This window comes from Biomphalaria glabrata, chromosome 14 (genome assembly GCF_947242115.1).
Source record: "Biomphalaria glabrata chromosome 14, xgBioGlab47.1, whole genome shotgun sequence".
In the NCBI taxonomy this organism is placed as follows: domain Eukaryota; kingdom Metazoa; phylum Mollusca; class Gastropoda; family Planorbidae; genus Biomphalaria; species Biomphalaria glabrata.
Genome location: NC_074724.1, coordinates 215,001 through 282,500, shown reverse-complemented (window position 1 = coordinate 282,500; position 67,500 = coordinate 215,001). Strand labels below are relative to the sequence as shown.

General features: G+C 39.1%; 4 protein-coding genes across 11 annotated transcripts in view; all 4 read left to right on the top strand.

Annotated features, from left to right (window-relative positions):
* The window catches only part of LOC106063994 (uncharacterized), a 23,058-nt gene extending 12,453 nt beyond the window's left edge, over positions 1–10,605 (top strand). For all 3 annotated transcript variants that reach the window (XM_056011663.1, XM_056011664.1, XM_056011662.1), the window contains exons 7-9: positions 2,287–2,427; positions 6,648–6,827; positions 9,610–10,605. In XM_056011663.1, coding sequence (XP_055867638.1) covers positions 2,287–2,427; positions 6,648–6,827; positions 9,610–9,755 — 467 coding nt within the window. In that variant the 3' untranslated portion in view covers positions 9,756–10,605. The remainder of the gene's footprint in view (positions 1–2,286; positions 2,428–6,647; positions 6,828–9,609) is intronic.
* Positions 10,606–13,597: 2,992 nt separating this feature from the next.
* Positions 13,598–30,727, top strand: LOC106076975 (uncharacterized). Of its 2 annotated transcripts, XM_056009388.1 has the most exons (8): positions 13,598–14,372; positions 15,217–15,394; positions 16,037–16,129; positions 18,722–18,844; positions 19,461–19,627; positions 22,220–22,360; positions 25,060–25,239; positions 26,671–26,928. In XM_056009388.1, exons 1-6 carry the CDS (start codon positions 14,237–14,239, stop codon positions 22,354–22,356), a joined length of 834 nt encoding a protein of 277 aa, XP_055865363.1. In that variant the 5' UTR covers positions 13,598–14,236; the 3' UTR covers positions 22,357–22,360; positions 25,060–25,239; positions 26,671–26,928. The 2 variants fall into 2 exon arrangements, with proteins under 2 accessions (XP_055865363.1, XP_055865364.1); XM_056009389.1 differs by lacking the exons at positions 13,598–14,372; positions 15,217–15,394; positions 16,037–16,129; ... (1 more) ...; positions 19,461–19,627; positions 22,220–22,360 and adding exons at positions 27,470–27,637; positions 28,355–28,528; positions 29,566–30,727 and having other exon boundaries at positions 25,066–25,239; positions 26,671–26,826.
* A 2,689-nt stretch (positions 30,728–33,416) lies between these two features.
* On the top strand, positions 33,417–54,554 carry LOC106062497 (uncharacterized). Of its 2 annotated transcripts, none has more exons than XM_056011679.1 (9): positions 33,417–33,581; positions 35,528–35,684; positions 37,553–37,730; positions 42,165–42,257; positions 43,810–43,932; positions 45,704–45,870; positions 47,447–47,587; positions 49,563–49,754; positions 54,211–54,554. In XM_056011679.1, the coding sequence occupies exons 2-9, from the start codon at positions 35,531–35,533 to the stop codon at positions 54,426–54,428; spliced, it is 1,266 nt and encodes a 421-aa protein (XP_055867654.1). In that variant the 5' UTR covers positions 33,417–33,581; positions 35,528–35,530; the 3' UTR covers positions 54,429–54,554. The 2 variants fall into 2 exon arrangements, with proteins under 2 accessions (XP_055867654.1, XP_055867655.1); XM_056011680.1 differs by having other exon boundaries at positions 49,563–49,789; positions 54,211–54,476.
* Positions 54,555–56,486: 1,932 nt separating this feature from the next.
* The window catches only part of LOC106062360 (probable G-protein coupled receptor tkr-1), an 18,048-nt gene continuing 7,034 nt past the window's right edge, over positions 56,487–67,500 (top strand). For 2 of the 4 annotated variants that reach the window (XM_056011692.1, XM_056011689.1), the window contains exons 1-4: positions 59,492–59,761; positions 61,090–61,267; positions 62,900–62,992; positions 66,535–66,657. In XM_056011692.1, coding sequence (XP_055867667.1) covers positions 59,503–59,761; positions 61,090–61,267; positions 62,900–62,992; positions 66,535–66,657 — 653 coding nt within the window. In that variant the 5' untranslated portion in view covers positions 59,492–59,502. Of the gene's footprint in view, positions 56,916–58,280; positions 58,358–59,323; positions 59,465–59,491; positions 59,762–61,089; positions 61,268–62,899; positions 62,993–66,534; positions 66,658–67,500 lie in introns of those variants that run through there. The other 2 variants (XM_056011690.1, XM_056011691.1) reach the window with 2 other exon arrangements.

The window sequence follows — 67,500 nt, the reverse complement described above, 5'->3', positions numbered from 1 at the left end:
TCTTAGAAAAGTAATGATCTTTAGTTTTCAAAGTTTAGAACTAATGCAAAATCATTTCAGGTGAAAGTATGCTAGGTGTGCTATGCAGAGGAGTCGTGAGGGGAAGGGGATGGGTACGAGGCCTCGGGCCAAGTTTTGTTCCCTACGCCTCTGGCGCTGTGGTCCAATCTATGTTGTGAACGCTCCCTACGCCTCTGGCGCTATGGTCCAATCTCTTTGTGAACGCTCCATACGCCTCTGGCGCTATGGTCCAATCTCTTTTGCCAATGCTCCCTACGCCTCTGGTGCTATGGTCCAATCTCTTTTGCGAATGCTTCCTACGCCTCTGGCGCTATGGTCCAATCCCTTTTGTGAACGCACCCTACGCTTCTGGCGCCATGGTCCAATCTCTTTATGAATGCTTCCTACGCCTCTGGCGCTATGGTCCAATCTCTTTTGTCAACGCTCCCTACGCCTCTGGCGCCATGGTCCAATCTCTGTTGTGAATGCTTCCTACGCCTCTGGCGCTATGGTCCAATCTCTGTTGTGAATGCTTCCTACGCCTCTGGCGCTATGGTCCAATCTCTTTCGTGAACGCTGCCTACGCCTCTGTCGCTATGGTCCAATCTCTTTCGTGAACGCTGCCTACGCCTCTGTCGCTATGGTCCAATCTCTTTAGTGAACGCTGCCTACGCCTCTGTCGCTATGGTCCAATCTCTTTAGTGAATGCTTCCTACACCTCTGGCGCTATGGTCCAAACTATTTCGTGAACGCTCCCTACGCCTCTGGCGCTATGGTCCAATCTCTTTAGTGAACGCTGCCTACGCCTCTGTCGCTATGGTCCAATCTCTTTAGTGAATGCTTCCTACACCTCTGGCGCTATGGTCCAATCTCTTTTGCCAATGCTCCCTACGCCTCTGGTGCTATGGTCCAATCTCTTTTGCGAATGCTTCCTACGCCTCTGGCGCTATGGTCCAATCCCTTTTGTGAACGCACCCTACGCTTCTGGCGCCATGGTCCAATCTCTTTATGAATGCTTCCTACGCCTCTGGCGCTATGGTCCAATCTCTTTTGTCAACGCTCCCTACGCCTCTGGCGCCATGGTCCAATCTCTGTTGTGAATGCTTCCTACGCCTCTGGCGCTATGGTCCAATCTCTGTTGTGAATGCTTCCTACGCCTCTGGCGCTATGGTCCAATCTCTTTCGTGAACGCTGCCTACGCCTCTGTCGCTATGGTCCAATCTCTTTCGTGAACGCTGCCTACGCCTCTGTCGCTATGGTCCAATCTCTTTAGTGAACGCTGCCTACGCCTCTGTCGCTATGGTCCAATCTCTTTAGTGAATGCTTCCTACACCTCTGGCGCTATGGTCCAAACTATTTCGTGAACGCTCCCTACGCCTCTGGCGCTATGGTCCAATCTCTTTAGTGAACGCTGCCTACGCCTCTGTCGCTATGGTCCAATCTCTTTAGTGAATGCTTCCTACACCTCTGGCGCTATGGTCCAAACTATTTCGTGAACGCTGCCTACGCCTCTGTCGCTATGGTCCAATCTCTTTAGTGAATGCTTCCTACACCTCTGGCGCTATGTTCCAAACTATTTAGTGAACGCTGCCTACGCCTCTGTCGCTATGGTCCAATCTCTTTAGTGAATGCTTCCTACGCCTCTGGCGCTATGGTCCAATTTCTTTCTTGAACGCTGCCTACGCCTCTGTCGCTATGGTCCAATCTCTTTAGTGAATGCTTCCCACGCCTCTGGCGCTATGGTCCAATCTCTTTAGTGAATGCTTCCTACGCCTCTGGCGCTATGGTCCAATTTCTTTCTTGAACGCTTCCTACGCCTCTGGCGCTATGGTCCAATTTCTTTCTTGAACGCTTCCTACGCCTCTGGCGCTATGGTCCAATTTCTTTCTTGAACGCTTCCTACGCCTCTGGCGCTATGGTCCAATCTCTTTTGAATACATGCGAAGAGAGGGAGAACGCAGGAGCGTTCCGTACTGTCCTTAGGCGCTTAGCAAAAACAACTTAGATCTAGTTTCGAACTCAGTGCCCCATTGATAGCAAAGTGTTGTGCTGTTGTTGTTTTTTTCACATAGTCACACATCCATCCAACTCAATGAATGTTTTTAAACCCTGCCTGATAATTCGAAGATTGAGATTGGTTTCTGACATTATGTCAGCGGGGCCAACGGACAACGTACCGCACATTAAATCTCCACTAGATTAATACCTGGACACCCGTAGATCGAAATTGTCTTTTTGTGTACGATTACTAATCATCTCTTTGTATTATTTATACCAAACTTTTAGTGAGACAGCACTTGGTCGGACTATTAGCAGTGTCCAGCACCCATTTTATAGTCAGTGCATTGCCTTTATGTATCTACTTCCCAAATGAAAGGCGGATATTTGACTTATCCACTCCATTAGGCCAAGTCAAGGCACATTTCAGTAAGTAGGGATGCCTAGATAGATAGATAGATAGATAGATAGATAGATAGATAGATAGATAGATAGATAGATTAGATGATAGATAGATAGGTAGATAGATAGATAGATAGATAGATAGATAGTTAGATAGATAGATTAAATGATTGATAGATAGATAGATAGATAGATAGATAGATAGATAGATAGATAGATAGATAGATAGATGATAGATAGATAGATAGATAGATAGATTAGATGATAGATAGATAGATAGATAGATAGATAGATAGATTAGATGATAGATAGATAGATAGATAGATAGATGATAGATAGATAGATAGATAGATAGATAGATGATAGATAGATAGATAGATAGATAGATAGATAGATGATAGATAGATAGATAGATATATAGATATATAGATAGATAGATGATAGATGATAGATAGATAGATAGATAGATAGATGATAGATAGATAGATAGATAGATGATAGATAGATAGATAGATAGATAGATAGATAGATAGATTAGATGATAGATAGATAGATAGATAGATAGATAGATAGATAGATAGATAGATAGATGATAGATAGATAGATAGATAGATAGATAGATAGATAGATAGATAGATAGATGATAGATAGATAGATAGATAGATAGATAGATAGATGATAGATAGATAGATAGATAGATAGATAGATAGATTAGTGGATAGATAGATAGATAGATAGATAGATAGATAGATAGATGATAGATAGATAGATAGATAGATAGATGATAGATAGATAGATAGATAGATAGATAGATTAGATGATAGATAGATAGATAGATAGATAGGTAGATAGATAGATTAGATGATAGATAGATAGATAGATAGATAGATAGATAGATAGATAGATAGATAGATGATAGATAGATAGGTAGATAGATAGATTAGATGATAGATAGATAGATAGATAGATAGATAGATAGGTAGATAGATAGATTAGATGATAGATAGATAGATAGATAGATAAATAGATAGATAGATAGATAGATAGATAGATAGATAGATAGATAGATGATAGATAGATAGGTAGATAGATAGATTAGATGATAGATAGATAGATAGATGATAGATAGATAGATAGATAGATTAGATGATAAATAGATTGGTAGATAGATAGATAGATAGATAGATAGATAGATAGATAGATAGATAGATAGATGATAGATAGATAGATAGATAGATAGATAGATAGATAGATAGATAGATAGATAGATAGATAGATTAGATGATAGATAGATAGATAGATAGATAGATAGATAGATAGATGATAGATAGATAGATAGATAGATAGATAGATAGATAGATAGATAGATAGATTAGATGATAAATAGATAGGTAGATAGATAGATAGATAGATAGATAGATAGATAGATAGATAGATAGATAGATAGATAGATAGATAGATTAGATGATAGATAGATAGATAGATAGATAGATAGATAGATAGATAGATAGATAGATAGATAGAGTTAGGGTTAGGGTTAGGAATAGATGCTATGAAAACTATATGCTGTATCGGTCGTCGTTCTTATGTTTACATGTGCTTGTAACTCGTCCGTGACAATGTGTTCACGAAATGTGTGTTTTGTAGCCATTCAGTGTGTTAAAGCCATACTTAGCAGACATGGTTGTGATAGATAGATAGATGGGGCACCATGCAAGATTCGTCGACCGTCTTTTCTCCATTCTTCTCTGTCTCTTGCCTTAGTTAGAACCTCTTTCAATGGCAGGCTGTACATTCTTTTATATTGTCTTCCCGCTTTCTCATTCTGCCTCTTTTTGCCTGGTACTGTTCCCTGAAGAAAAGTCTTTGCGAGCATCGAAGATCTTGTAATATTGCCATAGGTTTTAGCTTGCTTTTTTTTTTACGATGGCACTGATGTTGTATTTTAACTCTGTCCAGCTTACTCCCAGGTAGCACTGATGTTGTATTTTAACTCTGTCCAGCTTACTCCCTGGTGGCACTGAAGTTGTATTTTAACTCTGTCCAGCTTACTCCCTGGTGGCACTGAAGTTGTATTTTAACTCTATCCAGCTTACTCCCTGGTGGCACTGATGTTGTATTTTAACTCTGTCCAGCTTACTCCCTGGTGGCACTGAAGTTGTATTTTAACTCTATCCAGCTTACTCCCAGGTAGCACTGATGTTGTATTTTAACTCTGTCCAGCTTACTCCCAGGTAGCACTGATGTAGTATTTTAACTCTGTCCAGCTTACTCCCTGGTAGCACTGATGTTGTATTTTAACTCTATCCAGCTTACTCCCAGGTAGCACTGATGTTGTATTTTAACTCTATCCAGCTTACTCCGTGGTAGCATTGATGTTGTATTTTAACTCTGTCAAGCTTACTCCCTGGTGGCACTGATGTTGTATTTTAACTCTATCCAGCTTACTCCCTGGTGGCACTGATGTTGTATTTTAACTCTATCTACCTTACTCCCAGGTAGCACTGATATTGTATTTTAACTCTATCCAGCTTACTCCCTGGTAGCACTGATGTTGTATTTTAACTCTATCCAGCTTACTCCCAGGTAGCACTGATGTTGTATTTTAACTCTATCCATCTTACTCCCTGGTGGCACTGATGTTGTATTTTAACTCTATCCAGCTTACTCCCTGGTGGCACTGAAGTTGTATTTTAACTCTATCCAGCTTACTCCCTGGTGGCACTGATGTTGTATTTTAACTCTGTCCAGCTTACTCCCTGGTGGCACTGAAGTTGTATTTTAACTCTATCCAGCTTACTCCCAGGTAGCACTGATGTTGTATTTTAACTCTGTCCAGCTTACTCCCAGGTAGCACTGATGTTGTATTTTAACTCTGTCCAGCTTACTCCCTGGTAGCACTGATGTTGTATTTTAACTCTATCCAGCTTACTCCCAGGTAGCACTGATGTTGTATTTTAACTCTATCCAGCTTACTCCGTGGTAGCATTGATGTTGTATTTTAACTCTGTCAAGCTTACTCCCTGGTGGCACTGATGTTGTATTTTAACTCTATCCAGCTTACTCCCTGGTGGCACTGATGTTGTATTTTAACTCTATCTACCTTACTCCCAGGTAGCACTGATATTGTATTTTAACTCTATCCAGCTTACTCCCTGGTAGCACTGATGTTGTATTTTAACTCTATCCAGCTTACTCCCAGGTAGCACTGATGTTGTATTTTAACTCTATCCATCTTACTCCCTGGTGGCACTGATGTTGTATTTTAACTCTATCCAGCTTACTCCCTGGTGGCACTGATGTTGTATTTTAACTCTATCCAGCTTACTCCCTGCTAGCACTGATGTTGTATTTTAACTCTATCCAGCTTACTCCCTGGTGGCACTGAAGTTGTATTTTAACTCTGTCCAGCTTACTCCCTGGTGGCACTGATGTTGTATTTTAACTCTGTCCAGCTTACTCCCTGGTGGCACTGATGTTGTATTTTAACTCTATCTACCTTACTCCCAGGTAGCACTGATATTGTATTTTAACTCTATCCAGCTTACTCCCTGGTAGCACTGATGTTGTATTTTAACTCTATCTACCTTACTCCCAGGTAGCACTGATATTGTATTTTAACTCTATCCATCTTACTCCCTGGTGGCACTGATGTTGTATTTTAACTCTGTCCAGCTTACTCCCTGGTGGCACTGATGTTGTATTTTAACTCTGTCCAGCTTACTCCCTGGTGGCACTGATGTTGTATTTTAACTCTGTCCAGCTTACTCCCTGGTGGCACTGAAGTTGTATTTTAACTCTGTCCAGCTTACTCCCTGGTGGCACTGAAGTTGTATTTTAACTCTGTCCAGCTTACTCCCTGGTGGCACTGATGTTGTATTTTAACTCTGTCCAGCTTACTCCCTGGTGGCACTGAAGTTGTATTTTAACTCTGTCCAGCTTACTCCCTGGTGGCACTGATGTTGTATTTTAACTCTATCCAGCTTACTCCCAGGTAGCACTGATGTTGTATTTTAACTCTATCTACCTTACTCCCAGGTAGCACTGATATTGTATTTTAACTCTATCCAGCTTACTCCCTGGTAGCACTGATGTTGTATTTTAACTCTATCCAGCTTACTCCCAGGTAGCACTGATGTTGTATTTTAACTCTATCCAGCTTACTCCGTGGTAGCATTGATGTTGTATTTTAACTCTATCCAGCTTACTCCCTGGTGGCACTGATATTGTATTTTAACTCTCTCCAGCTTACTCCCTGGTAGCACTGATACTGTATTCCAACAATGCCACAAGTTTCATTACCTACTGTTTCTTTGGGCGACGGTTCCGAGGCGAATTCTTTAAAATTATAAACAAGTACATCTTGATGGTATGTCCAAATCTGAGGCTGACTGTACCGATCCTAGACACCCCTTCTGATTCTAAACGTAAGTGTATCCATTGTGTAGAGGCGGCCTAAGCAGTGCGCGGGCCCTGTGCGAGTGTCATCTCAGGGACACTAATATTCGAATATTCGTACGGTGACATAAGACTCGCTTTCTCACGCCCCCCCCCCAGGCCACCTCTGCATCATGTATGTTAGAATAAGTCGTGTTTATTTCCTCCTGTTAAGACTTACGTCATCGTATGTTATAGAGTTTATCTCCTGAGTTCGAAGGTTAAGAAGGATTGCAGTATTTCATGTATTTTAGTCATTGTATGTAGGTATAGTCAGGGCCGGTCTTACGCATAGGTCGCAGTGGGCCCCGCGCTTTCATAGGCCCCGCGCTAATTCTAGGTGTAATTATTAAATTGCATAATATATACGAAAATGTCATGGAAGTCTCCTGAATTTATTAAAATCTCCTGAAAAATAATCAAAATTGTCATTTGTGGGCGTCATTCGTTGCGGAAAACGCAAATCCTACGCGCGATAAAAGAAAAAAGGCATTGTCAGCTTTCATTTAATACAATGTTATAATCGGGCGAATTTTCACCTTAATCGGAAGTTACAATTCTTTATTTACTTTTAAAGCCACTGGCATATAAATATGCCATAGGTTGCACGGTTCTTAAATTAAAGTCAATTAGATCGCAATTTTGTTCTTAGTAAAGAATAAATAAAATTAAAAGTAATTTTTTTTTTCTAATACAAAATCTTAATTTTCACTTATTATCCTTATTCCCACCCAGACTAGGCCCCGCGCAATCAAATTCGCATAGGGCGCCGCAATTGTTAAGACCGGCCCTGGGTATAGTTTCATGAAATTAAAAAAAAAATACTTTACATTTTAACAAATTATTTACTGTACATGTTGTGAATCTAATCCGTCCGTCCCTCCCTACTGTTGATAAAAAATACTGCTATAAAACGACTCAGGACTGCACTTACAAATCTCAACAACAACAGCAAAAAAAAACAAACTGTTATTCAATGGATACCAGCACATATAGAACTAGAAGGAAATGAGAAGGCTGACACACTCGCCAAGAGTGGGAGAACCTACTCACAAATAAACTCTGCACTCTATCCAGAAGAAATGAAGAAACTGATAGTAAATAAAATAAATGAGAAATGGACGAGCTCTCATCCAAATCACAAGAAAGATTATGCCTATTATAAGCTATCCCGACAACGTCTAATCTATCGATTCAGGACCTGAGACAACAGAATGCGACAACACATGTATCGGAATCTCAAAATTGGAACCAGTGAATCTGCCCATGTGGAGTATCACCAGAGAATGCCGACCACGTCCTCCAAAACTGCTCTCTTTACCAAGAGGCCCGTAGAAGACATTGGCCCCAAAACAGCCCAATAGTAAAATAGCTATATGGAGAGCTCCCTGATTTGGAAACCACTGCGCAGTTCATCTCATGTATTGGTCTAGTCATCTGAACACTCCAACAGAGAAAAAAATGAGAACGAAGAAGAAGAAGAAGAAACTGTATCTGCCAAACTGTCAATAACTTGACTAGCGCTTCTCGTTGCAATGGTCAAGGGGGGGGGGGAGGATGAACGCTCATGGTGCACAGTGCTGATATTCTTCTTCACGTCCCAGCTCTTGCACCTTTTTAGGATGTAGACAAAACAGGTTGAACTGCCTAGAACTCGAATAGCCTCGGCTCAGCTGTTATGACAATCAAACGGATCTAGAATCTAGATGTAATCATGGGCGCCAGCAAGGGGGGGTGCAAGGTGGTCCATTTGCAACCCCCTGGATTCTAAGTAGCCTATTTTTTATTTTTTTTTTGCATCAAATTAATTAACCTTAAATAGCAACTGAACAAGCAGTGCTTTCACTGAAGAACAGTTGTAAGGATAAATTAATGGTATAGTAGACTAGCCTTGGCTTATCAGGAATTGATGGCCGACCATGTACGTGCACCCCTCTGGATTCTGAATTGTCAAATTTTAGCAAATTGTTTACATCCTCAGGCATGTAAGCCTGCTTGAACAAACCGTTGCCGTTTGATTGTCAAAAGAGCTGATCCAAAGGTTATTCGAGCTCTAGGCATGTAAGCCTGATTGAACCACCGTTCTGTCTGGAAGAGATCCAAGTCAATGCCTATGTAAAGCATTGCTATTTCCAATGTATCTGGCACTCCGGGCGCATGGACTAGAATGCATGGCCGAAGGCCGAGTACACCGGGAACCTCCGCCATTTTCCTATGATGTACCAAGCTAACCGTGAAGGACTCTCCATTAGTGTAACGGTCCCTTGAAGAACGGCGCATGGATTATCGACAGGGACGTGGAAGCTCTCTTTCAACTCCGCTCTGTGCAATGGGAAAGCTCTCACATTCCCTTGGATACTCCTACAGGAGTTTTGTTTTGCTATTCACTTAGCCTGATCACTTCCTCAAATTATCGTTTCCACCCGAGTGCCACGTTGAGGCAGAATAGCGTACCCGGGGATTCTAGATCCAGAAGTAGATATAGATCTAGGCTAAATATTAAAGAGTTCTAAATCAGAAGGTCTAGTGTTAGATCTAGATGTCCATATATTGATGATAATCGCAAACTTATGATTTCCACCTGGCCGAGTAGTTAACGATGTAAGCTCAGGCAGCTGACGGCGCTAAAGGGATCGGTTCGATGCCCGGTTTGAAAAAAAAATTAATTTGTCTGATGGAGGTTTTATCTTTAAAAAAAAAATTACATTTTTTAAATATGTTTCTTGTTTTCTTGGTCTTAACCCAATTGTACAAATCCTTTTTCTTGGCAAGGACTTAAGCCAAGCGGTACTGAGACATCCATGACAGATGTAGGCCTAAGAGAAGACATATCAATGGCCCCCTCTCTCAAAATGGTACCAAGCAGCGAATTTCCAGAAGGACCACGAATGCAAGCCCCAAGAGAGTCCCTGATTTGAGACATTCATTGACCTACATGTATCTAGCGACATTATCCTCGTGAAATAAAGACCTGCTAATGTCTCCCTTAAAGAAACTCTCGCTATAGTTGTTTATTGTATGTAGTCTTTAATGCCTATCACTTGTTCTAATAGCATGCACACACACACCATTTTCTTTTCTATAATTCACCACAATAATCCCCAGCTTCGACCTACATATTTTCCCGAAGATCACATACATAATATCTCAAGAATGTAATTGTTGATTATTTCGTATCATTTCACTGAATTGAAATAAATGTCAAAGTTCATCTCATTGTAACTGGTGTGCGTATTATTCGGTTTGTCTGATATTTTATATTATGAGATAATATGTCTTAGGAGGTGACATTATTCACCAGATGACATCGTGTTACAGATGTTGACACTCACTAGATGACACTGTTAACCAAATGACATTAATCACCATATGAAACTATTTACCAGATGATAGTACATATGAAATGTCATTACTTATCAAAGGACATTCTTGACAAATGTCATTATTTAGGAGAAGAGTAGACAATTATTTCCAAATGACAGGACGTATCATGAGACGTTACTTATCAGGCGGATTATTTATCATGTTTCACCACTCGACAGATGGTATTACTCTTGAGATAACATTCATAAAAAGATGGCATTACTCATCAAATGACATTAATTACAGATGACGTAAATTACAGATGACATAATGACAGATGACATTACTTACAAAGACGTCAACAAAACTAAGGTACTTCCCTCACAAGAAATGTAAAAGTTTTAATGTAAGAAAGACGGCAAGACTGTAGAATCGCATTAGTGAAGACTTATTTCTTTTTTTTTTTTAAATAAAGTTTTTAATTAATATCTTGACATGCTTCTTACAAAAAGTAAGATGGGTGGCGGAGCAGCACGAGCCGATTGGCTTCCATACAAGGGGATCGAGTTTAAATCCCGATGTATGTCAAGAATTTTTTTTTTTGACTTTTTTATCTGAGTTGTGTTTCCAAAGCTCGGAAGGCACCCGAAACTTTTCCCAGATACCCCCTTCCCCCACATGACTATGAAGAGAAAGACTAGAGCTTACTGAACATAATATTGGACATTTTCATAACTTGATGCGAACCGATAAATAGAAAGATTTTGGTGAATCGGGCTTCAGTATGAAGGAAATGTTGATAATGGATGTTTTTCAAAAAAGTTATATGATTATTTATATGATTATTTTTTATGATTATTTATATGATTATTTATATGATTATTTATATGATTATTTTTTTTATGATTATTTATATGATTATTTATAAGATTATTTATAAGATTATTTATATGATTATTTATATGATTATTTATATGATTATTTTTATTCAATTTTTAGCACTACAGAATCAAAAGTTTCTAACGTTGTCTGTTTTGACTTTCCTTTACATAGCATTAAAAGTTCAATTTAGTGTCTTGGATCTTGTTTCGTTTATTGTAAAAATCACAAATAAAGAAGCCACTATACAAAAGCCATTTTTTTTAAAGTCTAAAAGGGCCCTATTTAGAAGGTTGGTTAACATTCCTCATTACAAATATGATTAATTTAATTTTTTCAATATTTGTAATTATGTAGTTTTTACTAAAGAAACACTGAGGTGTGGTTAATTACAATTGAAGTATAAACGAATTTTAGAACTTGAACTAAAGTACCGCTTTTGTGCCATCATGTCACAATGTCACCACGTCACCGTGTCACTACATCACCATGTCACTACGTCACCATGTCAACACATAACCATGAAACTACATCACCACGTCACAATGTCACTACATCACCATGTCACTTCGTCACCATGTCAACACATCACCACGTAACCATGTCACTACATCACCATGTCACTTCGTCACCATGTCAACACATCACCATGTCACTACATCACCATGTCAACACATCACCATGTCACTGCGTCACCATGTCACTACATCACCATGTCACTACGTCACCATGTCAACACATCAACATTTCACTACGTCATTATGTCACTACATCTCCATGTCACCACATCACAATGTCACCATGTCACTACATCTCCATTTCACCACATCACCATGTCACAACATCACCCAGTCACAGCATCCCCACATCACCATGTCACTATATCACCATGTCAAAACATCACCATGTCACTACGTCACCATGTCACTACATCACCATGTTACTACGTCACCATGTCAACACATCCATGTCACTACGTCACCATGTCACTATGTCACTACATCACAATGTCACCATGTCACTACATCTCCATGTCACCACATCACCATGTCACAACAATACCCAGTCACAGCATCACCACATCACCATGTCACTATATCACCATGTCACTACATCTCCACGTTACTGTCAACACATCACCATGTCACCACGTCACCATATCACTACATCACCACATCACCATGTCAATACATCACCATGTCACCATGTTACTACATCACCATTTAACTTACAAAGAATGCATCACAAATTGAGAGATTAGAAACAGGATTACTACAGTCGTTGAATCCCACGATTACCTGCTAACTACTGTTAAAAAAAACGCGAATTTAAACTTTATGACCATATCGCAAGGTCCACAAAGACATTCCTTCAGGGGACAGAACCAGGAAAAAGAAGAGGCAGACAGAGAATGTGATAGTAACACATCAAAGAATAGACAGGTCTGTCATTGAAGGAAATCCTATCTAAGGCAATAGACAATGAGGAATGGAGAAAGACGGTCAACAGATCTTGTGTGGTGCATTTACAAATAAACAAACTAAAAGAAAGGTGAAAGTCAGTGGCGTAGTATCCATGGCGCGAAGGGGTTCAATGAACCCGGGCCCACAACTCATGGCCAGTTGGGGCCCACATGAGAACTCAGGAAGAACATTTCATTAGAAACAGTTTGAAGCCGTTTAACTCTCTTAAGAAGTTGTAAAAACATTGACTTTTAAGACACTATTACTCATATGAAGTCCTAACTGAATCAAACGTAATGACATTATTACATTTAAAAAAGGTACAATCTTTACATTGGAATGTATTTACATTTACATAACTCATTTTTTTTTGGTCACGTACTAAATTTGCCTTATTGGCTGGAGGGGGGCCCAACTAGATGTTCTTGAATCCGGGCCCACGGGTACCTTGCTACGCCACCATGTGATGTTTCCTTTAGGGGCGCGCTCATCAGCTTTAGAGCCATGTAAGAGATAAGTGGATGGCGAATGACTGCGTCACATCCACTTCGGTTGATCCAACGAGCTTTGCTAGTATTCTTTCAGTGCTAGAGAAGCCAACGCAAATCCGCTTGTGCAGAAACAATCAACAATTATTCATGGGTAAGTGAGGCTTTTCAGAAACCGGAACTGACTTCATCTAACATCTTTTCTTCCTCATCGAACAGAAGAAACGTGTTTTTAATAAAATGTATTTTTGAGTCTCTAGACTCCAATGAATAGAAGTCAATTATTAATCTTGCAACAGTTCAATTAGTTTTTGTAGACCGCCTTTGATTTAAAGCTCATAGTCTCAGTCCTGCTAAGTAAAACACATATTCAGCTTTAAAATTCTCTTTAAATCTAGATCTAAGTCTAGATTCCAAATTACTAATTAAGATAATCTGTAGTATTCTACTATTTTAGATCTTAATCTAGATCTAATCTCTAGGTCTTCGTAGGTCCTAGATGTAGATTACGGTGAAATTTTCATTACATGTATAGGCATGTATATTACATGTATTGTAGTTTTTTTTTCAATCCTTGAGCTTTTCTATTTTAAATCAAAGTTTTTTTTAAGTTGTCTGGTTTAATTTTAGCTGAAATCATCACTATCTGCTATTACGAACCATTAAAGTTAAAGTATATATGAAATATAATGACACGATCTATTTAATTAGAATAGATAATTAGACTATGTAGAACCAAAATCTGCAGATTTAGTCATTCGTTATAAATAGAGCTGTATTTAGTGGAATGTTCAACATATCTGTATAAGGCCGAAGCTTAAAACGTTTTATTACCTCTAAGCTGTGTTTCTCAACAAACGGTGAAAGCGTATCTCTTAACTCTCCTAACCGACGATACCAACGTTGATTCCACTAGAATGGGGTTAAATAATTACGGAGAAAAAGAGTTAATGTAACTGGAGGAACAGTTGATGGAATAGATAAAAACGTTTCGGCTGGTAGAAATGGAGACAACTGCTATTTGTTTCAGTAAACAGTTATCCACCTTTAGATAAATTTCTCAATTTGTAGTTAGAAATGTATCTTCATCCTAGACAACCTTTACTGGCTAGTTTCTGCGTTTTGATTGCGACTGTTATTGATTCCTGGTCTTCAATTTTACCCACAATGCCATCAACATGGGCCAATTCAAATGCGTAGCTTTAGTAAACTATGACATCTCAAGACGTCTTGCGTGACAGCACAAGTACGTGTAGATAGTCCAAAATGTCAAATGTCAGCTTTAATGTGCCGTCTAATGACACAATAGACTGCGACGATTCGGAGACACTCTCAGTTCTAAAGGCCCAGAGTCTTCTTTTGGCCACCATTTCATCAATGTTTCTTGTTATTGGAGTACCAGGTATGTTACAAGATAATCATTTTGGTATTATAAGATTATAAAATAGTGTATTCGGATATCCCAAAATGTTATTGGAAGCTTGGATCATATTACTAAATGTGTATCATAAATGCTAAATGTGTATCATAAATGCCTAATGTGTACTTTGATTGCTAAATGTGTATCACAAATGCTAAATGTGTATCATAAATGCTAAATGTGTATCATAAATGCTAAATGTGTACTTTGATTGCTAAATGTGTATCATAAATGCTAAATGTGTACTTTGATTGCTAAATGTGTAGGCTACTTTGATTGTTAAATGTGTAAACACTTGCTAACTATGTGCTAGGGTTGTCCCTCTTGGTCACATCCAAGGGTCTGACAAGGCGTGGTAGCACGACCATGTCCAGACTTAGGATTGGCCACACCTACATCACACACTCTTTTGTGCTGAAGAGAGACGAGCCCCCACTTTGTGAGTACTGTGACTCTCGCCTCACCGTGAAACATATCCTCATTGACTGCCCCAGATACCAGGATGTCAGGGAGAAATATTTTAGAGCCACTAACTTAAAAACACTATTCGACAATGTCGACCCTGGGAAGGTACTGGGCTTTGTCCGGCAGGTGGGGTTGTCTAAGAAGATCTGATTTATGAATTTGTAAACATGTACTATTTACCAAATTATTAAGTTTTTACTACCTTTACTATTTTAACTGTGAATAGACCTTGTTTTTAATGATTTAACTGTATACAATTTAGCCCTTGTTATGTAGAGAGGGAGTGGTCCTTAAGGGACTGCAGGCACGACATGGCCTAAATTGTGCCGATGTGTCTACAATTAAAATCAAATCCCTCTAGGTAACCTGCTGACCATCGTTGTACTAAACGGACGTGCCTTGAAGGACAATGCCTTCTCCATCTACCTCAGCAGCAACAGCTTGTTCAACATCATCAACTTACTGACCAACTGCCCACGCTTCTTTGTCCAGGCGGCAATCAACCGCGACCTGTATTTCACGAACGACGCATTCTGTATGTAAGTAAGTTTGCACTGACCATCATTTCATCGCGCCCCGTATTTAATGGCCTGGATTGCATATTGTTACTCCCTTGAGATGATCCATAGCTACTTGGCAACTGAAGTTGGGTGTATATATTTATATATACTCACACAGAGAAAGAGATAGATCATAGATAGATAGATATATAGATATATAGATAGATAGATAGATAGATAGATAGATAGATAGATAGATAGATAGATAGATAGATAAATAGATAAATAGATAAATAGATAGATAGATACATAGATAGATAGATAAGATAGATAGATAGATAATAAATTTCCAATTATGGTTAATTAATTAGTTAGTTATTTTGTATTTATTCTTGTGTAGTCAGGTACAAGAAATAAGTGTGTAAAATTTCCACTTGATCCGAGAGAAATAACGCGTACAAACATTTTACCAGACAGACATACAGACAGACATAGTTATAGTTTATATACGCTTTGTAAAAAGAAAAAAACCTTCTCAGTAGCCTGATCTATATTTCTAAATATTTTTTTTCTCAATTCACGAATCATTAGGTTTTATCTTTTCCAAACCAGTGTGTTCCAATTATTTGCTTTGACTGTCCAGGTCAATAATCATTATGTTTTTAATCTTTTCCAAACCAGTTTGTTCCGGTTGTTTGCTTTGACTGTGAGTACCATATCTAGCTGGCATTTGATTGTTATTACTGCCGCGAGATTGATGTATGTCCTTGAAAGGTATATCTTTTGTTCTCTTTAAAACACTTTTGGCTAAATGTACATTTTGTAATTTATTTATTTTTTTTACATTTTGGCTGTGTATTAAGATTGATCCTGAACGCCTGCCTGAACTTACGATCAATGATCTCGATGGTCCGGGGGTTCGAATCCTGTCAGCAGCCACCCTTTATTGTGGATGGTTTGGGCTAGGGTGTATTTATCTTCAAATCTGAAAAGGAAATCCGAAAGATGCAAAACAAAGTACAACCGTACAGGGAATAACTTTGTTTTTTTCAAAGAAAGGTCATAATTACATAATTAATCAAATTTCTACACGAGATTTCAAACTGTTCTACTAAAATTTAAAAACACTTCAGACAGAAGTGGACTGTTAAATAGCCGACCGCATACGCGGCCTGGGTAGAGTTGGTCAGTTTGCTGATAGGAATTCCTTCACGCTGGCCACTCTCATTGCTTTATATCTCGTGACTTCAACAGAAGAATCGAAAAGTAACTAGTAATCATATATATATATATATATATATATATATATATATATATATATTGTTATGACCCTATTGGTGGCGCAAAAGGGTTAACTATAGGCTCAGCTGACACACACGTGTATCACTCAGATCAGCGGGGCCATGGACAAGGGACAGTACTACGATTACACGATTACACGCAAATATGACCAATGTTATGGATGTGATCGAAAGCCTGCGTGTACGAGTGACACTGTGTGTAGGAAAGCGGCAGTTCAAGACCGGAGAGCGTCGAGACCGGGACTGTTAGTCGGCTATGAAGTCGGTCCTGGTCGAGTCCTCATGTGTTGATGTACAAGTCCAGAAAGAGAGACAGTAGAGTACGGTGATGTACAGAGTGACATTTTAGTTGTTGATGTGTTTGATGCCAATTGTCTAGTATTGGCTGTTATCTACTTATTCACTCATTATTAAAGTACCCGATATTGTGGAGCTCTTGTTGTCAAGTTCTTGATGTGTTGATGTGTTGTGTTGTGTTTAGCAGTGTTTACAGAAGGACTGAGTTGGAGAGAGAATCGTAACAATATATAAAACACTGAACCATAATCTTCAAATACAAAAACAAAACCTAATAAAATACCCAGAAAGACACAGAGCTAAAAGCTGATTTCTTATTCCATATGCTAGGACAAACTTGAAGAAGTGCATAATTTTTCGACTGAGAACCGTACACAACAGAATGAGATAACATATGTTCCGGAAGCTTTAAGTCGGGACTAGCGAAATCTGCCCTTGTGGAGCATCATCAGAGAATGCTGACCATGTCCTTTGTAACGGATGCATGTGTAGTCAGATGTAGCTGAAGTATTTCTAGAAGACTTAATTAGACTAAGTGCCTGCGTACCTTGTTCGATGTATTTTCAATCCGCGAGTTCTTCATGCACACGTTAAAATTATAGATAAGGTACTAAACAGGAAACAGACTCAATGACCAAGTTGACTCAAGGTGAACTTCAAACAAACGTTTATTACAGAATGGGCCACAGTCTAGTCTGTCACTATAGAACGATGTTATCCCCTCAAGAGTCTAGCAGTAACTGTCTTTCTACAAGTCAATCTTAACCTCTAACCCCAAAGTCTATGTCGTCATTCTAAAAATATCCGTTCACTGTCAGTACATTAAAGTGCGCAACCCAATTAACTAAATTAGCTATCTATCAGTCCTTCAAAGCTGCATACTATATCCAGAGGTCCAAACAAGACTGTGGCCCCGAAACCCTCCTATAGAACAAAAACTATACGGAGAACTGGCTGATCTGGAAACCACTGCGCGGTTCATCTCACTCAGAGATAGGATTACCGATTCTGAAACCCTCCGACATGTAAAATGAGAACGAAGAAGAAGCAGAATGTAGGCATGGGATGGGTTTCCTGAGTCAGCTAGGGAGACCAATGACATACCGGAGTCTCTAATTAACATGCGAGATTAGATTAACACATGTATATGGGTTGGGCGTAATTATCTTAGCTTTTAACAGAACGTCTGTAAATAATAAGATATTTTATGCAAAAATGGACGAGTCGAGAAACGTTATTTCCAGTTTTGTTACACTTAAGGAAATCATTTGTCTAACTAATTTTAATTATTAACAAATAATAATTTTAGGTATATAACTATATATAACTATAACTTTATATATATATATATTTATTATATATATATATATATAAAGAAACTAAAAGTAATGATGTCCTATCAGGCCTTGCGTTCCAAAGGGCGGGTAATATAGCGGTCATGTGTTTCTGTGGCCCACGGTTAACGAGGGTGTCATGTGGCCAGCACATCGACCAACTTTACTTTTCCCCAACTAATGTCAGGCGCCCATTAGAGCTGGTTGGACTCAGGGGTGCCCTAAAGATTAGTATTCCATTCTTAACTCAGCCCCTTGTCGACGCTTCGGGAAAGAGGTCCGCTCCTCAGATTGAGTAACACTGACATCTCGTAGTCTTCGCTACAACTCAACTGAATTTTCACTTGGTTGCACCAATAAAAATTATCTTATCTCATCTTATCTTATCTTTACTAGGCTTACACTCCATGAATCTTTTCTGTTCAATCTCCCAGGACTAAACGTTTTATTCAGGTACATTGCTACCCGATTCATGTCATTCTGGCCATGTGTGTAATCGTAACGGTAATACAAGTTCCGATCGCCTACAATTGGCTCAGGTTCGAAGATGAAAAAGGGTAAGTCGATATTTATGTTAACTGTCAAACACCAAAATAAAAACAATAATTTGCATATTATAATAAGAAAAGAATAATGTAATAGAGTTGGCGATAACATACACACAAATAACTTCTGAGTTAGTTAGAAAGCTAACTTAATTTAATATTGTCATAGTATTAATCACTTATAAATTCTTTGTTTTTTTTGTGTTTTTTTTTCGCATAAGCCATTTATTTTTTAGTTAATTTTTAATCATTTGCACTTAAAGTAGTAATAGCATGTATGGTGATACTTGTAACGATAAAACGCTAGGACAACCTTCACGCTTGATCGCATTATAATTAATTTATTTTTAATTGTAATTATTTAAATTGTAAAAAAAAAGTTACCTTGCAAATTAATAGAAACAATAATAGTGGGGGACGCTGTTGCTGAGTGGATAAGCGCTTGGCTTCCGATCCTGGTGTCCTGGGTTCAAATCTTGGTGAATCAGAACAGGATAGTGAAATACAAATGAGCGAAATGAATATTACTATCGGAATGAGGAAAATAATTACGGAGAGAAAGAGTTAATTTCACTGTACATTAGCTGCTACATACTAATATATACAATCCATGAAACTATCTAACTAGGGAAGCTGTCTTATGCTACCAGACGAGCCAGTCCAGTATGGTATATATCCAAATTCTTTTCCAAACTGTGATTCCGGCGGTCGGTATTGTTTCCTTGAATTTTTGGCTTCTTGCTATTCACCAGTCAAGTGCCTTTGGATTGGTGAAGAGTGCCAGTTCTTCTCGTGGTAAGTACCGATAGACCCTTTCATCCACTCTGTTGAAACGATGGGGTACCACACATGATCTGTCTACCATCTTTCTCCATTTTTTTTATATGTTCTACTTTCATCGCTTGTAGTCGCCTCCTTAATTAATAAGTTTGCAATTAATTTCCTAAAGCCAATTTTAAAACGAAAGGTTTGATGAACAGCTTATAGGGCATTGAGTTGTCCCAGATTTTTTTTGTTAGTCGTCCAAAGAAAAAATGGCAGGACAATGTAAAAGAATGGGCCGGCCTCTCTTACATCCTACTAAAAACAGCTGCTGACCGTGGAAAAATGAAGGGATTCGGTACGAGAACTGTCACAGCACACCTATGACGAACTGTCGCAGCACCTTTACGACCAACTGTCACGGCACCCCTACGACCAACTGTCACGGCACCCCTACGTCCAACTGTCACGGCACCCCTATGACGAACTGTCGCAGCACCTTTACGACCAACTGTCACGGCACCCCTACGACCATCTGTCACGGCACCCCTACGACCAACTGTCACAATACCTTTACGACCAACTGTCACAGCACCTTTACGACCAACTGTCACAGCACCTTTACGACCAACTGTCACGGCACCCCTACGACCAACTGTCACGGCACCCCTACGACCAACTGTCACAGCACCTTTACGACCAACTGTCACGGCACCCCTATGACCAACTGTCACAGCACCCCTACGACCAACTGTCACAGCACCTTTACGACCAACTCTGACGGCACCCCTACGACCAACTGTCACAGCACCTTTACGACCAACTGTCACGGCACCCCTACGACCAACTGTCACAGCACCTTTACGACCAACTGTCACAGCACCTTTACGACCAACTGTCACGGCACCCCTACGACCAACTGTCACAATACCTTTACGACCAACTGTCACAGCACCTTTACGACCAACTGTCACGGCACCCCTACGACCAACTGTCACGGCACCCCTATGACGAACTGTCGCAGCACCTTTACGACCAACTGTCACGGCACCCCTACGACCAACTGTCACGGCACCCCTACGACCAACTGTCACAATACCTTTACGACCAACTGTCACGGCACCCCTACGACCAACTGTCAAGGCACCCCTATGACAAACTGTCGCAGCACCTTTACGACCAACTGTCACAATACCTTTACGACCAACTGTCACGGCACCCCTATGACCAACTGTCAAGGCACCCCTACGACCAACTGTCAAGGCACCCCTATGACAAACTGTCGCAGCACCTTTACGACCAACTGTCACAGCACCTTTACGACCAACTGTCACGGCACCCCTATGACCAACTGTCAAGGCACCCCTACGACCAACTGTCACGGCACCCCTATGACGAACTGTCGCAGCACCTTTACGACCAACTGTCACAATACCTTTACGACCAACTGTCACGGCACCTTTACGACCAACTGTCACGGCACCTTTACGACCAACTGTCACAACACCCCTACGACCAATTGTCACGGCACCCCTACCACGAACTCTCTCAACACCCCTACGAAGAACTGTCACAGCACCCATACAACCAACTGTCACGGCACCCCTACCACGAACTCTCTCAACACCCCTACGAAGAACTGTCACAGCACCCATACAACCAACTGTCACGGCACCCCTACCACGAACTGTCTCAACACCTTTACGAAGAACTGTCACAACACCCCTACAACCAACTGTCACGACACCCCTACAACCAACTCTCTCAACACCCCTACAAAGAACTGTCACAGCACCCCTACGACCAACTTTCACGGCACCCTTACCACGAACTGTCTCAACACCCCTACGAAGAACTGTCACAGCACCCCTACAACCAACTGTCACAACACCCCTACGACCAACTGTCACAGCACCCCTACAACCAACTGTCACAGCACCCCTACCACGAACTGTCTCAACACCCCTACGAGGAACTGTCACAGCACCCCTACAACCATCTGTCACAGCACCCCTACAACCAACTCTCACAGCACCTTTACGACGAACTGTCACAACACCCCTACGACCAACTGTCACGACACCCCTACAACCAACTGTCACGGCACCCCGACCACGAACGGTCTCAATACCACTACAAAGAACAATCACAGCACCCCTACAACCAACTCTCACAACACCCCTACAACCAACTCTCACAACACCCCTACAACCAACTGTCACAGCACCCCTACCACCAACTCTCACAACACCCCTACAACCAACTGTCACAGCACCCCTACAACCAACTGTCACAACACCCCTACAACCAACTGTCACAACACCCCCGACAACCAACTGTCACAGCACCTTTACGACCAACTGTCACAACACCCCTACAACCAACTGTCGCAGCACCCCTACAACCAACTGTCATATCACCCCTATGACAAACTGTCACAGCGCCCCTATGACAAACTGTCACAGCACCCCTATGACAAACTGTCGCAGCACCCCTACAACCAACTGTCACAACGCCCCTATAACAAACTGTCTCAGCACCCCCACAACGAAAGTCAATAGTTTAAACCAACCTTGTCAATTCTAAAAAAAAGTATATATTTTTTTTTATACTCCTATTTCACAGTTAGACAAAACTTGGTCAACTTACTAGCAATGTCCAGTATACAGTATCTGGTCAGTATGTTACCAATGTGCATCTATTTCCCGAATGAAAGGCATTTTTTTAACTTGTCAGAGAAATTGGGCAAAGCCAAAGCATAATTGAGTAAGTATTCAGGCCATTGATGTGTTTCTGTGTAACATGTTCTTTTTCTCTTTCATCTATTCGCAGAGCTGGCAATATTTGTGTTCATATGTATGTGGGAAGCGTGGTCGAGAGGCCAAGTGCGCTTGAACCCTAACCCTAACTCAAGGTTCGACACCCGACTCTGGCAGAGTTGTGTTTACTGAGCGCCTAAAGGCAGCACGGAAAACCAACTCCTATATACCCCCTCCCCCCAACTGGTCCACAAATGAGATTGGACCAAAGCGCTCTGAGCATGCTATAAGCATGAAAGTAGAGCTATATAAAAGCTATAAATATATATGTATGTGTGTGTGTGTGTGTGTTTGGGGTTTAGCTACCGAATGGTAATTCGTTGACATAAAGTTCGAATCCCGACTTGGAGCTTCATTCTAGGACGCCCAACACTCGTAATAATAGTAATACTAATCTTAATTATCCGCAAGGAATTTTGTTTTGTTTTTTTTTGACAATTTGTGCTTTGCACCAAACAAAACATGATAAATGTAGAAAACAAAATGTACATTCACACCAGACTCACACATGATTTACATGTGAAATGTTTATATTAGATAGTTGAATTGTATTTAGTGATTTGGTTGCCATGGGAACAAAAGAGTTTTTGTGTCTGTTTGTCTTTGCTATCGGTGTCTTGTATCTCTTTTGTGATGGTAAAATCACAAAATTCTGACCCAGGGGTGTTTTTTTTTTCATTTCTAAAATCTTTTTAACTTTCTTATAAATGTTTATCTCATGCAATATCCCGACTGTTTTTTTTAATCAATATTTTTACCAGCAGCATTTAGGATTTTCTGACTTACTTAGACTTAGGTCCCCCCGCGCCCTTCGGGGCATTGGGCGCCAGGCGCTTCCACAAAGATGTGTCACTGGCTATATTTGAAGCCTCCTCCCTAGTGTCCACTGTTTTGGGGGTCCTTCGTGAAAGTGTGGCGCCAAGTTCTAAGAAAAGTCTTTGTTTGCGCTTTCCTAGTATTGGCCTCCATGTCATCAAATGCATGTGAGACATGGAAGTCATCTGCCAAAATTGAGAAAAGACTACATGTAGTTCAACAAAAAAGGCTGAGACGGATTTTGGGAGTCTGTTATACAGATCGAGGTCTCAAACAAGGAAATCCTATGCCGAACTGGAAGTAGAACACTTAGTGAGGTTGTGACAGAGCGTCACATGAGGTTTGCGGGGCCTGTTCTCCGACAAAATGAACTATGCATACCAAGATTTGCGATGACATGGAGGACTTTACGAAGTTTATATAATTTTAATGTTCAGAATGCCATACCAGGCGGTCGTATTGAAATTTAAAATGATGTACACTGCCTTTTCATTAACATCAAAGGAGGACATTTTTCTTAGTAACTTATTTTCGTTGATTTTCTTCTGATATAATCAGTATTTTCTGTAAAATGCAACTTATTGTCTATGAAAGTATTGTGATAGTAAGTGTATGTGTTTTGAGTGGCTGGTAGTGCAGTGTGTGTGCCTGTGTATGAAATGACCAGTGGACCTAGAGTGTACATGGTTGAGTGAACAGCAGTGTGTCAGGACTGTGTGTAAAAGGAAGTCAGTTTAGAGAACAAGCCTTTCTTCAATTAATACCACTAACTCTTGTCCATTCTGTCAGTTAAGAGAACAAGCCTTTCTTCAATTAATACCACTAACTCTTGTCCATTCTGTCTAGTCTACTCTGGCACTAGTGAAGCATTTCTTCTTTAATACCACTAACTCTTGTCCATTCTGTCTAGCCTACTCTGGCACTAGTGAAGCATTTCTTCTTTAATACCACTAACTGTTGTCCATTCTGTCTAGCCTACTCTGGCACTAGTGAAGCTTTTCTTCAATTAATACCACTAACTGTTGTCCATTCTGTCTAGCCTACTCTGGCACTAGTGAAGCTTTTCTTCAATTAATACCACTAACTGTTGTCCATTCTGTCCAGTCTACTCAGCCACTAGTGAAGCATTTCTTCTTCTTTAATACTACTAACTGTTGTCCATTCTGTCTAGCCTACTCTGGCACTAGTGAAGCATTTCTTCAGTTAATACCGCTAACTCTTGTCCATTCTGTCTAGTCTACTCTTGCACTAGTGAAGCATTTCTTCAATTAATACCACTAACTGTTGTCCATTCTGTCTAGTCTACTCAGGCACTAATTCTGTCTAGTCAAATCTGGCACTAGTGAAGCCTTTCTTCAATTAATACCACTAACTCTTGTCCATTCTGTCTAGCCTACTCTGGCACTAGTGAAGCATTTCTTCAATTAATACCACTAACTCTTGTCCCTTCTGTCTAGTCTACTCTGGCACTAGTGAAGCATTTCTTCAATTAATACCACTAACTGTTGTCCATTCTGTCTAGTCTACTCAGGCACTAATTCTGTCTAGCCTACTCTGGCACTAGTGAAGCATTTCTTCTTTAATACCACTAACTGTTGTCCATTCTGTCTAGTCTACTCAGGCACTAATTCTGTCTAGCCTACTCTGGCACTAGTGAAGCATTTCTTCTTTAATACCACTAACTCTTGTCCATTCTGTCTAGCCTACTCTGGCACTAGTGAAGCATTTCTTCTTTAATACCACTAACTCTTGTCCATTCTGTCCAGCCTACTCTCGCACTAGTGAAGCATTTCTTCTTTAATACCACTAACTGTTGTCCATTCTGTCCAGCCTACTCTCTGACTCTATTGATGATCTACTCCAATAACGCCACGAACTTTGTCACGTACTGTTTCTTCGGTCGGAGGTTCCGAATAGAGTTTCTCAGAATCATCCGAGCGCTGACCTGTACAGGGCTTCAATCATTCAACCTCGACACCCCACAAACTATAAGCCCATCTATCACAAGACGTAAGTACATGACTAGAATTAAAGTACAATTCCCCCATTCGGACCTTATGGTCTATAGGGCAGATGATGTAAAGGTCATCTGTTTCTGTGGCATACGGTGTCATGTGGCCAGCACAACGACCGACCGCCTTTACTTTTCCCAACTAAACGTCAGATACCCTTTAGAGCTGGGTGAACTCAGAGGTGCCTAAATATCCCGACATAAAAATCCCAGTCTTCACCAGGATTCAAACCATGGACCACATCACCTCTTTCTATCTATTAAGCTTAACATCATAAAAACAATCAACTTTTAAAGCGGTTTCAAAGTTATCGCTTAACAGAAATATTTCTGTCTATATAAGTCGCTATTGTTTTCTTTTGACTGTATTCAATAATGCAAAAATTTAAGTCCTCTTTGGATTTTGGCTCAATTTATTTGGATTTTGGCTCAATTTATTTGGATTTTGGCTCAATTTATTTGGATTTTGGTTCAATTTTGGGGGAATTTGACTCAATTTATTCGGATTTTGGCTCAATTTATTTGGATTTTGGCTCAATTTATTTGGATTTTGGCTCAATTTTAGGGGATTTTGGCTCAATTTATTTGGATTTCGGCTCAATTTTTGGAGATTTTGGATCAATTTATTTGGATTTTGGCTCAAATTTTTCTTTTTGTCTCAACCTAAAATCCTGGTTGGAAAGGAATTTAGACTCTTGGCTCCATCTCACTACAGTGCTCTAAGGAATGAAATCGTTCCAAAAGGAATCTGTCTTTGGGCAGCCTACACGATCAATTAGCCACTGACCGCAGAAACATCAGACCCATGGACTTTAATTAAGTTTAATTACTTTTTGGTGTATCGGGTTAGGGTTAGGGTTAAAAAAATGTTAAGCTAAGTTGTTTTTTTTTAAGTTCTATGATGAATTGGGAGGCTCTGTGATTGAGCGGTAAAGCGCTTGGCTTCTAAACTGGGGGGGGGGGGGGTAGCTGGTTCGAATCTTGGTGAAGACTGGGATTTTTAATTTCGAGATCTTTATAACGCCTCTGAGTCCCCCCAGCTCTAGTAGGTACTTGAAATTAGTTGGGGAAGTGTAAAGGCAGTTGGTCATTGTGTTGTTGTGTATCGTAAATCAATCTTACAACTGTATATTACATTATCTTTACACTTGTGTATTACATTATCCTTACACTTGTATATTACATTATCCTTACACTTGTATATTACATTATCCTTACAGTTGTATATTGCATTATTCTTACATTTGTTCATTACATTATCCTTACATTTGTATATTACATTATCCTTACAGTTGTATATTACATTATCCTTACATTTGTCCATTACATTATCCTTACATTTGTATATTACATTATCTTTACATTTATGCATTACCTTTATGCATTAACTTATCCTTATATCTTTATCTTACATGTGTATCTTGTACCAGCTACGATAGATTATTCTAGTGCAGAGACAATGACGGAATCGAAAGTGGATGAAACCAAACCAAAAGTCCATGAAACTAGGTCATCCAAAGTACTTCACTCGTTGATTCGAAATGTCCACACAAACATCAAACGGATGCAAACCAAATCACGAACTGGTAACTCCCCAGCCCCCCTCCCCTCCCGAGTTGTATCTAACATGTTAACTTCTGTCTTACAGTGACTAAAAAGGTTTATAAATATCTTACAGACCAATTACATCTTACAACATCGTTTTGTAAATTACATAAGAATACCGTCTGTATCTTACATTAATCTAGATTTTGCCATTTGCAAATTACATCAATATTTCTTTTTCTATTATATCTTACATCAAACATACATTACATGTTACATTGATCTTGCCTTTGTATCTTCCATCAATTTTACATTGGAAGTTTGCATACATCTTACATATTTATCTTACATAAAGTTTGCAAATTACATCTGTATCTTACATCAATTTTACATGTGTTTATTGCACTAATCATTATAACATCAATCTTACATTTTAACCTAACATTAATCTCACATTTGTATATCACATCATTCTTACATTTGTAAATTACATCAATCCTATATGGTATATTACATCAATCCTATATGGTACATTACATCAATCTTACATTCTATATTACATTATACTTACATTTGTATATTACATAATCCTTACATTTGTATATTACATTATCTTTACATTTATGCATTAAATTATCCTTACATCATTATCTTACATTCTTACATTCGTACATCTTGTACCAGCTACGATAGATTATTCTAGTGCAGAGACAATGATGGAATCGAAAGTGGATGAAACCAAACCAAAAGTCCATGAAACTAGGTCATCCAAAGTACCGTCCAAAGTACTTCACTCGTTGATTCGAAATGTCCACACAAACATCAAACGGATGCAAACCAAATCACGAACTGGTAACTCCCCAGCCCCTCCCCCCTCCCCCGAGTTGTATCTAACATGTTAACTGCTGTCTTACAGTGACTAAAAAGGTTTATGGATATCTTACAGACCAATTACATCTTACATCGTTTTGTAAATTACATAAGCATACCATCTGTATCTTACATTAATCTAGATTTTGCCATTTGCAAATTACATCAATATTTCTTTTTTTATTATATCTTACATCAAACATACATTACATGTTACATTGATCTTGTCTTTGTATCTTCCATCAGTTTTACTTTAGAAGTTTGCATCAATCTTACATTTTTATCTTACATAAGGTTTACAAATTACACGAGCATCACATCTGTATCTTACATCAATCTTACATGTGTTTATTGCACTAATCATTATTACATCAATCTTACATTTTTACCTCACATCAATTTTACATTTTTACCTAACATCAATCTTACATTTTTACCTAACATCAATCTTACATTTTTACCTAACATCAATCTTACATTTTTACCTAACATCAATCTTACATTTTTACCTAACATCAATCTTACATTTGTATATCACATCATTCTTACATTTGTAAATTACATCAATCCTATAAGGTATATTACATCAATCCTACATGGTATGTTACATCAATCCTGCACAGTACATGACATCAATCTTACATTCTATATTACATTATCCTTACATTTTGTATCTTGTTTTCTTACATTTCCATTCAGTAACGTCGTCGGTGACAGATTTATTCAATGCAGGGAAAATGGAAGAAATGAAAGCTTGTGAAACTACATCGAGGAGAGTCCGTGAAGGCATTTCTTCCATGACCGGAGCCCTTCAAGCGTTCTTTCGAAATCTTCATACAAACATCAAAGGAATACAAACCAAATCACAAACTGGTAACAACCCCCCCCCCGCATTAAATTACGTTAACTTTTGTTTAACATTGATTTCACAGCTGTAAATTACATGAGTAACACATCTGTATCTTACATCAATCTTACATTAGACATTGGCTTAATACACATCATTGATAAATTTGTATTATCTTACTGTCAGATATAGATTTGCATGTTACATTGAACTTGCATTTCTATCTTTGATCAATCTTACATTTGTAGTTTACATTAATCTTACATTTGTAGTTTACATTAATCTTACATTTGTAGTTTACATTAATCGTACATTTGTAGCTTACATTAATCTTACATTTGTTGCTTACATTAATCTTACATTTGTAGTTTACATATTTGTAGCTTACATTAATCTTACATTTGTAGTTTACATTAATCTTACATTTGTAGTTTACATTAATCTTCCATTTTGTAGTTTACATCAATCTTACATTTGTAGTTTACATATTTGTAGCTTACATTAATCTTACATTTGTAGTTTACATTAATCTTACATTTGTAGTTTACATATTTGTAGCCTACATTAATCTTACATTTGTAGTTTACATCAATCTTACATTTATAGTTTACATTAATCTTCCATTTTGTAGTTTACATAAATTTTACATTTATATATTTTATCAATCATACTTTTGTACATTTATATATTTTATCAATCATACTTTTGTACATTACATTAATTTTAAATGTGTACCTTTACATTAATCTTACATTAATCTTACATCAATCTTACATAAATCATACATTTTGTATCTTAGATCAATCTTACTATTGAATATTACATTATTACATCATTACGAGTGAGTCTGGTGTGAATGTACATTTTGTTTTTTTCTAGTTACAATGTTTTCCTTGATGTAATGCACAAATTGTAGGAAAAATTTCCTTACGGACAATAAAGATTATTATTATTATTACATTTGTTTATAACATCAGCCTTACATTTGTAAATAACATCAATCTTACTTTTGTGTATTACATTATCCTTACAGCTGTTTCTTAATTCTTACATTTACCAACAGCGACAGCTGCGGCAGATTTGTCTAATGCAGTAACAACAGAAGAAATGAAAGCTCAAGAAGCTGTGCCGGAAGTCCAGGAAGATTTGCCAAAAGTCCAAGAGACTTCCTGAACGAAAGTGTTTTAAGCGTACCTTCGAAATGTCCACGACAGAGGAACACAGACAGAACCCCAAAATCATGAAATTAATAGAGCCGATCGAAACAGAATTTCAGTTCATTGTCATTAGATGCACTAATGCCTGACCATTTTTTCGGCCTTAGAATTATATACATTTTCATGTTATTGTAATAAAATGGAAACGATTCTTGAGGGCTTCTATATACATTGTGGGCTAATGTTTTGAGGCCCCAATAGCTTCTTTACCCGGGCCGGATATAGCCCGTTGGTCGTAGTTTGGCTGTCACTGACATGAATCTGTTAAAATATCATATTTGATAAAGCTAAACATGTGTGAAAAAAATATTTTAGTTAAAAGCACTTATGTGTATCATGTATACAATTTGTATAATTGGAAAAGTTGAATAATTTATGTCACTACGAAGCGCATTTATTAATAATCAAAATAAAATAACCAGATTTTAAACAATCTTTAAAGTAATATAATTTCTACAGCATAAAACTTTTTGATTTGTAATATTTTGATTTTTCTACCTTAAAGCCTACTTAATAGATAACCGTAGTCAAAGAAGATACAAAATTCGTGTCCCTTAGTTCAGTGAACAGTCAAGAACCTGGTCCATCCAGTTCTCTAGAGCAATAGCATTGGTTTAAAACAGTGGTACCCAGAATAATTCCACCTTGGGGTCATGAATTTACGACAAGACATCTCATCGCAAAGTAAAAGAAAAAAGTTGTCGCTCAATCAAATTTAGCCACTATGCATTAGTGGCTGAATAGGGCCGGATAGCACCGCGTTGGTGGCCGGATTTTGCACGCTGGTCGTACCTTAAGCATCACTGCTTTGGAAAAGATTAATCTCTATAGTACTAGCCTTTGCTGGCGAGTGTGTATGTGTGTGTGTGTGCTATTCAGCGATGATAGAAGTATTGTCTATCATGAGCAGGGGCCAAGTGTCAGTTGGTGTGTAGCAAGGTGTGCTAAGCGATAAGCTAAAGAATTAAAAAAACGTGTTTATGTTGTTCTGTATTTATTGCTTTGTGAAATTAAATATATTTATAAAACGTATCTGAGAATTGAAATCTTTTCTGTTCTCGGGTTATTGGGCCATTTACATTTTGGAAACACACTTCACGAGCATATCAATTACTTTTTTTATTCTTTTTTTTTTTTACAAAGCTTATATCAGCTCAGTCAGTCTGTCTGTCAGTCTGTCTGTCAGTCTGTCTGTCAGTCTGACTGTCAGTCTGTCTGTCAGTCTGTCTGTCAGTCTGTCTGTCTGGTAAAAAGGTTGTATACGTTATTGCTCCCACACCCAATCTCGGATCAAGTTGAAATTTTGAACAATTATTTCTTGTACCTGACAATAGAAGAATAAATTTTTAAAAATTAACTGATTAACCATTAGTAATTAATTATTTTATTTGGTATCGAACTAGGGCAAGAAATTGTACTTGACTGAAGTAGTGGTATAAGTTGAAGTGTACCACTGAGGAGGCTTGAGCCCTAAGCTTCATGAGTGCCATACACGGACCCGTGAGCCATAGGCGTAGAAGACATATGCCGTACCACCTAAAACTAGCGGGCTCGTGTGCCTCTAATGCTGTAGGCCTTACTGTTGCTACAAAACATACTACTTTACCAAAGTACCGTACTGCGTTTGACTGCATTGTTCTCCAATGTAAGATTTTGCTTGTAAAATTTTTTCCCCAGATCACTAATATTGATTTAATGGCCTTCAAGTAACAAATGATTTAGTAACATTTTGCATGTAAATCAAGCAACTATATATTAATAATAAAAAGCACGGGGTCTGTGGCGTTTACCCCTCCTCTCGCCACCCCACCCCCCTTTAGGCGTCTCGGATTACAAGATTCAGGCTCAACAAGGGAAAATTACGCGGGACCCCTGGCAATCAAATCATTAACAATCTGGTATAAACATTGTCACATGTAAATTATGAGTGAGTCTGGTGTGAATGTACACTTTGGATTCTTATAGTTATAATATTTTTTGTTTTGTGTAGTGCACAAATTGTAAGACAAATTTCCATACGGACAATAAAGATTATTATTATTATTAAAACTGGGCGAGTATATTGTAATAGCTGAAATACTTGAAATTTTAATCATTGAAAGAAACAAATGTTGCATGAAATCATCATAATCATCGTCTGTTCCTTGACTTCCGTCGTACAGGTGCTGTGACAGTTCGCGTCAACAACTCCCTCCACATTCTAGGTCAGCAGCTGTTTTCCGCAGGATATCTTCTTCTTGAAACTGTCAGGTAGAGTTGAGCCTTCGGCTCTTGGAACTCTAGGCCAGCAAAAGTGAACAAGAGCTCCCTCTCACCAGCCTGAAGAGAACAGTGTACACTGTTCTGTCTGGTGGGTGGGTCAGACTCGTGGCAAGAGACCGCCATTTTCCTTTTCTATACCAGGCTAACCATGCGGGACACGCCATTTATGTAATGGCCCCTTAAGGAACAGCGCCTGGATTGTGACAAGGTTGTGGGAGCTTTTTTACAACTCCGCGCAGTACAATGAGGATGCTCTCGCACCCCCTTAGGCACCCCCACAGGAGTCTTGTTTTGCTACCCTTTAGCCTAATCGTTTCCTCCTACGATCGTTTCCACCCGGGCGCCACTATGAGGCAGGGTAGCATGCCCGGGTCCGCAGGATATCAAGACAAAAGCCTGTCCATTTTTGTATGTCATCAGTCCAGATTTCCTTTGGCGGCTCTTACTTTACGCTACCTCCACTTTACTATGTAGACTTACTTACTTACTTACTTACTTACTTACTAACTTAGGTCCTCCCGCGCCGTTCGGCGCATTGGGCGGCAAGCTGTCTCCACAAAGATCTGTCATTGGCAATGTCTGAAGCCTCCTCCCACCTGGTGTCCACTGTTCTGAGGTCTGAAGGTGTGTCGCCAAGTAATACGAGGACGTCCCTGTTTGCGCTTTCCTCGTTTTGGCTTCCATGTCATCGCAACTTTTGGTGTGCGTAGTTCCTTTTGTCGTAGAATATGTCCCGCAAACGTCATGCGACGCTCTGTCACAACCTCACAAAGTGTTCGACTCCCAGTTCGGCATAGGATTAGTATGTAAAATGACTTTTAATAGAAAGTCATGTCTTACAATATGACCAGACCAGCGAATCGTTCGTCTTTTTCAGAGTATTGAGGTGCAATTTTGGTATATTTCGCCAGCCCGAGTGTTGTAACAGTAAAAACTCATTTGTTTTCTTTATCTTATCTTATAATATACAGACGTTACTTCAAAAAAGAAGATGATTACGTCCTACGCGTCATGCATTTAGTCATGCATATTAACCAATGACTTAAATTCTGCCAAGTCACTGGTTTTCCTGGCTAGCCCAGGCAACCCATTCCATGCTCTAATAGCAATAGGGAAGAAGGATTATTTGTACAAATTTGTCTTAGCATATGGGACGAGGAATGTGCCTTTATTTTTGTGTCTTTCAGAGTATTTTATTAGATTTTGTGTATTTGAAGATTATGGTTCAGTGTTTTATGTATAATTGCTACTTTACTTTTGAGTTGCCTGGTTTCTGATACTCATCATTTCCCTGTAGCATTTACTCTCAAAGCCACGAAATAGATCAACAAATATAATTTACAATTATAGTTTATTTCATTCGTTTTATTGTATTTATTATTGTTGTTGTTTTTAAAGAAGGAAGTGACGCAGTGATACAACTTTTTGATTTTTTCATAATTTTTTTCTGTAAATAATTCACAGACTTCCTGCAAGTAACAATGAGATTTTAAAATAAAACTTTTTTTATGACGTCTTGGGAAATTACACACAGAAAAAAATGTTTCTGATAATTCGTAGACGAACTATTGACATGATTAATACAACAATCTCTTGATCAGTAAGTTGGACTAGTCTAATAGTCATTATTGTATAATGACGCCATGCACAAGAAATATGATATCATAAAATGTTATATTATAAAATACAGACGTTACTTCAGAAAAGAAGATGATTACGTCCTGCGCGTGTTCATAGGTTAGTTTATTCATATATGTTAATCCATGACTTAAATTCTGCCAAGTCAATGGTTTTCCTGTCTGATTCAGGCAACCCATTTCATGCTCTAATAGCACTAGGCATTCCCAACAGCAATAGTCAGTCGGGAGTTAATATTCATCTCGGTCATATTGTAAGTAGGTCACAAGCCTGGAGAGGATAGAAGTTCCCTTCTCAGATATAACAGATATGCCATGTGGTCTATAGGGCATCTACAGTCCTTACTAATGTCAAGTACTCATTAGAGGCATTCAAAGATCCTGACATTAGAAATCCCAGTCTTCAGCTGGATTCGAACTCGGGACCCCAGGTTCGGAAACCAAGCGTTTTACCCCTCAGCCAACCCGCCTCGATCCGGTAGAAGATATCTAAACAATTCTAGACTGTAGAACGACTATGGTTCATCTCGAACACTTTTTCATGTGGCTGCGGAGCCCTATTTTTGGAGAGACACTCCCATCCACATATATTGCAGGTCAAAGTGGCTTTCGCTTGGGTGGTAGAGGAGCCGGACATTTTTCGTGTGTCACGCTTTTCTTCCAGAGTTGAGGCCCATGTTTTCTCGCTGTCCATAGCTTTCTAGGTCACCGTCTCTCTCTCCAACTAGTGCGGTCTAGGGCTGTATCTTCCCAATGGTCAGTATCAAGTTTCGCTGTTTTTTAGGTGCCGTTTTATTACACCCACGTAACCGGGGGGAAGGGGAGACCAGTTTTTCTTGAGCCGGACGCGAGTTGTCAGTTACAATGACTTTATCATAATATCTTATGGCACAATTATCACTTCTAACGTGACACAATTTTCACTCCTAACGTGACAAAGCTTTCATTTATAAAGTGATACAACTTTCACTCCTAACGTGGCACAACTTTCACTTCTAACGTGAAACAACTTTCACTTCTAGCGTGACACTACCTCTTCTGGCGCAAAACAACTTTCACTTCTAACGTGACACAACTTTCACTCCTAATGTGACATAACCTTCACTTCTGGCCTGACACAACTTTCTTTTCTAACGTGACACTACCTTTTCTAACGTGACACAACTTTCACTTCTGACGTGACACAACTTCTACTTCTGGCGGGACACAAATTTCACTTCTGACGTGACACTACCTCTCCTAGCGTAACACAACTTTCATTTCTGGTGAGACACAGCTTTCACTTCTGACGTGACTTTAATTCTCATAACGTGACACAAATGTCACTTCTAACGTGACACAACTTTCACTTTTAACGTGGCACAGCTTTCACTTCTAACGTGAAACAGCTTTTACTTCTAACGTGACACAACTTTCTCTTCTGACGTGACACAACTTTCACATCTGACGTGACACAACTTTCACGTCTGAATCGACACAACTGTCGCTTCTGACGTGACACAACTTTCACATTTAACGTGACACAACTTTCATATCTAACGTGACACAATTTCACGTCTAGCGTGGCACAACTTTCACGTCTAACGTGACACAACTTTCACGTCTAGCGTGATACAACTTTCACACCTGATGTGACACAACTTTCACGTCTGAATCGACACAACTGTCGCTTCTTACGTGACACAACTTTCACATTAAACGTGACACAATTTTCATATCTAACGTGACACAATTTCACGTCTAGTGTGGCACAACTGTCACGTCTAACGTGACACAGCTTTCACGTCTAACGTGACACAACTTTCGCTCCTAGCGTGACACAACTTTCACTTCTAACGTGACACTAACGTAAAAAAAAAACCAGCTATTAAAACGAACACTTCTAAGCAAGACTACTTTCCATCGCCAGATCATGGATTCAATGTTCGTTCTGTTGATAACCCCGGACGAACACAACGTCACGTCCTTGACCGAAGACGAACTGCAGCAGCTGGACAAACTGAAACAGGACTTGAGGATTATATTCCTGACCATCCCATTCTTTCTCTTAGCCTTTGGAATACCAGGTAGTAAATTTTCCGTCTTAATTAATTAATTAATTAATTTGCATACCTCAAAAATTTACCATTTCATTTTTTATCCAGCATTTACAATACTAGGTGCAAAAAAAGCAAAATTAAAAAAAAAATACTTTTTTTTTAAACAAAGCTTATATTAACTCTTTCTCTCCGTAATTATTTACCACATTCTGGTGGAATCAACGATGGTATCGTCAGTTAGGAGAGAAAGAGTTAAGTGTATGAATTATTTTGGATCAGTCATGTAATTAAATTTGTACTACGCCTCTGACGAAAATCTTTAGGGGGAACTAATTCAGCTTATACCACCACTTTAGTCAAGTACTATTTCTTTCCCTTGGAAAGGGGACTAATTCAGTTTCATTGAAGTACTATATTTTCAGTTGTTTGAGATACCAAACAAAGTAATTTTTTACCAATAGTTAATTTAAAAGTTGGGTAATTTTTTTTTATTGATTCTTGTGTTGTCACTTCTGACGTGACACAACTTTCACTTCTGACATGAAATAATTGTGCGAAATTTCAGCTTGATCCGAGATTGTGTGTCGGAGACATACCATGCAGAAACTTTTGGCCAGACTGACAGATTGAGTTGAAATAAGCTTTGTAAATATATATATATATTAAAAGTTTGAAATAATAACAAGACATTGTCTTGGATGATTGTCCTATATCACGTAACCACCTAACTGCAACCGGCCTATTTTGCTAGATCTGATGCAGAAAAAGCCGTTGTCTATTTAAGTTTTGTTTCGTCGTCGGCACCTGACTTCAAGTTTTTAGTTGTTCCTCTCATGTGTGACCCACGACTTTCGTGAGAGCTCTCCAGCTTATAAGATACGATAAGATGACTCTTTCAGAGGCCGTCTGCTGCAAGCTGCCTTCCTGTATACTTATGAGGGCGTAATAGCTGAGTTAAGAGTTATTGGCTGCCTTGTCGTAAGCGCTTTGACGATAGTCCTGGATTCGAAACCTGCCTGCCGTCCGCCGCTGTCCCGCGGGAGGTTTGCGCTACAATGTAATAATCTTCTTCCATTTTGAGGAAACACTGGAAACGTTAAAGAAAACAATTTTTCGCGGTGTTCGAAATTTGTATAAAAAATATGTCCCCAAGATTTAAAAAAAAAAGTGTCTTCAGAAGACATCATAAAAGAGTGGACAGGCCTGCCATTAATAGAGGTTCTAACTAAGGCAAAAGACAGAGAGGGATGGAGAAAGGCGGTCGACATATCTTGCATGGTGCCCCAACGGTCCAAGAGACTAAGGTTTAGGTAAAGGTAAAAATCTTCAGTAAACAAAGTTTCTTTCTAGTATCCGCAATATTTTTATCTAGACAATCTTTTGGCTGCACTTTACATAATTCTCTCTTGCTCACTTCTCCACCCCCAGGGAATATCCTAACCATCATGGTGCTAAGAAGCCGGTCGATGATACATATTTCTCTCTTGCTCACTTCTCCACCCACAGGGAATATCCTAACCATCATGGTGCTAAGAAGCCTGTCGTAGATACATATTTCTCTCTTGCTCACTTCTCCACCCCCAAGGAATATCCTAACCATCATGGTGCTAAGAAGCCGATCGATGATACATATTTCTCTCTTGCTCACTTCTCCACCCCCAGGGAATATCCTAACCATCATGGTGCTAAGAAGCCGGTCCATGATACATATTTCTCTCTTGCTCACTTCTCCACCCCCAGGGAATATCCTAACCATCATGGTGCTAAGAAGCCGGTCGATGATAAATATTTCTCTCTTGCTCACTTCTCCACCCCCAGGGAATACCCTAACCATCATGGTGCTAAGAAGCCGGTCGATAATACATATTTCTCTCTTGCTCACTTCTCCACCCCAGGGAATATCCTAACCATCATGGTGCTAAGAAGCCGGTCGATGAAGGACAATGTCTTTTCCTATTACCTGATCAGCATGTGTTCCTTCAACTTGCTGACGCTTTCAGTCAACCTGCCACGCTACATCAACAAGGGCATCACGGGAAAGGAAGTCAACATTGCCAACAAGAACTTTTGCGCGTAAGTTTCTTCTGTTACCTGGCCACATCTAATCAATACGAGTTCTCTTCCGGTTTCGGCTCATTCAACCGTTCATTTATATTTCGCTTTTTTCAATTAATATTGTTACGATATTCTCAATCAGGCCTTCTGTAAACACTGCCCAACAACACAGCACATCTAAAACATAAAATTGACAACAAGAGTCTAAAGTAACAAGGTGGCGGTTTATTTACAATGACATCAACAACAGCCAATAAACACAATCGGCTACACTAACTTCAAATGCTTTGCTACACAACAGAACTGCCTAACTAATCACTACAAGTCTCTCTAGCTCGTACAGCTACATTTTCGAGGACTCACTTCGTAGCACACAGTCCTTACTGCTTGCTGTCCTGGACTCTACTGTCCTTTCTTTACACAGTGAGTCTCTCCCCCGTAAAGGCGATCTTGACCACAGCACAGGTCATACTTGCGTGCACTAGCAGTACTGTCCCCTTATTCAACAGCCCTTGACCTGTGTGATTGGCCTGAGTCGTGTGTGTCAGTAGGCCGCACACACATTAACCCTTTCGGTCCGCCACTGGAGTTACTACAAATAATAAATAATACTAACAGTATACCCCATTGTTACATCAACCGAGTGGATAATGACAACTGAGTTCACAGATACCTTCAAGGCAGATAACATTCCTAGGAACATCCTCGTTGCCTGTCAGAGGGCGGTACTGCTGCAGACCTGCCACATCACCAGAAAATTCCTCAATAAAGGGACTACAGTGAATTTTGTTTCTTTTGAACAAAACTCGACCCTGGCAGTGCCAGAAAATGAATACTCGTTCGTTTCTAATATAATAATAATAATAATAATAATAAATAGTACCGGGTCAAGGTCAGATATGACCCGTGGGCCGTTGTTTTGGGCGTCACTGGCCTTAAGTTTGTCTCTGTTCAGATATTGGTCTGTAGTTTGGAATTAAACCTCCTGCAGGACGATGGGAAAGGATGTGGGCAGGGTTTGAACCCGTAGCCGTCGAGACCACCCAAAGACAGTGTAGAAGAGCGCATACCACGGGACCAGTTAGCCATTTTGTTACCTTAGTGTGGATGTATCATAAACTAGAATTATCACATTGCACGAAATGGATGAGTAATAGAGGTGTGATAAGTTGTGCGGTAGATGTGTGGTAGTTGTGTGGTAGATGTGTGGTAGTTCTGTCACTCTGTGGTAGTTTTGTGGTACAGATGTGTGGTAGTTGTGTGGTATAGATGTGTGATAGTTGTGTGGTATAGATGTGTGGTAGTTGTGTGGTATACATGTGTGATAGTTGTGTGGTATAGATGTGTGGTAGTTGTGTGGTATAAATGTGTTGTAGATGTGTAGTATAAATGTGTGGCAGATGTGTTTTAGTTCTGTCACTCTGCGGTAGATTTGTGGTAGTTGTGTGGTATAGATGTATGGTAGGTGCAGTGGCGTAACTAAGGGGGGGGGGAGGGGGGGGAGAATTTTAAAATCCCCCCGGGCCCCCACCTAGGGGGGGCCCCCAAATGGGTGTCCGAAATTTATTTGTAAATACATAAATTTAATATATTTGATTGACAAATAGTGTCAACGGGTGTCTTTTTTTTTTCAACATTTATGGATTAAATTTATCACAAGGACTAAACCTAGATTTAGGTCTATTAGTACGTTGACTTTGTTGACATTTTAAAAATATTTTTTCCCACAGAAATCAAAGTTTTTTTTAAAGTTAGTTTTACATTTTAAACTTTGTTGCCAGGAATAAAACTGCATGCTATACAGCGAATTCCAGGTATCTTGTTACCTTAACTAATAATAGATCTAAATGGCGAGTATTTTATGGCTACACTAATCAACCTTTAAGCAAAATTTACAGAATCGAGTATAACAGATCCAAAAGTTATTCTTAATAATGCTAGAATAGTCCATTATTCGGGTTTGGCGTCTATAATTTCAGAATTTATCTTCATACTCGAGTTATTACCCCTCTATTCATCTTTCCTCAATCCAATGGAAACTCTCTTTTTATTTCCATCTAATCCTTTTGCTTTCGCACAAAACATAAACTACCAACAATAACGTAATATCATATAATATTAGCACATCCTTCCTTTTGAAGTTATTATCACACCCTTCTATTTAAAGTTCTTAAGAGTGATATCTACTAGCAAGGCCGGCCCTAGCATTTGCGGGGCCCTATGCGAAACGGATGTCAATATTATTTTTGTTTAATTAGAAAATAGGCCTACTTTCGTCTTTGCAATAAATTTTTATCAAATAAAATCTCGCAATGCCACTTTTTATTTATAGGCACCCCAAAATGTCAATTTCGTCTATTGTTCAGGAGATTTGAATAAATAAATAAAAAATTCAGGACTTTATCGTATATTTCGCCTTTTCGTGAGATTTCTTGGACGGCCTGAAAAATCAGGAGGTCGCGAAAACCCTGTTATTTTATATACGTTATAATGGTTTAATTTAATAATGTACACTTAGAATTAGTGCGGGTCCTATGAAAGCGCGGGCCCACTACGACCGCATAGGCTGCAGAGGCCTAAGGCCGGCCCTGTCTACTAGGAACTTTAACAATTCGTCCACTTCTGGTTGTCTTGACTGGCACAACAAGTTCTCTAGACGTTGGTCTATAACTGTCAGTTTCGTTTGTTTTAACAGTTTGCAGTTCATTGTCTCCATCGGTATAATAGTACTCAGAGATGTCTTCATCGAAACTCTTATTAAAAAAGCGTTGATTTCTTCTGTATGTTTTTCCGTTTGTCTTTATGATGTAAGATCTGGGTGCTGAATGTTTTTTTATGACAACTGCTTTCTGACATGTTTGACCTAGACGAACTCTCCGACAGAATAATCTTTAGGTAGTCTTGCTTTTGCATTGTATTTCACTTTTGCTTTTCATCTGTCGTTTGTTGAGTAATGTCTCTGCATTTTCAGCTACCGATGGTTTCAATAGTTTGTGATCAGTTGGAATGATTCCCTGAGTCTTCTACTCGTCAGCAGTTGTGATGGTGAATACGGCAGTCCGCTTATCGGAGTATTTCTATACTCGAGCATAACGAGATATGGATCTTTCCCACTTTTGTATGCTCTGAATCCTTTTGCTTGCGTAGAAAACATAAACAACCAACAATGACATAATACCATATAATATTAGCACAGAATCTTCTTCATGCAGTGGAAAATTAAGATTTTTTTGCCTATCTTGAATTCTGGTCAAAGCTCTTGCGCCCAATTACTATAGTTCAGAAGAAACTACAAAAGTCTGGACTGCATATACGGGAAGCTGCTAAAGAAATTAGCAAGATAATGCACTGTAGATACCTCAGAATATGCATTTTGTTGGCTTTCAATACCAGAAATAGTGCTCGGCGGTGGGGCTTCGCCCCGCGCTGGGGAAGCGCTGCGAGCTCCCCCAGTTCCCCTTGCTAGCAAGGGCGGGGAGTCTACAATAAACAATAAACGTCTTCCGAAAGGGTCAGAATGTAATAAAGATTAATTATGTACACACAAACACACACACATATATATTTTTTTTCTGCCGGGGGTGGGGGGGGGCGGGGAGGAATCCCCCCAACCCCCCCCCCCACCCGAAAAAAAATCCTGGCTACGCCCATGATCGATGTAGTTGATGTTATAGGTGTCTTTGCTGCACAGAATTCACGACGTGAAGCGATATCAATTTAGATTTGTCACTTGTGCATTATTTAACTAATAAACAAAGGTATTATTCATTAAAAGAGTCTTGATTACTTTTTGTTAAGTTTACTGATATACTGAACCAATTTGATTTGGGGCTTATATATTTTTGCGTACATTATCCCATGTCATATGTCCAATGTCAAAATGCAAGGGGCCCCCAAAGAGGTCAATCCCCCCGGGCCCCCAAATCCCTAGTTACGCCCCTGATTTGATTTGGGGCTTATATATTTTTGCGTACATTATCCCATGTCATATGTCCAATGTCAAAATGCAAGGGGCCCCCAAAGAGGTCAATCCCCCCGGGCCCCCAAATCCCTAGTTACGCCCCTGGGTAGGTGTGTGGTATAAATGTGTGGTAGTTGTAATGTAGTTGTGTAGTAGATTAGTGTTACTTTTGTGGCAGATGTTTGGTAGTTGTGGGATAGATGTTTGGTAGTGGTGTGGTAGATGTGTGGTAGATGTGTGGTAGTTAAGTGGTAGTTATGTGGTAGATGTGTGGTACTCTTGTGGTACTTGTGTGGTAGATGTGAGGTACTTTTTTGGTAGATGTGTGGTAGATCTGTGGTAGATGTGTGATAGATGTGTGGTGCTTGTGTGGAAGTTGTGTGGTATTTTTGTGGCAGATGTGTGGTAGTTATGTTATGCCTTAAGCTACATTAATGTCCAGATGTACCAATGCCGTGTGCATGCCTTGTAAGACTCTCGTTTTCTTTCAGATTCTACCGCTATATCTCCACGACCCTTGTGGCTATCTCAGACTGGCATCTAGTGGTCATCACAGGGGCAAGATTGTTTTTTCTTATTGACAGGTTAACTATTCAAATAATGGCATGTCTCTGTCCTGTGTTTGTCAAAACTATAATGTGCCTTATCCTGCGTTTGTTAAATAGATAATGCAGTCTTTTTTTTTTAAATTTATTTCTATTTATTTATTCATTTTTACAAAAGCTTTTATATACTCATTCTGTATTTCTGTCTCAAATCAAGTTGAAATTTGGCAAACAGGATTGATGTAGTTGTCGTTGACAACACAATATGAATAAAAAAAAATTAGCTACTTAATTAATTAATAAGGAGTAATTAATTAATTTAGTTTCTATAGAAAAAGGGGGATAAACATTGCGATATTGAGAGATATGGCAGCGACTTAACTCTTTTTTCTTCACTCAACATACGCTTTTTTTAAGGGTATTTTTTTTTTGTTAATTTTGTTGGTTCAAATATTTATTTACAAAAATACAAAGAGAATGTTACGAAGAAACAAAGCAATCGTCTCACTGAAGTTAAACACTTGGCTGATTCGGGTTCATCCTCATCATCATCATCATCATCATCATCATCATCAAACTCCATTTGAGTGAGGGCTTGAGAGGCTTAAATCCTCTCTTGCAAAAGCCCTGGACAGAAACCCTGCTGTCTTGCGTAGTGCATACACGTCACCATACAAGCCGAGAATTTTCGGTTTCGGGTTCAGATTCCTTCTCCCCCCCCCCCCCATTCATTTACTAACCGATCCAAACTAGTCATAAGTAAAGTCCCCCTTCCAGATCTTGTGATCTATGGGGCAGATGATGTTAAGATCATCTGTTTATTTGACCAACGGTTAACGAGCAGGGTGTTATGTGGCCAGCACAACGACCAACCGCCTTTACTTTCCCCAACTAAAGTCAGGTACCCATTAGAGTTGGGTTGACTCAGGGGGCGTTCTAAAAATCCCTGAATTCAAAATCAATCTTCACCGAGATTCGAACCCAGGACCCCAGGTTCGGAAGCCAAGCGCTTAACCACTCAGCCACCGCGCCCCCAAACTAGTCATAGGATTGCTAAAAATAATCATTTGGTAAAAGTATTTCTAATTGCACAGATTTATTATTGCTAGTCTAGATCTACTACAATTGTAATTTCATGACTAATTGATACAACTACGCTTAATGTACAAGATGACCAAACTTTGTCATCAGTGTATCTACAATTAAGAAATGCCCTTGTACCTTAGCGAACTGGTCACTCCATATGTCCCCCAGAGAGCCCTGCGCTCAATGGACTCAACGCTTCAAGTGGTGCCATGTTTCTCCCTCAAAAGCTCAAAGGTTTGGAACTCACTCCCCATTGATCTCAGACAACATGCTTCACCACAATCAAGAAGAACATTGAGATCTATATGTTTATATCATTTTTGAATTAGTTTGTCATTGCAGCTGTCGTGATTATGTTTGTAATGTTATTTCAGAACCTTAATCCTATATTTTGTTTTATAACAGCGCTCTATAAATTTTATTATTATTATAAATTTTTGTGTTTTTTTTCAAGTATTGATTATGTTGTTTTTATTATTTATTTTTTTGTTTTGATTTTCTGCAGAGGAAAGAAATATACACATCTGTATTCCTCCCCGTTTTCAACCATTTTCTCTCTCTCCCTCATAATGGTCTTGTTCGAAGTACCAGCCGTTGGATTCTGGATCCGGTTCAAAGACGAGAACGGGTAACATTGTTTACTACTCTCATTAAGTAAGTTGCCATGGCAACAAGCATCCGTCAGGAGTACGAATCTATGCACTCATTAGTAAGTTGCCATAGCAACAAGCATCCGTCAGGAGAACTAATCTATGCACTCATTAGTAAGTTGTCATAGCAACAAGCATCCGTCAGGAGTACTAATCTATGCACTCATTAGTAAGTTGCCATAGCAACAAGCATCCGTCAGGAGTACTAATCTATGCTCTCATTAGTAAGTTGTCATGGCAACAAGCATCCGTCAGGAGTACGAATCTATGCACTCATTAGTAAGTTGCCATAGCAACAAGCATCTGTCAGGAGTACTAATCTATACACTCATTAGTAAGTTGCCATAGCAACAAGCATCCTTCAGGAGTACTAATCTATACACTCATTAGTAAGTTGCCATAGCAACAAGCATCCGTCAGGAGTACTATACACTGATTAGTAAGTTGCCATAGCAACAAGCATCTGTCAGGAGTACTAATCTATACACTCATTAGTAAGTTGCCATGGCAGCAAGCATCCGTCAGGAGTACTAATGTGGAGTACTAATGTATACACTCATTAGTAAGTTGTCATAGCAATAAGCATCTGTCAGGAGTACTAATCTATACACTCATTAGTAAGTTACCATAGCAACAAGCATCCGTCAGGAGTACTAATATATACACTCATTAGTAAGTTGCCAAGGCAACAAGCATCCGTCAGGAGTAGTAATCTATGCACTCATTAGTAAGTTGTCATAGCAACAAGCATCCGTCAGGAGTACGAATCTATGCACTCATTAGTAAGTTGTCATAGCAACAAGCATCCGTCAGGAGTACTAATCTATGCACTCATTAGTAAGTTGTCATAGCAACAAGCATCCGTCAGGAGTACTAATCTATGCACTCATTAGTAAGTTGTCATAGCAACAAGCATCCGTCAGGAGTACTAATCTATGCACTCATTAGTAAGTTGTCATAGCAACAAGCATCCGTCAGGAGAACTAATCTATGCACTCATTAGTAAGTTGTCATAGCAACAAGAATCCGTCAGGAATACTAATCTATGCACTCAAATGTTGCAGCCTATTTGTTTTTTTTAGTTGTTGTTTTTTTATATAAAATGGAAGTAAAGGTCCTCTGTTTCTAAGGACAATGGTTAACGAGGGTGTCATGTGGCCAGCACAACGACCAACCACCATTACCTTCCCCGAGAGTTAACCGTGAGCCACAGAGCGGTTAACCTTTACATTGTTAGCCCCATGGATTAAAAAGTCTGATCGGGAACTTTAATTTGTTTCATTAACTTGTGGTATGAATTCGTCATAACTGTTCAAATCTTTCTATCTTGAAACATAAATCTAATTCAATGATTCCCAAAGTGGTCTATATAGAACCCCAGGGGTCTACGAAGACTTTCAAGGGGTCTACGAGACAAAAAAAAGAACCACTGATTCTAGCTAGCACAATCGCTATACATTTTATTCCAACCTATAACTCACATTAATGCCAGACTCTCGAAAGAATATTGTTTAATATATTTCAAAACTATATATTTAGCTCTGACTTGTGACAGAGACTATGTAGCCTACTTATACCTCCTTTCAATTCAGCGTTACGTTAGCCTATATATGTTTAGGAAAGAAAGATAACCCCACTTTATTTGATAGATACTCTTCCCTTTTATAATTCAATATTTAGTTTTTCCTTTTAAGAATATTATTTCTCTTGTTCAGTTATAAATGAAATGCTTGAGCTCTGTCTTTCTAGGAACCCAGTAGAGTGCTACCTCCCCGGAGAGTCGCTCCTGGTTCACTTGCAACTATGCGTGCAGACTCTTATTCCCGCTGCCCTGTTGATTTGCTTGAATATCTGGATCCTGCACATCCACAGGGTCCAGGAGTCGGGTCTGATGGAAACTGAAGCTACCAGTAAATGTACGTAAAGTGCTTTTTTTAACTCTTTCGGTCCGTAATTATTTTCGTCGTTTCGATAGTAATATTCATTTTGCTCATTTGCATTTCACTATGTCCTGATATGATTAAACTTCATTATCTTTTTTGTATGTTATCAGAAAATGTTATATTTGGTATTGAATTATGGGAGAATGCATGCTCTCTTTACACAACATAAATTAAAGTTTATAAATCCCAGATCAGTTTAGTTTAACAGGGGTCAAATCAACACTGGCATCGTTAATCAGGAGAGAAAGAGTTAAACCTTACAGCTACAGCTGGGATATTTATAGATATATTCATAATACATTATCAAATTTATAAATGCATTCACACAGCAACAGCTGTGATACACACAATGTATTTTACACATCTACAGCTGTGATATTTCTAAATTTGCTCTACACGGCTACTTATGTGATATTTCTAAATTTGTTTTACACAATTACAACTGCGATATTTAGAAAAGAATTTTTAAGCGGCTATATCTGTGATACGTATGGTTTTTACATTTGAGAGCTTAAAACAAAAAACAATGACCTATTTTAAGTTGAATTGAATTCCTATTTTAATTTTACACCTCCGTTGTGGGAAAAGGAGGACACACGGGCTGTATTTAATATACGATTTCAATGCTTTTCATTACCCTATTAAGCTGAAATTCAAATGGCAAGTGAGCAACATTGAGATATTAGCTGCCCAGCAGCTTCGTCATCCTAAGAAAGCTTCCTTCGTTGGTTTGGTCAGTCAACCGCCAGATGGATGATATACGCATGCAGTCTACGGAAACTCGGCATGGGCACACAGAAAAAATGGGGATGTAATCAATGCAGTGGACATCGATGTTGACCACTTAGGAGACATTGCCCTTGACTACACTATGTAGACATCAATGTTTACTCCTTTGAAGACATAGCCCTTGACCACACTATGTGAGAGAGATGGTGGCAAAGAAAGCTATGATGGACTGTGAAAAAGGCTTGGCCTCAGCTCTGGAAGAAAAGCGTGCCTGACCAAAAATGGCGGGTTCCTCTACCTGTAAAGTAAATGACACCCTTATCTGCATTGAATTTGGTCGAGAATGTCGTTCAAGAAAAGGGCTCTACACTCAACATGAATAAGTGCCCTACAAGTCGTTCTACAATTGAGGACTTAGTTTTACTTAGATGTACATCCCCCCGCGCCGATCGGCGCATTGGGCGGCAAGCTGTGTCCACAAAGATCTGTCTCAGGCAATGTCTGAAGCCTCTTCCCACCTGGTGTCCACTGTTCTGAGGTCCTCCATGAAGGTGTGTCGCCAAGTAATACGATATTGTCCCTGTTTGCGCTTTCCTCGTATCGTCAATCATATCATCGAATCTCTTCGTATGAGTAACTCATTTAGTCGGAGAACAACATAGAAAGGCCAACCCCCAAAAAATCTCTTATTTAGTTATCTCTTATTTAATGCACATAAAAATAATTTATATTATTCATCAATCTATTTACCTTTTTTTAGATATATACAGTCTTTATAGAATCTTTTGAAATGTCAATTGTTTATTTGCTTATTCACCAGTGAGGAAACAGTTGCTTGTTCTAGTCTTCCTGTCGAACTTCCAGTTTATCGTCTCCGTCTTCCCTCTGACAATTGTCTATCCAAACATGAGATTATTCTTCAACATGTCAACTAGTCTAGGCAGAGCCAAGTCAAATATAAGTAAGTACTATCCATTGGATCAACGTACAGCGATTATGGTGTAATGTAAAAATATGTGTATGTTAAAACAAGCAAAACAAATACATTGGTTTAAAACAAAGCTGATATTTAATGTATATATTGTAGCTATTATATAGCGCTACTTTCATGCTTATAGCATTCTCAGAGCGCTTCTGGTCCAATCTCATTTGTGGACCGGTGGGGGAGAGGGGGTATCTAGGAGTAGGCTTTCCGTGCTGCCTTTAGGCGCTCAGTAAACACAGCTCTGCCCGAGTCGGGTGTCGAACCTCGAGCCCCCTTCTAGGTAGCCAAGCCAAGCTTCCTGTAAATCAATTAGTTTCTGTGTTTAAGTTGTTGAAGTTAGATAAAACTACTATTCCACTCATTTCTAAGTTTCTGTGTTTAATTTGTTGAAGTTACATACAACTACTTTTCCACTCAACTCTAGGTTTCTGTGTTTAATTTGTTGAAGTTACATACAGCTACTATTCCACTCAACTCTAAGTTTTTGTGTTTAATTTGTTGAAGTTACATACAACTGCTATTCCACTTAACTCTAAGTTTCTGTGTTTAATTTGGTGAATTTACATACAACTACTTTTCCAATCAACTCTAAGTTTCTGTGTTTAATTTGGTGAATTTACATACAACTACTTTTCCAATCAACTCTAAGTTTCTGTGTTTAATTTGGTGAATTTACATACAACTACTTTTAAACTTAACTCTAAGTTTCTGTGTTTAATTTGGTGAATTTACATACAACTACTTTTAAACTTAACTCTAAGTTTCTGTGTTTAATTTTTTGAAGTCACATACAACTACTTTTCCACTCAACTCTAAGTTTCTGTGTTTAATTCGTTGAAGTCACATACAACTACTTTTCCACTCAACTCTAAGTTTCTGTGTTTAATTTGTTGAAGTCACATACAACTGCTTTTCCACTTAACTCTAAGTTTCTGTGTTTAATTTGTTGAAGTCACATACAACTACTTTTCCACTCAACTCTAAGTTTCTGTGTTTAATTTGTTGAAGTTACATACAACTACTTTTCCACTCAACTCAAGTTTCTGTGTTTAATTTGTTGAAGTCACATACAACTGCTTTTCCAATCAACTCTAAGTTTCTGTGTTTAATTCGTTGAAGTTACATACAACTACTTTTCCACTCAACTCTAAGTTTCTGTGTTTAATTCGTTGAAGTTACATACAACTACTTTCCACTCAACTCTAAGTTTCTGTGTTTAATTTGTTGAAGTCACATACAACTGCTTTTCCAATCAACTCTAAGTTTCTGTGTTTAATTCGTTGAAGTTACATACAACTACTTTTCCACTCAACTCTAAGTTTCTGTGTTTATTTTATTGAAGTTACATACAACTACTTTTCCAATCAACTCTAAGTTTCTGTGTTTAATTTGGTGAATTTACATACAACTACTTTTCCAATCAACTCTAAGTTTCTGTGTTTAATTTGTTGAAGTTACATACAACTGCTATTCCACTTAACTCTAAGTTTCTGTGTTTAATTTGGTGAATTTACATACAACTACTTTTCCAATCAACTCTAAGTTTCTGTGTTTAATTTGGTGAATTTACATACAACTACTTTTCCAATCAACTCTAAGTTTCTGTGTTTAATTTGTTGAAGTTACATACAACTGCTATTCCACTTAACTCTAAGTTTCTGTGTTTAATTTGGTGAATTTACATACAACTACTTTTCCAATCAACTCTAAGTTTCTGTGTTTAATTCGTTGAAGTTACATACAACTACTTTTCCAATCAACTCTAAGTTTCTGTGTTTAATTTGGTGAATTTACATACAACTACTTTTCCAATCAACTCTAAGTTTCTGTGTTTAATTTGGTGAATTTACATACAACTACTTTTAAACTTAACTCTAAGTTTCTGTGTTTAATTTGTTGAAGTTACATACAACTGCTTTTCCGCTCAACTCTATGTTTCCGTTGTTCCCAGCTTTTGGGGCTGTGGCCCTCCTGTTGTATTCAACGTACGCAACCGACTTCTTGGTTTACTGTTTCTTCGGACGGAAGTTCAGAAAAGAATTGTTCAAACTTCTGCACCCACTCTGCAGCAAGCTCTTCCCTCATCGGTACAACGTTTCAGATCACAGCAAGTCGGACGTCTCCGACACTGTCAGGAGTCGAGGTAAAGAATTGTCGGACCCCTCCGTTCAAGTCCAGGTGGGAAGGTGTCATCTATCATCTTTTGTTTTCTTGTTTCGCTAACCTAAACGTATCTAAACTAAACTTAAAATAATATGGAGAGACAGAGGCGTAGCCCTCGGCAACAAAATCAGACTGATGCGCCCCTGGTCATGACCACAAATTTGTACAAATACGCCTACTTCCCTAGTGCTATTAGAGCATGGAATGGGTTGCCTGAGCTAGCCAGGAAAACCAGTGACTTGGCAGAATTTAAGTCATTGGTTAATATGCATGACTGAATGCGTGACGCGAAGGACGTAATCATCTTCTTCTTTGAAGTAACGTCTGTATTATATCAGAAGATAAGATACTTCCTAGTCTTGGACGTTGACTACAGAGCTAGAGAGGAGGATCCTAGCAATGGAATTGAGATGCTACAGAAGGATCCTAGCAATAGAATTGAGATGCTACAGAAGGATCCTAGCAATAGAATTGAGATGCTACAGAAGGATCCTAGCAATGGAATTGAGATGCTACAGAAGGATCCTAGCAATAGAATTGAGATGCTACAGAAGGATCCTAGCAATGGAATTGAGATGCTACAGGAGGATCCTAGCAATAGAATTGAGATGCTACAGGAGGATCCTAGCAATAGAATTGAGATGCTACAGGAGGATCCTAGCAATAGAATTGAGATGCTACAGAAGGATCCTAGCAATAGAATTGAGATGCTACAGAAGGATCCTAGCAATAGAATTGAGATGCTACAGGAGGATCCTAGCAATGGAATTGAGATGCTACAGAAGGATCCTAGCAATGGAAATGAGATGCTACAGAAGGATCCTAGGTATCACGTTCAAAGACCACATCACAAACCAAAAGATTAGAGACAAGGTTACTGCAGCGACTGGACCCCATGATGACCTGCTAACTATCGTAAAAAAAAACGTCAGCTAAAAATCTATGGCTATATTACAAGGTCTTCGGGGTCCGCAAAGACCTTCCTTAGGGGAACATTACCAGGAAAAGGAGAGAAAGCGATGGGAAGACAACATAAAAGAATGGACGGGCCTGCCGTTGAAAGAAGTTCCAAGGCTAAAGACAGAGAGGAATGGAAAAAGACGGTCGACAAATCTTGCATGGTACCCCAACGGTCCAACAGACTGTGATAGGTAAAGGTAATGTTTAAAAAAATAACAATTATCGCTACCTATTTAGTCAGCATTGATAAATTGGATAGACCCACATTCCGAGCGAGCATAATAGAACGGTCCCGGATTGCAGATGCCATACACAACAGTCGTAGAAAGAAGGGTGACAATGCAATGGTGCCTGGTGATTACATATGCCCAACCTATGACCGCAGCTGTGTATCAAGGATTGGCCTCTTAAGTCACACAAGAAGTTGCAAAAGGAAAACAATACCCCAGATACAAAATGCCACAGATAAATTCTGAATGCTGATGTATAGGCTGGCTGCCTGATCACGTGGTATTCGTGTCATTCGATAGATAAGTGAAAGAAGCAGACGAGAGACAGAGTGTCTTTATTTAATGGTCAACGCGAAGCTTCTTGACCTAGTTATATCTAGAACGAGGCTTCTATTTTTAGCAAACCAATGACGTAATTTTCAATGAAACTGTCAGAACGAGGTTATTTTCCTAGCTGATTCTAGTCGTCTGTGACATTTACATTAAGACAGCGTTTCTCAAACTGATGGCGCGATCTGACAAAAGGAAACAGGAGCCTAGTCAATTAACTTTTCTCAATGGACGAAGAACAAAAGTTGTAATTTTATTGTACTTATAAATCCATGATTTAATATTAACCAAGTCAAATCTCATAGGATTATATTACAAAAAGGTCAAACAAGAAACGGTTTCAACTTCTAATGAATAAGGACCCTTTCAAAATGTAGTATACTGCTTTTGCGAGAGGTTCTTTACCAAAGTCGACTCTAAACTTTTTGAAGACGACAAAACAAAACTTCGTGAGTACTGTGACTCTCGCCTCACCGTGGAGCATATCCTCATTGATTGCCCCAGATACCAGGATGTCAGGGAGAAATTTTTTAGAGCACACACCTTGAAAATACTATTCGACATTGTTGACCCTGGGAAGGCACTGGGCTTTGTCCGGGAGGTAGGGTTGTCTACGAAGATCTGATTTTTGAATTGTGAGTATATAATATTTGCATAAGATTTTTACCGAATTATTAAATGTTTACTACCTTTACTATTTTAACTGTGAATAGACCTTGATTTTAATGATTTAACTGTATAGACTTTAGCCCTTGTTATGTAAAGGGAGGGAGACATGGCCTAAAATTGTGCCGATGTGCCTAAACTCAAAACTCAAACTCTCCGCTTTCGACGTTCATGTGTCAGAATGGTCGAAATTCTTCCAAAAGAAAATGACGTCTAATAACAGACGTACCAACACCCTGTACGGCAGTGCTGAACAACTGAAGAAAACAGCATACTTTTTTTCCTTGGCACAGTCTGCAAAAGAGCTCACAGCTCAGCAGCAATAAAGCTGGCAAGAAGAAGATGACAGACCTACTTGGGCAAGTGGAAAGGCAGTGGGGTTATTTATTTCTCTTGGTCATTTCCAAGCCACGATAACCCACACGGGGGAGTATCGCCACAGAATGGAGGTTTGGAGTCAGAGTTTTCCTTCTCCTACGCCTAACAAACTGGACAGTATTAACTTCCTCCCCCGCAAAGAACAATCTACAATCTTCCAACTAAGAACAGGACACACACCACTATTAAATTACCACCTGAACAAAATAAACTCCACACAACTACCCCTTTGCAGACATTGCGCCCACCCCTTTGAAACCGTAAACCATATCCTCCTTGAATGCCCCTCCCTAATCCACCTTAGGCAGACCCTACTTCCACTACAGCCCAACATAACCAACACCCTTTACGGCAGTGCTGAACAGCTGAAGAAAACAGCACACTTTTTTTCCTTGGCACAGTCTGCAAAAGAGCTCACAGCTCAGCAGCAATAAAGCTGGCTAGAAGATGAAGATGACAGACGTACTTGGGCAATAACGACATTTGAAGTTTGTCGCCTAAGCTCTGTGTTGACTCCATCTTTATTCAACTTAATTTGGCTTGACTTGTTGACTTTATTTGGCTAGTGAGCTCTTGTTGAAAAGAAATCACTGAAATATCGGACCGTCAATCCCCTTTTTACTTAGTCTTGTCTGACATGCGCTGTTCTAATTACGAGAAAAAGGCTTTGCAGACGCATGGAGACTTCTTGGAGACTTCTTGGAAGTCCTCTACTAATTCGCTGAGGCAGTGATTCCCAAACTTTTTCTTTAGCGGGACACTTTGCTTATTTTTTTTACAGAGATTAATTCACGTTGTAGCCAACATGTTAATTATACCAGTAATAATAATAATAATTGTATTGATAAAGCGCTGTTAACAAACAAAATGTAGGCTCAAGGCGCTGTAATAACATTACAAACACAGACACGACAGCTTAAAAGACAAACTAATCTAAAAAAAAAGTTTTAAACAGATAAGCCGTTATGTTCTTCTTAAAAGTGGTGTAGCATGTTGTCTGTCTGAGATCAATGGGGAGTGAAATCCAAGTCTTTGGTCCGTGCACTGAAAAAGCCCGCAGACCGTAGCTTTTGAGGGAGAAACGTGGCACCACTAAAAGCCTTGAGTCCATTGAGCGCAGGGCTCTCTGGGGGACATATGGAGTAATCAGTTCGCTAAGGTACAAGGGCATCTCATTGTTATATACACTGATGACAAAGTGTGGCGACCTTGTAATCGATTCTCGCTTTCACGGGAAGCCAATGGAGCTCGTGGAACACTTATTTTCAACACTTCCCCTAGATCCCCACCCCCCTTATTAGATGACAGTGTGCCCTTACCGATACTTTTTCAATACATTTTCCTTTTTAAAAACTTTTTTCATCCACTAGCTAAGAAAGGCGCAGAGGCGTAGCTAGGTTGGGGGAGGGACCCTGGAAATTAAAAATCCCCACGCCCCCACTAGAGGGGGCCACAAAATGATTGTTTGTAACATAAAATATTAATTATTATGCAAATTGCAGGGGTGTTCCCAAGGAGGTCAAGCCTCTGGACCCCCCCTAAAGATGGCAAGTTCCTAGCTATGCCGCTGGAAGGGCCTGAATTTTTCGTCGTCTAGTGAGGCGTCAACGATAAACGTTTGAGAAACACTGCACTAAAATCAGTGGCGTTACTAAGGTGGGGGGATGAAGGGAGACTTTAAAAATCCCCCCCCCCCGTGACCCCACTTGAGTTTTTTAATTTCGAATTAGTTTTTGTATTAAATAGTAAATATTACGCAAAAAAGCAGGGGCCCCCAAAGAGGTCGAATGCTCCCAAACGATGAAAACTTCCTAGCTTCGCCCCTGACTAAAATATTAGATGTAACTTCTTGAACTGTCTTCTACATTTCAGCCGCAAGTAAACCAAACTCCTTGAGTCTAGTGCATAAAAAGTCCATTGCGGATCAACTCCCCAAGGGGCAATCTGTCTCGCCCTCGGTGCACCCATCAGAGGTCACAAGTGGGTCCTCCTCTGACGTCTCGCAGTCGCCGCCCATTTTTAGAAACTTACTGCGATGGGGAGCCCGGATGTCCTTAAGAAATCCCAAGTCGGGTGATACACTGTACTGACCTGAATGACCTCCCTGCAGACGTGAAGGTGTGAACAAGACTTAAAAATTTTTTTTCCTCCAGTTCATAACCAGACTTAAGTTTTATTGTAATTGTCAGAATAATTAATTAAAGAAATAATTTTTATCTATTTTTAATTTCATTTACTATTGATTTTATTTTGTTTTAACAATGTTGTTTAATATTCATGTTCTTGTTTACCACTTTTCCTTTCCTTCACATATGCCTTAGTCTGTTAGACCGTTGGGGCATACATGCGTTATTGTTATATATTGATATGTATCATTTGTCTTGGATAGAACCTCTTTCTATGACAGACCCGTGCATTCTTGTATGATGTCTTCCAAACACTGTCTCTGCCTTCTTCTTTTTCCTGGTACTGTTCCTTGGAGGAAGGTCCTTGCGAGCCCCGTAGACCTTGTAATAGGGCCATAGAGTTTAATTTACAATAGCAGGTCGTGGGGTCCAATCGATGTAGTAACTCCTGTGTCGAATTACTTCGTTTGTGACCACATCCTTCCGTATAGCTGCCTGGTCGTGCGGTATGCGCGCTGGACTGTCATTCGGGCGTCTTGGAGGTCACGGGGTCATACCCTGCTCGCTGCCATCCCCCGTCGTCCTGCGGGAGGTTTGGACTAGGAAATAAATTATCTTCAACTCTAAAGGAACATCCGAAACATGTAAAACAAACTTTTCTTTGTCTAAAAATATGTCCCGCGTATCTCGTATGACTTTCAATCCCAGCCTCAAAAAAAAAGAGGGGGGGGGGCAGTGCAAATGTGGAAAAGGACTTCTCTATTAGTGACTTGATCTCGGTATGTTATTCTTTGGATGCTTGTCAGCCATTGCTGTTGAGCCAGGTTTAGTCTGTTTTCAAACTTAATGGATGACTCCCACGTCTTGCGGGCGTTGAAAAACTGATTCAAATTGAGGAGGTGGATTTTAGTCTCCAGGCGGATTGATTTGTTTGCTCAGGCTGTTTACCAAAGTCAGCAATAATATGAAAAAAAAAACACACCTAATAAAATACTCAGAAAGACACAAAGATAAAGGCATATGCTAGGACAAATGTGTACAAATACTCCTTCTTCCCTTGTGCTATTAGAGCATGGAATGGGTTGCCTGAGCTAGCCAGGAAAGCCAGTGACTTGGCAGAATTTAAGTCATTGGTTAATATGCATGACTAAATGCATGACGCGTAGGACGTAATCATCTTCTTTTTTGAAGTAACGTCTGTATTATATAAGATAAGAAAAGATGCAAGCCGAAAAGAAAAAAGCGAAAGCTTTGGAAAAGTTGTGGAAAAGGAAAGCCGGTTGGTCGTTGTGCTGGCCACATGACACTCTCGTTAAGCGTAGACCTAGAAACAGATGACCTTTATATCATCTGCCATCTAGATCACAAGGTCTGAAAGAGAGAACGATATATAGGATAAGATAAGATAAGATAAGGTAAGATAAGTTAAGGTAAGGTAAGGTAAGGTAAGATACGGTAAGGTAAGGTAAGGTAAGATACGGTAAGGTAAGGTAAGGTAAGATAAGGTACGGTAAGATAAGATAATTTTTATTTGTCCAACCAAATGAAAATTCAGACTACAATTGACCATCTCAGCGTAACTACTGTAACAATAACAATACAGATGCAAATACGAACACCATTCACACACGAAACACATACACACTCACAACCAGCGCTTTATGAATTTGACTTCTATGAACTTCTCGATGACGACAGATGATCTTGTAACACTCTGACCGACAGTGGGATGAAGTTTTAAAATCTTTCAGTCTTAGTCCTAATGGAAAAGAGATGACCACCTCGTTCAGATCTGACATAACAGTAGTTTAATGGGTGCATGTGCATAATCTATAATTTGTTATATAAAACTCTATAATTAACTTGCAAAAAAAAAAAACAGTAACTAGAAAACATATAATTGAAAAACAAGAGAGAATAAAATAATTTATGCTATTCTTTCTTTTAGTGATATAAAATACATAACAAAAATGATTTGTTTTGTAATCAGTTTCATTGTTTTTCTATAATTCATAAAGGAAATGACGTCATGCGCCATTTATAGGCCATATTTGTTATTGCGATATTTCCTGTTGATGTAGTCATAATATTGAAATGAATCTAATCGTTTTACATAAATCTTTGAGACTTACAGCGCTAATATGACTCTTGTTATGACTCAAAGATCGTAGACTGTCAACTTGGTTACTGAAAGTGTTGTATTGTACACGTTTTAAATAATGCAAAAATATAGATCTATCTTTATGGAACAATTCTTGTTTTTACTTGACTGCTGAAGTCAGTATGAGTAACAACACAGTGCGACTTGAAACCAAAGAGACATTTACTAGAACTAAAAGACTCATAATAAACTGGTGAAGACACGAAGCCTCACAAACTATTGGCATGATTTCGTTATATGAGTTAAGATCTCAAGCATAATTATTTGAGTTCTGTAACAGTAAATGGCAGGTAGGTTTATTGATTTTACCATCACAAAACTATTGGCATGATTTCGTTATATGAGTTAAGATCTCAAGCATAATTATTTGAGTTCTGTAACAGTAAATGGCAGGTAGGTTTATTGATTTTACCATCACAAAACTATTGGCATGATTTCGTTATATGAGTTAAGATCTCAAGCATAATTATTTGAGTTCTGTAACAGTAAATGGCAGGTAGGTTTATTGATTTTACCATCACAAAACTATTGGCATGATTTCGTTATATGAGTTAAGATCTCAAGCATAATTATTTGAGTTCTGTAACAGTAAATGGCAGGTAGGTTTATTGATTTTACCATCACAAAACTATTGGCATGATTTCGTTATATGAGTTAAGATCTCAAGCATAATTATTTGAGTTCTGTAACAGTAAATGGCAGGTAGGTTTATTGATTTTACCATCACAAAACTATTGGCATGATTTCGTTATATGAGTTAAGATCTCAAGCATAATTATTTGAGTTCTGTAACAGTAAATGGCAGGTAGGTTTATTGATTTTACCATCACAAAACTATTGGCATGATTTCGTTATATGAGTTAAGATCTCAAGCATAATTATTTGAGTTCTGTAACAGTAAATGGCAGGTAGGTTTATTGATTTTACCATCACAAAACTATTGGCATGATTTCGTTATATGAGTTAAGATCTCAAGCATAATTATTTGAGTTCTGTAACAGTAAATGGCAGGTAGGTTTATTGATTTTACCATCACAAAACTATTGGCATGATTTCGTTATATGAGTTAAGATCTCAAGCATAATTATTTGAGTTCTGTAACAGTAAATGGCAGGTAGGTTTATTGATTTTACCATCACAAAACTATTGGCATGATTTCGTTATATGAGTTAAGATCTCAAGCATAATTATTTGAGTTCTGTAACAGTAAATGGCAGGTAGGTTTATTGATTTTACCATCACAAAACTATTGGCATGATTTCGTTATATGAGTTAAGATCTCAAGCATAATTATTTGAGTTCTGTAACAGTAAATGGCAGGTAGGTTTATTGATTTTACCATCACAAAACTATTGGCATGATTTCGTTATATGAGTTAAGATCTCAAGCATAATTATTTGAGTTCTGTAACAGTAAATGGCAGGTAGGTTTATTGATTTTACCATCACAAAACTATTGGCATGATTTCGTTATATGAGTTAAGATCTCAAGCATAATTATTTGAGTTCTGTAACAGTAAATGGCAGGTAGGTTTATTGATTTTACCATCACAAAACTATTGGCATGATTTCGTTATATGAGTTAAGATCTCAAGCATAATTATTTGAGTTCTGTAACAGTAAATGGCAGGTAGGTTTATTGATTTTACCATCACAAAACTATTGGCATGATTTCGTTATATGAGTTAAGATCTCAAGCATAATTATTTGAGTTCTGTAACAGTAAATGGCAGGTAGGTTTATTGATTTTACCATCACAAAAGAGATACAAGACACTGATAGCAAAGACAAACAGACACAAACACTCTTTTGTTCCCCTGGCAATCAAATCATTAAATAAGAACAATCTGGTATAAACTTTGTCACATGTAAATTATGAGTGAGTCTGGTGTGAATGTACACTTTGGTTTCTTATAGTTATAATGTTTTTTGTTTGGTGTAATGCACAAATTGTAAGACAAATTTCCTTACGGATAATAAAGATTATTATTATTATTATTATTATTATTATTATGTTATGTTTTTCTTTTGCATAATGGACCTCATTCGCCAATGGTAAACAAACAACATTTAGCCACGTGATTCTCTATCTCTTCTATACAAATTACGTAATACGCACAGGCTGTCACGTGACAGTTTTTTTTTCGTTGTTTTATCAATATTATCACGTGGCTAAATGTTGTTTGTTTACGATTGGTGAATGAGGTCCATTCCAGTTAGAGTCTAGAGTAGAGATTGATTAGCAAATCAAGTAATGGTAGTTAATTAAAGTTCCCTTTTCAGACCTTGTGGTCTATAGGGCAGATGATGTAAAGGTCATCTGTTTCTGTGGCCTACGGTTAACAAGGGTGTCATGTGGCCAGCACAACGACCAACCGCCTTTCCTTTTCCCTAACTCATGTCAGGTACCCATTAGAGCTGGGTGAACTCAGAGGCGCCCGAAGATCCCGAAATTAAAAATCCCAGTCTTCACCAGGATTCGAACCCCGGTCCCCGGTTCGGAAGCCAAGCCTTTGCCGCTCAGCCACCGCGCCTCCTGTTTTATATTAAAATGGTAGGTTATTCCTGCAATATTGAGATATATAGTGATTTTTTTAGGTTCCTTCCCTTCGATAAGTTTTTTTTTTTTTTTTTTGTTTTTTAAGATTTGTTTTTTTTTAAGATTTGTTTTCCATAGAATTTTGTATTTCATTCCATAGATATCTACATCTATAAACGTATTCCCCCGCCCAATGTGTCCGACCCCGCAGACAGTCTTGACGAATACGAGAGATATTGTAGGATCAACAAAATCTTTTTGGAGTCGGCGCCCATCTTGTTGTTAGCTTTTGGCGTGCCAGGTAAGATGAAGACTTTGAATTTTGGTGTGCCAGGTAAGATGAAGACTTTGAATTTTGGTGTGCCAGGTAAGATGAAGACTTTGAATTTTGGCGTGCCAGGTAAGATGAAGACTTTGAATTTTGGTGTGCCAGGTAAGATGAAGACTTTGAATTTTGGTGTGCCAGGTAAGATGAAGACTTTGAATTTTGGTGTGCCAGGTAAGATGAAGACTTTGAATTTTGGTGTGCCAGGTAAGATGAAGACTTTGAATTTTGGTGTGCCAGGTACGATGAAGACTTTGAATTTTGGCGTGCCAGGTAAGATGTAGACTTTGAATTTCGGTGTGCCGGGTAAGATGAAGACTTTGAATTTTGGTGTTCCAGGTAAGATGAAGACTTTGAATTTCGGTGTGCCAGGTAAGATGAAGACTTTGAATTTTGGTGTGCCAGGTAAGATGAAGACTTTGAATTTTGGAAGATGAAGACTTTGAATTTTGGTGTGCTGGGTTAGATGAAGACTTTGAATTTTGGTGTGCCGGGTAAGATGAAGACTTTGAATTTTGGTGTGCCAGGTAAGATGAAGACTTTGAATTTCGGTGTGCTGGGTAAGATGAAGACTTTGAATTTTGGTGTGTGGGGTGAATTAAAGACTTTGAATTTTGGTGTGTGGGGTGAATTAAAACTTTGAATTTTAGTGTGTGGGGTGAATTAAAGACTTTGAATTTTGGTGTGTGGGGTGAATTAAAGACTTTGAATTTTGGTGTGCTGGGTAAGATGAAGACTTTGAATTTTGATGTGTGGCTTGAATTAAAGACTTTGAATTTTGGTGTGTGGGGTGAATTAAAGACTTTGAATTTTGGTGTGCTGGGTACGATGAAAACTTTTAATTTTGGTGTGTGGGGTGAATTAAAGACTCTGAATTTTGGTGTGTGGGGTGAATTAAAGACTTCGATAGAGCCGACACAGACAGCCGTTAGGCATGAATTAGACGAACGATGGCTCTATCTAATTGTATATCTCTCACAAAGAAATTTGGACAACATAAACACATTACATATAGAAGCTTCAGTGGGTACGAGCAATAATGCTGTCAAAGTAAACATAGAGTTGAAGCTAGGTGCTGAAACAAATGATACAGACATATATTAAACATAATAAATAGCAGCACCAGGGACTAAGTTTTTAGAGAGAAAGTAGTGAATTAAAATGCTACGAAAATAAGGGCAAGCGCCGACCGAGGCTCGAACCTGTGACACTGGATTCGATAGAGCTATCGACGGTGGGGGAGGGGCCGGCTGGGGCTTGTGACCTTTGACCACTGGGGTGGTAATTTGCATACGGGCGAAATGACTCTGGATCAGAAGAATGTTTTTCTGGACATTCTAGAGGTTAGTTTCGCTTGGTGCGTTATCGCTAGGCGGTGGTGTCGAAACCAGTGTCACAGGTTCGAGCCTCGGTCGGCGCATGCCCTTATTTTCGTAGCATTTTAGTTCACTACTTTCTCTCTTAAAAACTTGGTCCCTGGTGCTGTTATTTATTTATGTTTAATATATGTATGTATCATTTGTTTCAGCACCTAGCTTCAACTCTTTATGTTTACACTAATTTCTGTATATTGAATATTTTAAGATTTTGTTTGTCTGCAGGTAACTTCATGTCCATTTTGGTGTTAAATAAACGCTCTATGAAAGACAACGTGTTCTCCGCCTATCTGATTAGTATGTGTGCCTTCAACATCGTCACACTGACCATCGCAATGTCCAGACATCTGAGTGTTGGGATCTTAGGGGTAGAGGTGGTGGCCTACAACCCAACGTCATGTCGGTGAGTTATAGTTGACATGCTGTGGCCAGCCAATCGTGTGTCTCTATCCCTGTCACATGACAGTTTGCTGTCGTACGTAGATAAGTTGACCTGGTTATCAATTGTTTACAATTGTTTGTCGTAAGCCATGTATATATTACGAAAGCAAAAACATTGTCTGCAGGTTCATGTGGTCTGGTCGCCTGGTCCTATGTTGCCTCTAGGTGGCAAGGTTATCCAGTAGGGATGTATAGGGTTTGAGCCCAATTCAGGGAATTCCATTATTTCACTATATGTGGAAATGTAAGGCTAAGGGGCCATAACCACTAGGCTACGACTTGTCCACTTAACAGTGGTGTTGGTGCTTGAATCCCGACTCGAGCAGAGTTATGTTTCCTTGGCGCCTAAAGTAAAGTAAAAAGTAAGTAAAGTTTCCCTTTCAGACCTTGCGATCTATAAGACGGATGAAGGTCATCTGTTTCTATGGCCAACAGTTAACGGGTAGAGTGTCATGTGGCCAGCACAACAACCAACCGCCTTTACTTTCCCCGACTTAAGTCAGGTACCCATTAAAGTAGGGTGGACTCAGGTAAAAATCCCGAAATTCATCGAGATTCGAACTCAGGACCCCAGGCTCGGAAACCAAGCGCTTAACCACTCAGCCACTGTATGTTATCTTTCTCCGAGATACCCCTCCCCCCAAAGATCCACAAAAGAGATTGAACCATAGCATACTGTTATAAGCATTAAAGATACGCTTTACAACAGTTGTTATTATTATCTATATATATATAATTCTCTTCTTTGCTCAAGAGTTTGGACAGGAATAAGAAGTAAAGGAAATATCACTCTCTTATTTCTGCAAGTCGGACGAAAAATTACAATTTTTGTCTATATATTTCAGGAGATTTGTATAAGTTTTCTAAAAATTTTAATAATTTCCGGATATTTCCAGGACTTTTTCGTATATTTTGCAATTTCCAGGAGCTCCTGAAAAATCGACAGGAGGCTGCGGGAAATCTGTTATAAGTTAAACAATGGTTTAATTTAATAATTTATACACTTAGAATTAGCGCGGGTCCTATGATAGTGCAAGGCCCACTGCGGTCACCTAAGGCCGGCCCTGCAAAATAGCGCTGTATGTTACGCCGCCGGTCGACTAGTTGCATTTATTGTACAATTTTCTCTCATAAATAAAATGTCTAGTGCTGCCCTTATGAACGTAATGTTTATGTATCAGCCATAGTTCCGTTCCTCACCTTAATTTGTGTAGTTATCACACATCGACATTCTACCAAAACTTACTTACTTAAACTTAGACCCTCCCGCGCCGTTCGTCGTATTGGACTGTAAGCTGTCTCCGGAAAAATCTGTTGCTGGCAATGTCTGAAGCCTCTTCCCAACTGATGTCCACTGTTCTGGGGTCCTCCGTGAAAGTGTGGCGCCAAGTTATACCAAATCACATAGATTTAACTCTTTCTCTCCGTAATTATTTACCACATTCTGGTGGAATCAACGCTGGTATCGTCAGTTAGGACAGAAAGAGTCAATTACTGATGCCAGAAGTACAGTTCTGTTACCGGGTTTCGTATGCATGATAGAATTTAGGAAAGCGACATTGCTTGTAACTGTTCTTTGATTCTTTTTTTTCAGGCTGGTTCGCTGGATGACCTTCACCTTGATGAGCATCACAAGTTGGCATCTGGTGATTATTACAGGATGCCGTGTGCTGTATTTAGTGAACAGGTGATGTCACTGTGTCCTCTACATGTGTCACTAAAACCTACGTGCGTTACAATGACCTATATGTCATTATGGCCTACATGTGCCAGTATGACCTATATGTGTTATTGTGACCTACATGTGTCGTTATGAGCTAGATGCGCCACTATAAGATTCGTTTATCACTATAACCTACTATAACTTATATGTGTCACTATAACCTACTATAACTTATATGTGTCACTATAACCTACTCTAACTTATATGTGTCACTATAACCTACTATAACCTACATGTGTCACTTTAACCTATATGTGTCACTATGACCTACATGTATCGATTTGAGCTAGATATTTTAATCGGAGTTAAATGTGTTTCTAGGAATTAGATTCGTCTCTTAAAATGCATTTTGATAAAAGAAGAAAATGTGTCTCTTGAAGTTAGATGTGTTTCTCGGAGTTAGATGTGTCTCATAGAGTTGGATGTGTCTCTAGAAGCTAGACGTGTCTCTTGGAGTTGCATGTCTCTATAAGTTAAATGTGTCTTGGGGTTAGAAGTGTCTCCAGGAGTTTTAATAACTAGATATTGTCTATATTTCTATGTGTATCGGTCCTTAAAAATCATTGTTAAGTTTGATAATGTATATATCTTAATAAGCAATATAGAGTCTTTTTAAATCAGCAATTATGTAGGCCCTAAAAAGATGAAGCCTACTAGTAGCACTGTCTACATTCAACATTTTATTTTCGGAAAATGTGTTTGATTAAAAGAGTATTACACTGTAATGTCTGTGAAAGATTTTTTTTTAAACACGACGCTCAAAGGGACTTTTATAAAAATAATGATAATAACATAATAAGAATATTATAAAACCTTTAACAACTTGATATGTGCCATAGTGACTTCTATCAGGCCATTTCGGTGGCCCAACCGGCCCATTTGGGTACTGGCCCACCGGGCATTTGCCCAAATGCCCATATAGCCAGTCCGCCCCTGAGTCCGATGATATAATAAGACTAAGATATATCTTCGAGTCCGAGGATATAATAAGACTAAGATATATCTTCGAGTCCGATGATATAATAAGACTAAGATATATCTTCGAGTCCGAGGATATAATAAGACTTCGAGTCCGAAGATCAAGTAAGTGTTCAGTATTTCACGTGTCAATGCAATCCGTGGCGTGAATGACATGTTTTGCCACATCGACTGCAGACACGACCGTTGTGCCGTGCCGGTGGTTCCTAGTTTGTGTTCTCACATTACTCTCAACACCTGTCTTTGGCAACAGGTGTCTCAAATTGGTGCCCCGCACCTTTGTAATAAATCTTCAGCTGTCTTCGTTCAATCATTCCTCCGTAAGATGATCATGTCTCTATAATGGGGGCCTGGTCGTGCGGTATTCTCGCTTGACTGTCGTTCGGTTGTCTCGATGGTCACAGGTTCAAACCCTGCCCGCAGCAATTCAAGACCAATCGGTATAGTACGTCTAAACACTCCCGGGTACGCTGTTCTGCCTCAAGATGGCGCTCGGATGGAAAGGGTTACTTGAGGGGGTAACTAGGCTAAATGAATAGCAAAACAAAACTCCCATGGGCGTGTCCAAGGGAAGGCGAGAGCTTTCCCATTGCACGGTGCGGAGTTGAAAGAGAGCTTCTAAGTCCCTGTCAAGAATCCATGCGCCGTTCCTCAAGGGACCGTTACATTAATGGCGAGTTTCCCCCATGGTTAGCTTGGTCTAACATAGGAAGATAGCGGAGGCTCCCGGTAAACTCGGTCCTTTGGCCATGTCTAGCCCATGTGTCCAGAGGCCAGTTATATCGGAAATAGCAATGCTTTATATAGGCATTGACTTGGGTCTCTTCCAGACAGAACTGCGGTTCACGCAGGTTTTGTTTTTTTATTTTACTGTTTGACACTCAAACAGGTTATTTTTCAAACTTTGAGCTCGAAGAGCCTTCGGCTCAGCTCTTAGACGGTCAAACGGTCTAAACACTGACCTGTGACGTCCAAGCCTGGAGACCAATAGCTTGTTAGTCACGTTACAGGACTGTACAACTTGTCAACAAGCTATTGGTCTCCACTGCTGACTGCCCACAGGCTGCGACGCTGTAGGTCAGTGTTTAGGCCTACTATGACAATGGGCCTCATTCACCAATCGTATGTTGTTTGTTTACGATTGGTGAATGAGGTCCATTGGTCTCAACGCGTGGTCCTGCAGGAGCTTTATTATCTATTATCTATTAGATTATCTTTAACCCTGAAGGAACATCCGAAACATGTAAAATATGCTTTTTTTTTACTTTTACTATCCCTTATTGGACCATTGGGGCACCAAGCAAGACTCGTCGACCGTCTCTCTCCATTCCTCCCTGTCTTTTGTCTTAGTTAGAACCTCTTTCAAAGGCAGGCCCGTCCCATCGCTTTCTCTATCTGCCTCTTCTTCTTTTTCCTGGTACTGTTCCCTGAAGGAAGGTCTTTGCCAGCCCCGAAGATCTTGTAATATGGCCTTAGATTTTAAAACTTGCTTTTTTTTACGATAGTTAGCAGGTCATCATGGGGTCCGATCGCTGCAGTAACCTTGTCTCTAATCTCTTGGTTTGTGATGCGGTCTTTGACATTCAAAGACATTCAAAACATGTAACAAAAATTTTTAATTAAAAAAAAAAAGGCTGAAAAAAATCGCCTTACTGGCAAAAGTAACTAAATGTGTGTCTGACCGAAAGTCAAAGTCACAAATACTTCATGTGCCTCTCATAACTGTGTCCCTTGTGTGTGTCTTACTCTGTCCCTTGTGTGTGTGTGTCTTACTGTGTCCCTTGTGTGTGTCTTACTATGTACCTTGTGTGTGTCTTACTATGTACCTTGTGTGTGTGTGTCTTACTGTGTCCCTTGTGTGTGTCTTACTATGTACCTTGTGTGTGTCTTACTATGTACCTTGTGTGTGTGTGTCTTACTGTGTCCCTTGTGTGTGTCTTACTATGTACCTTGTGTGTGTCTTACTATGTACCTTGTGTGTGTGTGTCTTACTGTGTCCCTTGTGTGTGTCTTACTATGTACCTTGTGTGTGTCTTACTATGTACCTTGAGTGTGTGTTACTATGTACCTTGTATGTGTCTTACTGTGTCCATTATGTGTGTCTTACTCTGTCCCTTGTGTGTGTCTTACTGTGTCCCTTGTGTGTGTCTTACTGTGTCCATTGTGTGTGTCTTACTGTGTCCATTGTGTGTGTCTTACTGTGTCCCTTGTGTGTGTCTTACTGTATCCCTTGTGTGTGTGTCTTACTGTGTCCCGTGTGTGTGTGTGTTAATGTGTCCCTTGTGTGTGTCTTACTGTGTTTCGTGTGTGTGTGTTACTGTGTCCCGTGTGTGTGTCTTACTGTGTCCCTTGTATATGTCTTACTGTGTCCCTTGTGTGTGTCTTACTGTGTCAATTGTGTGTGTCTTACTGTGTCCCTTGTGTGTGTCTTACTGTGTCCCTTGTGTGTGTCTTACTGTGACCCTTGTGTGTGTCTTACGGTGTCCCTGTGTCCACGCATGTCTCAACATCATTGTTAATCTACCCAGTCGAACGAAGCAGTGTACCGGCTGCGTCCACCCATATGTGACCATCACCATCTGCTGTACTCTGTGCGGCCTGTTAGAGCTACTGATCACTTTTAAAGGCGTGTACTACACAAACAAGAGAGGGTAAGAAAAGATAACTCTCTTCAACTTTTGCTAAACAAAACCAACAACATTTAGTAAGAGTGTTTATTGAATTTAGTTTAAAATTTAAAAAATAATAAATTATGACTCGGACGAGGTCAATAGTAAAGTAAAGCTCCTCTTTCGGACCTTACGATCTTTAGGGCAGATGATGTTAAGGTCATCTGTTTCTGTGGCCAACGTTAAACGAGCAGGGTGTCATGTGGCCAGCACAACGGCCAATCGCCTCAACTTTCCTCAAGTCAGATACCATGGGAAGGTACTGGGCTTTGTCCTGGAGGTGGAGGTTGTCTAAGAAGATTTGATTTGCGAAATTATGAATATATAATATTTACAAAAGATTGTTACTAAATTATTGAATTTTTACTAACTTTGCTATTTTAACTGTGAATAGGCCTTGCTTTTAATAATTTAACTGTATGGAATTCAGCTCTGGTGATATGAAGGGAGAGTAATCCTTGAAGGATTAAGGGCACGACATGGCCTAAATTGTGCGGTTGTGCCAAAAACTCAAACTCAAAACTCAGATACCCATTAGAGTTGGGTGGACTTAAGGGCGCCTCAGGAATCCCAAAATTCAAAATCTCAGTCTTCACCTGGGAAGCCAAGCGCTTAACCACTCAGCCACCGAGGCCCCTAAATTATTATATACATAAAATAATGTTTAATACATTTATTTGTGTTACCCATTGTCATTCCTTTTTACAAATCTTATAGTGACTCGCTCCGTCTGTCTGTCTGTCTGTCTAGATGGATTATTTTACTTTTTTTTTTCTCCCAATTTTGCATTTTTATTCATTGTCTATGACAACACATGCATCAATT

Coding starts and splice junctions, on each gene's coding strand:
- LOC106076975 (XM_056009388.1), top strand. CDS start 14,237: ATGTCAAATGTCAGCTTTAATGTGCCGTCTAATGACACAATAGACTGC. Junction 15,395..16,036: donor ACGAACGACGCATTCTGTAT/GTAAGTAAGTTT, acceptor TTTCCAAACCAG/TTTGTTCCGGTTGTTTGCTT. Junction 19,628..22,219: donor GAGTGCCAGTTCTTCTCGTG/GTAAGTACCGAT, acceptor CCTATTTCACAG/TTAGACAAAACTTGGTCAAC.
- LOC106062497 (XM_056011679.1), top strand. CDS start 35,531: ATGGATTCAATGTTCGTTCTGTTGATAACCCCGGACGAACACAACGTC. Junction 42,258..43,809: donor TTGTTTTTTCTTATTGACAG/GTTAACTATTCA, acceptor GATTTTCTGCAG/AGGAAAGAAATATACACATC. Junction 47,588..49,562: donor CAGAGCCAAGTCAAATATAA/GTAAGTACTATC, acceptor CGTTGTTCCCAG/CTTTTGGGGCTGTGGCCCTC.